This window comes from Zingiber officinale, chromosome 5B, assembly GCF_018446385.1.
Source record: "Zingiber officinale cultivar Zhangliang chromosome 5B, Zo_v1.1, whole genome shotgun sequence".
Classification (NCBI taxonomy): Eukaryota; Viridiplantae; Streptophyta; class Magnoliopsida; order Zingiberales; family Zingiberaceae; genus Zingiber; species Zingiber officinale.
Genome location: NC_055995.1, coordinates 70,211,478 through 70,283,566, shown reverse-complemented (window position 1 = coordinate 70,283,566; position 72,089 = coordinate 70,211,478). Strand labels below are relative to the sequence as shown.

The 72,089-nt window shown below is 35.3% G+C and overlaps 3 protein-coding genes across 3 annotated transcripts in view; all 3 read left to right on the top strand.

Moving 5' to 3' along the window:
- Positions 1 to 34,131: 34,131 nt before the first annotated feature.
- Positions 34,132 to 36,944, top strand: LOC121986716. The gene is made up of 5 exons (XM_042540662.1): positions 34,132 to 34,150; positions 34,618 to 34,856; positions 35,784 to 36,015; positions 36,131 to 36,378; positions 36,654 to 36,944. Exons 1-5 carry the CDS (start codon positions 34,132 to 34,134, stop codon positions 36,942 to 36,944), a joined length of 1,029 nt encoding a protein of 342 aa, XP_042396596.1.
- A 3,988-nt stretch (positions 36,945 to 40,932) lies between these two features.
- Positions 40,933 to 49,984, top strand: LOC121984505 (transcription factor BIM2-like). The gene is made up of 7 exons (XM_042537457.1): positions 40,933 to 41,162; positions 41,351 to 41,468; positions 45,658 to 45,727; positions 45,819 to 45,911; positions 48,813 to 49,198; positions 49,298 to 49,421; positions 49,656 to 49,984. The coding sequence occupies exons 1-7, from the start codon at positions 41,093 to 41,095 to the stop codon at positions 49,764 to 49,766; spliced, it is 972 nt and encodes a 323-aa protein (XP_042393391.1). The 5' UTR covers positions 40,933 to 41,092; the 3' UTR covers positions 49,767 to 49,984.
- A 21,293-nt stretch (positions 49,985 to 71,277) lies between these two features.
- LOC121984504 overlaps positions 71,278 to 72,089 on the top strand; it is a 3,954-nt gene continuing 3,142 nt past the window's right edge. The window contains exon 1 of the mRNA XM_042537456.1: positions 71,278 to 71,745. Within this exon, the coding sequence (XP_042393390.1) occupies positions 71,368 to 71,745 (378 nt within the window). The 5' untranslated portion in view covers positions 71,278 to 71,367. The remainder of the gene's footprint in view (positions 71,746 to 72,089) is intronic.

Genomic DNA, 72,089 nt, shown 5'->3' with positions numbered 1-72,089 from the left:
ACAAATGGTGTTATTTCCTTTCCAGGTCTTCCATGAACTAGAAATCTAGATTTACTAGAATCTAAATTGAAGCAGAATTGAGAAGTGTAACTTTGAATTGTTGCTGCTGGTTAGCATGAATTTGAATTGGTTCTTCACTAATATAGAACTGGGACATTGTAGTACTAAAAGGCTTTCATTGACTCACAATTTCTTTAACCTAAATTTATAGCAACAGATTACAGAAATCAAAACCCATTTTGAACTTCTTGAAGAAAATTCCAGATTTCCAAAAGTCAAAAGGTTGTTGAGATTTCATCTAGTCAAATATCAAATCAAATTGTTATTTTCATTGGGTCAACAAAACTTGTTAGGATAGTGTAGAATTGGGCAAATTCTTAATGTTGTTTATGATCATGAGCACTTTGAATTGGAATGTCAATTAATTCAGTGTCAAATGATACTTTCTTCCAAATTGACTTCTTCACGAATTGAGCTAAGTTGCCCTTAAATCCTATTCTGAAACTATTAGTGTAAAGCTAAAGATTTCAGGACCGAGCTAATTTCTGGAATTCTGAAATGGGTTGCTAAATTCTAGAGTGCAAAAGTACTTTGAGATTGATATCTGATCATGCAGCTAAATCAAATTGATGCTCTTCATTGTTATTATTTCAAAGATGCAAGTTTCTAAATAGTAAAATATCAAGAAAAGCACTTGATCTCTTAATGGCAATTGGTATTCTCTTCTTATATTAGAAGTTACGGAGTCAAAAAATACATTATTGTGTGCCAAGGAATGTTTCAATTTATCAAAATCTTTGGATTCTCTTTGCTGGCCCTGTTTGTACAATTGCACCTACTGTTGGCCCTGTCATATTAGATACATGGATTAGATAGTCCATTTCCTTTATGCTGCCAACTAAAGTCTTGAATATTTGTTGCTGCAATTGTGTGAATTCTGCAGAGAATAACTTGAATCTGATTATGAGCATGTTCAATTATTGAATCTGAATTCAGAAAAACAAATTCAGAGTTGTACAAATGTTGTTGACAGCAATGCTTTCAGGGATTTCTGAAACTATGAAATATTAGAATTCTGTACTACTTCTTTGAATATGATTACTTTGCTGAATTTTTGTAGCCTTGAGAATTCAATTGAACTGAAGTATCAACTTGGAAAGCTTTCGAGTATGAACTAAATTTTGTTGCTGAATTTATAAGCTGGTATTAGTTCCCTACTTTTGCTGCTAATGAAAGAGCTATATTTTGTGTAACTAGTCCATGGTGCAAGAGAACAAAATTCAGAATCAACCTAGTTCTGTTTTTAGTTCTGTTTTTAGTTATATTTTCAGTCTGATTTTTGTTCTAATTTTAGTTCTTATATAGAAAATTTAGAACAACAAAAGGAAAGTGTTACTGATTTCAGTTCTTTAATCTGATACTTTAATCATAATGCAGTAGCTGTTGATTTCAATTGCTTTGTCCAGATTTCTGAAATGCTAAAACTGAAACATCACTGATATTTGTTGCTGCTGTGAGTAATGATTTCAGGGAATTTTTTGGAACATTTAAGTGCTCATGACATATGTCATTAAGATATTTTGGAATGATAAGATGCTGGTATTCTTCAGGATGAATAGAATGTAAAAAAAACACAGAAAAGAAAGTGTAATCAGAGAAGCAGAATTCAAAATTTTTGAAGTCTGAAAAGCTTGAGTTCTCTGAAATGAATCTGAATTCTTAAATATAAATCTTTTGGCAGCCAAAATCCATTGAATCCTTGCTGAATTGGATCAGAAATGTAGAAATTTGTGGGTGCAGAAATAAGGAAGTTGGGAATTGTTGAGTATCAAATGGAGCTTTAGAATGCCAAGTTTCAGTTGATAGCTACAAAGGATTAAGGAGGAATTAGATGTTGGTTGTTGAGTTCTGGCTAATAAATTAATATAGAAGATGGTTGCTGTGGGATATGAAACAAAAGTTTAAATTCGATTCTGCATCTAGTTCTTGAATTAGTTATTGCTTTCTTAAATTTGATTGTAGTTTTATTGGATTGAAGTTGAAGTGATACCTTAAAACTAGTTATGAATTTTTATTCTGATTAATGACAGTAAATAATTTGAGAAGTCTGCACTGAATTTTAGAAGATTATGGATGTTTAGATGGCACACTTAAGTCTTTAAGGTATCTGAAGCCTCTAAGAACTCAGAAGCAGAAATTGATTATCAAATACTATCATTTGATGAGCTGAATTCTTGAGGATTTAAGCTGACACTTAACCTAGCAAGTTGAATTTGTTAAGCTGTTTAAAAGTTGAGAGGTGGACTAAATTATCTGTCATGTATATCCTGTTTATTGTTGTATCTTATTGCTGCTACTAACCAAATGCAATTGGAATTCAATCTTTAGCCATAGATATTGTGATTTCTGCACAATCTGGATATGCAAGTTGTTGAAATTCTTAGTCCTTGACAACTGTAATGATCTGAGCTCCTGCTGGAATTGGGGTTTTGAATCAAATGGTTTGGTTACTTGAGTTCCAAAAGTATAAAAATAGAGAAAGAATGAAAAAGGAAACCTGCTGCAGAAAAAAAAAATAACAGTGGCAAGAGATGTATCAAGTTATTGGAAGGTATGATGTGTTTCATTGCCAAGACGGCCAATGTTTTAAATGTGGGGGAGGGAATTTTTCTTCACAATTTGAGATTGTTTTAGTGTTCAAGTGATGGAATTGAGTGGAAAAATAGTGAAAAAAATAGTGGCAAGACAAAGAGTATCAAGTGTGAAGATAGAGTATCAAGATTTTTGGATAGCCATCAAATTGAAGGAGAGGTTAGCTTGATATTTTGAATTGGTAACGACAAATGGTATTCATCTCTTTTCACACAAAATTGGTCAACTCATCAAGTATATTCCTCCAATACTCTCATCTTCTCACTTTCTTCATTGAATTATCTCCTCCAATCATCCATTTTAATTATTTCTTTTATTCCATTTCAATTCTTGTTGATAAAATCCTTTTGATTCATGTATGCTATGTTTATAGTGGTGGAGAATTAGAAAATAAGCAAGCTTATGATAGTGAAATATTGTGAGTTGCATTGAGTTGAGCTCCACTTTTATGCATGTTTGAGTGTGAGGGATAGAATAGGTAAAAACCTTGTGAGATTGCAACTTGCTTAATTTTTCAATTGGATTGAAACTACCATACATACTGATTATTGTTTAGATTGTATTCATGATTGTTTGTGATCTTTAGATGGTCTTAGTTAAATTCCTTTTACTATCTTCTAGGTATTGCTAGGGAATTTGTGTGGAGATGATTTTTAGGTTTTCTTTACTTGCACGGGACGTTCAAGACTAAGTGTGGGGGATTTGATAACCATGATTTTATTGTATTATTTTGATTCATACATGCATGGTTTAATGCTATATTCATAGATGAAACCTATATATGCATCATATTTCATGCATTATCTTTATTCTTGGACTTAATTGTAAATTATTTTATTTTTACTGTTATTTGATGCTAATATTTGATTCTTATTTTGTAGGCATCAAAGGATCTTGAATTTGGATCTATTCAAACTGAATTTGTGCTCGAATCGGAGTTTAAACGAGAAGATCAAGCTGCGGAGCATTATAGACCGTTCATCAAAGATCGGAGGGATCTGAGCCATCCATTGAAGATCTGGTCCATCCGATCTTAGGGAGAGTAGATCCAGACCCAAGATTAAGATCAGCACTTTCGGATCAGATTTAAAGCAATTTTTCACCGTTGATTAAGATCCGAATTGCTCCCAACCATCCATTCAGATCTGGATCTGATTTAAAACAGAAGCTACAGTAGCTTTGTGTTTGTCGATCTCCTCCACGTTGCTTCGCGTCCCCGGCGAGCTTATTCCGAGATTTCGACCCCGCTTCTTCTCCGATCAACTTATCAAGCTTCGACATCAGTGTAGAGCTTCATCCCGATCATCTGGAACCATCGGCGGGCGTTCCCTCCCGCGGAATTCTCCTCTCGGTAATCCCCTGTTCTTCTCAGATTCAACGGCGTTCCTCCAATCTGTGAGTCCATCTTCCATCAGCAACATCTGGCGGCGTTCCTCCGGTGTTGATGAGCTTCATTCGACGTTCATCCGTAATCCACAGCTCCGATCCAGATTATGAGATTCAGATTTTCAGATTTCGGGCCAAGTATAGGTTTTGGGTTGTTTCCAGCTTACCGGGGCATTCCACCGGTATTGTTGAGCAAACCTGGAACCGAGGCACAGCTAAGACTCTTCACTAATGACCGGAGTTGGGCGTTCTCGTCTCCGGCTTCTTGCGTGATGGCAAGAAGTGAAGTTTGGTAGATTGGTTGTGAGATTGGAACGATTTACCATTTTAGTTTCTTTTTCTACTGTTTTAAAAGATAGAATAGATTTCGTTTATGTTTGTTATTTTGTTATCAAGTAATTTAGCATTTCTTTGCCTTGTTGAAGTTTAATTTGTATTTAATTTTTGCTTGGTTAATTATTAAGTTGGCTAGTTTAAAGCTAGGGTTTAAATTCTGTTTTAGGTTAGATTTAAATGTGACTTGTTATTTTATTCCCTATTTTATTCAATGCTTTAGCTTAGATTTTATTTGAATCTTGTTATTTCATTCTTAGTTTAAGTGTGTTAATGATTTAATCACAACGTAGGGTGACAATGCGTTATGGTTTGATTGTTAGCACCTAGGTAGATTTCATTTATGCATTAGATAAGTTCTTATTTGCTTGCTTTTCAATTACTAGATTTAGATTCAAAGCTTAAACCTCCCCATTTATATATTAAAACCCCAAAAATAGGAATAACATACAATCCTAGATTACATCCTACCGTTAGTTCCTTGAGAGATCGATCCTGGGCTCGTTATTACAACATCATTGTGTAGTTAAGGGGTTCATTGGATATCATTTGTTAATTTGATTTGCGGGTGTGACAGACTTGCGCACATCACCCATCTGCGCTTTTGTTCCGACAAATATTTCTATATTTGTCTTATATATGGTCTAACCAAACATTTATCTCTTGATATGATAATGCTATTCTCTAACTTATTTTACATCTTTTAGAGACTCGTAGTGCGTGTGACCCAATAGATTCCTGGTTTATCTTGGTTGTCCATAATTAACTATTTAATTATAGAACGATCATGAGTGACATTTTGTAGTACATCATAATCCCCAATTAATCAAAAAATCATAGTTGATATCAAAACTAATTCTGAACCCTTCAGTAGCTATAGTGAGTCGTGTCTCATTCCTTTCACTCATCTTATACCCACTTGGTTCAGGACATGGTCTATGTGTCTACCCTCACTAGGCTTACTATGTTACACCTAGCTCAAGTAATACTTTCTCATTCTGCGGATTCAAATTACTCGTACATGCGTACAAGATTGATGATTTGGCCAAAGATTGAGTAATAATCCTAATGAGTGATCATAGGGTATACGTCTCTTTGTAAGGAGCAATGAATCTTTTGTGAATTATCTAAACACATTCGGGCATTTAGACTAATACCCAATCATCTCGAGTCTACACCTCCAAGAGGTGTTTGCTTAAGATGTCAAAGTATAAGTCTCCATGAGCAAGATGACTTGTATATCTCAAGTCGAAGGGAACTTGCACTCGAGCTATAGTAAAAACTTCACAAACATATCCATATATGTAGAGAATCATATGAAGTCTTACAATAAATCACTCTAATGAACTAATTACCATAACTAGCATTCACATTTAACTTTTGACATCCCAATGTCTCCACCTAGTGAGAAACAACTGCTTGGCTGAACCAAGGAGTATAATCCGTGCTAGTTTTACAGAATTGATGATATCTGAATGCACCAATTCGACGACTAGTAAAATTTTAATATGCTCATAATTGCACATGTAGAGATAATCATAAGTTGTGATTCAATCACAAATTCTCTCATGTTATGAATTGTATTACAGACATTCAGTAAATGAGTTTAAGACTATTCAAACATATAATATATACTCAAATAGTGAATCTATATTTTGTTGGATCGTGAAAGTCGATAGAGGGGGGGTGAATATCGATTTAAAAATTAACGAGAGTATGTAGTGGAAAAAGTAAAGTAAAGAGAGATGACACAAGTAATTTTTCCTTGGTTCGGAGCCTGTGTCGACTCCTACTCCAAGGCCCGCACACAAGGGTACTTTCGGTGGGCAATCACTAATAATTCGAAATGAGAATTACAACGAAAGTACAGGAATTATTAAAAAAATGCTGACAATTATAAAAACTAAGATAGAAAGAAAAAGAAACTTGTCGGTGAGCTTTTGGCAGTGTCGCAGGAGCACTGAAGATCTGATTGTCAGTTGTTGTTGGAGCTTCAGCCTTGACCCTCCTTATATAGGAGGTTCGGGGTGCCTGAAAACTTCGGGGCGCCCTGGTGTGACGTAGCTGACCCAACCAAGAGGCTCCATGTGGCGATGACGCGAAGATGATAAAAGTTCGCCTCCCGGGTGCCCGGACCTTCGGGCGCCTGGGTACCTCCCAGGCGCCCGGACCCTGTTTTCCAGCAGTTTCCTTCCTACAAATAAATGTTAGTCCGAGGCACTCATATCTCCTACAAAACAGATTATTAGCACAGTTCATAATTGAAATAGAAAGAGTATGACTTAGATTCCGTCTTTCCGAGACCGGAATCTAGTCACGATCTCGACTTCAAGTTCTGAAATGGTTCTAAGTCGGATTGGCGCCTAAGTTCCCTTCCCGGGAGCGCGTCCTCACAGTCACTCCCCTCCAGTGACTTATCCGGTCAGCCCGTCGACCTAGCTGGACTTCGTGCCAAACGTCCGACCAGCCCCTCAACTCGTTTGGATTTCATGCAGCTATCCGGTCGGTTCGTCGACCTAGCTGGGCTTCGTGCCAGACATCCGGTTAGTCCGTCGACCTGTCTGGGCTTCTCCTACACCGTCGGTCAGAGTGTTAGATCAACAACAAAACTAACTTAATCTATTTTGTCATTCATCAAAGCCTGGATTAGACCGTTAGTGCTAATCGCACCAACATATTTATCAAATAAATAGTAAAATTATAAGGTGATTGTCTTAGGACATCCTTCAAAATATAACAATATCAGATCCCAACAGTCGCATGTCACATCACACATTCAACAACATGAAAAGGTGACACATGGTGTTGGATCGAGATGCGCTAGAGGGGGGGTGAATAGTGCTCATGGCTTTCATTTTTCATATTCAAAAAACTATCGAGTAAATGCAGTGGAAATAAAAGAAAACCAACACAAGAAGAACACACCAAGTACGCAGGTTGGTTTTACTTGGTTCGGAGCCAAGGGCAACTCCTACTCCAAGGCTCACGCTCGTTGAACATTTACTTTAGGCAATTCACTATCAGTTCGGAAATATTACAAAAAGTATTACAATTTAGAATGATGTAAATAAATATACCGACTACAAAGAAATCATAAATTCGAAGCTTCAGGTCATCGGAATGTCGTTACAGCTTTCCCGGATCATCTCGTTGAGCAGCACACAGAAGAAGGGTTGTCGAATTGTATTATTTCAAGCTGCTGGTTGAGACTGCTATATAAAGCATGTTGAGGGCGCCTTCAACCTCCTTGAGGGCGCCTTCAACCTCCTTGAGGGCGCCCTCAACTCTGCTGATTCCGCAGCGAAGATAAGGGTTGAACAGGTCGTAGCATATCCTCTTGAAGGCGCCTCGATCTCCCTTGAGGGCGCCTCCAATGTTGTCCGAGGCGCCTCAGCACTCCTTGAGGGTGCCTCTAGCTTGGCTTCCTGCGTAACTTCTGCCAAAGCATCCGAGGTGCCTCCAAGCTCTATGGAGGCACCTCAGACACTGTTCATCCGGGTTTTAAGTGTCTCTTTTGCTTCCTGCAAGATATGTTAGTCCCAAAATACCAAGCATACCCTGTAACACAAAGTTAGCACATAATAATAAGATAAACAAAGATGTTTGACAGTCACCGGACTGTCCGGTTCTGACTTCAGATTTCTGACCAAAAACCCTAGGTCGAATCGACGCATACTGTTCCCTCAGTGGGGAACGCGTCCTCACCTACTCCACTTAGGAGAGTATACCTGTTGCCAGATCGGTTCTCAAGACTGACTGGACTTTTGCTCAGCGTCCGAGTCTTCAGGTCTTTCCGCTGGATGTCCGCTCCACGACCCGTCCAAACTTTCCACATGGTTCGCGACACCAGGACTTTCCATCTAGAGTATCTTACTTTAGGACTTTTGCCCGAAGACCTTGACCCTCCAAGGCTTTCCGTCTAGGGTTACCACCTCCTAGGACCTAGGGTTATCGCCCCCTAGGGTTTTCCCTTTGCCTAACCGCAGTTAGGACTTTCTTCACCTCCGATTACCACCCCCTAGGATTTTTACCTGCCTAACCACAGCTAGGACTTTTGCCTAAGTAAACTTAGGACTTTCCTGCAATCTCAATCACACATGTTAGATAACAAGACAACTTAACTTTGAAACTTTGACATAATCAAAACACAGGTTTGATCGTCGGATGCTTCCCGCACCAACAATCTCCCCCTTTTTTATTATGACAACACAGTTCAAAGTTAAGTAAAAATATAACAAACAATAAATAGAGAAATTTTAAACATGAGCATGAATGTAATGAAACTTATGCTATGCTCCCCCTTTCATTTTGTTTAAATTCTTAATTTGCCTTTCATTTTGTTTAAATTCTTAATTTGCTTTCCCTTTTGCTTAACTTTGACTTTTCTCTCCCCCTTTAACATTAATCAAAAAGAAAAAGTAGAGAGAATAAAAAAAAATAGAAAAATATTCTATGTAATTCTAAGCTCCCCTGAAGAGTAGCTCTTAACTAAATTTAGCTTTGAAAATACTTAGTTAATTTAGAAATGCTTTGAAAAATATTTAATTTTTTCAACAAAAACTTTGATAAACATAAGTTTTGAAACTTTTATATCTTTTTCAAAAAACAAACTTAGCTAAATTTACAGCTTTAAAATGGTTGTGTTGATAAAACACCTTGCTAAATAGCTAAGTATAGAAAATATTTTAATTAAATTTAATGTTTAGTTTTGAAAATTTCTTAGTTAAAAACTTAGCTGAAAGGGAAAACACTTGGGTTTGAAGAAAAAAAACTTAGTTAAATTTTTACTTTGAAAACACTTTTATCAAAGTCTTAGCAAAACTTTTGAAGATAATTGTTTTGTCAAGTATTTAGCCTTAAAAAGACTTGCTTTAAAAAGACTTTGAGAATTTTAATACTTAGCTTCAAACGTAAAGGTTTTGAAGAAGGACTTACTTAAAAGTACTCAACTTAAAACATATTTTGATAAAAAACTTTAGCTTAAAATATATTTTGATAAAATCTTAGATTTAAAGTTAAAAACTTTACTTAAAAAAAATATTTTCTTGTATAAATACTTAGCTAAGTAAGTGATTTGAAAAATACATGAGCAAATACTTAGTTTTTGTAGATAATTTATTTTTTATTTTTTTTAAAATAAATTGAAATTTTGAAAAATAAAAAATAAAAAAAACTTAGCTCGACTCCCTTCACTCCCCCTTGATTTATACCTTAATAATTTTGAGGATTCTAGAATCCAAGCATGTAATTAAAAAAATAGTTATTTTATATTTTCTTAATTTTCCATCTCACCCATTCTAGGTTTTCAAGTATGTTCAGATTATGAGTGAGTGTGAGATGGAGTTAACTTTATTTTAATTTTATCAATATTTAAGAAAAATATTGAGATTTAAAATATAAGTTATTTTCAATGAATTTGAATTTTTTAAAAAATGAGTAAACATTTAAATTATGAAGATTTTGAAAAAAAAAATTGAAATGATAATCTTAAGCATGAGTTGAAAATTAATTTTGAAAGTCTAAGAATTAATAATTTTTTTAAAAAATAATTATAATAATTAAGATTTTTGAACTTTTACTATGATTAAGATTTTAAATTAATTAAAGATAATTAACTTTTTGAAATTAATTATGATAATTATAATGATTTGAAAGTAATGATCATTTTGAAAAATAATTTGAAAATATTTATAGAATTAAGTAAGATTTTAAATTTAATTATGATTTTAAAATTAATTATAAAAATTAAGTAAGATTTTGAAATTAATTATAATTTTAAAATTAATTATAAAATTAATTATGATTTTGAAATTAATTATGATTTTAAAATTAATTATAAAATTAATTATGATTTTTAAAATAATTATGAAATTAATTAGTGATTTTAAAATTAATTATGAAATTAATTATGATTTTAAAAATAATTATGATTTCGAAATTAAGATTAAAATTAATTAAGTTAAATTGATTAAATTGATTAAATTGAATTAAGGTTGATTAATTAGATTAAATTAAATTAGGTTAAATAAATTTGACTAAGTTCATCCTAGGTCCATCTCACCCGATTCTAAGTTGTCAATCAGGGAACCTTGTATGTTGTTGTGAGATGGTTAACTTTAATTTAGATTATGTCTAAGGATTAATTACATTTGAGTTAGACTTAGGTTTTCTAATTAGTCAATTAAATACACATTTCAAAGATTGGCTTACAGGCTGTGGCGAGACACTAAGCCTTCTTGGGTATGGGATCATCCATCACTTCTAGGCAAAGCCTTTCAAATAAATTATATATTTAATTTTCTTTTTGAAACTCCTAGGACTAACCAATCAAGTGTAAATTATGTCTGGGTCCTTAATCTATCCTAATCTAAGCATGCATATTATAAAGAAAAGAAAATAACAATCATCAAACAATTCTATTTATTTATAAAGATAGTTTTTCTATTGGCTCCACTGGATCATAGCCTCGATATGGTCTATCAAGGTAATGTATCTAATCCTTGGGGACCCAATAATGGCCTAGTCCAACTTGATTGACCAAGTTAGACTTAGTTACCCATGCTTGGACTAGCTTTCTATTTGGTCTGTTAACAAGTGATAGATATAAACGGTATTTCCTTTTAGTCTTAAATCCTAGTCCAGATTTATTGTATATGGCCTTCTGTTTTTCAAGAATCAAATAAAGATTCTTGGAACTCAGTGTAAACCGTTCCAATGTGATCTTCAAATCCTTGACTTGAGTTTTCAGGCTGGAATTCTCTTCCTCAAGTTTTTGGACTTGAGTTGAGGTTTCAGTCTGAATAGGGTCAATCAAGGATTTGGAGTTAGTCACTTCTTTAAGGAATGTTACCTCCTTTAAAAGCGATTTGATCCGAACGTTGGACTTAGCTAATTTATGCATAAGATAATTAACTAAGTTATACAACCGAGAGGTACTTATAGAGGGGTTAGACCCTTCAAAAATGGATATGGATCTGTGGCTTCTCTCGGACTCAGCTTCTGATTCGTCCTCACTTTCGGATTCGTTGATTTGGTTCTGGGACATCAATGCAAGGAAACTCGTTTATTCAAGCTCATCATCGGACTCTTCTGAAGAAGACTCGTCCCAAGTTGCCTTTAAAGTTTTCTTCTTTCTTTGCTTCTTTGACTCCTTTTGATTCGGACAGTTGGCTTTGATATGTCCTTTTTGGTTGCAGCTGTAGTAGGTTACTTCGAACTTCATCTTGGAACTTGGTTGAGCCTCCTTGGATTGGATCACCTTCTTGACACCCTTCTTGTTGAAGCTCTTCTTCCTTTTGTAGAGCTTTCTTACCAGACTGACGAGTTTGGCTATGATCTCGTCGTCGTAATCATCCGAGTCTGGTTCTTCTTCTGACTCCGGTTCAGTTCTGCGTCTTGCTTTTGGTTCGCGGGTTCTACTTGTACCTGCAATTAAAGCAATACCTTTCTCAGCCGATCGAGTGTTAATTTGTTCATGCAATTCAAATTCAGTAAACAATTCGTCTAATTTAATTGAAGAAGGATCCTTGGATACCTTGTAAGCATCTACCATTGATGCCCACAAGGTATTCCTCGGGAAAGCATTGAGTGAATACTTGATTATGTCTCTATTTTCTACCTTTTGTTTGATTGCGTGGAGACTGTTGAGGAGGTCTTGGATGCATGCATGCAGTTGGCTTGCCGTTTCACCTTCCTGCAACTTTATATTATATAATTTATTAAGAATGAGATCCCTCTTACTTACCTTTGTATCTAATGTACCCTCGTATAGCTCAATCAGTTTTTGCCACAATTCTTTAGCACTCGAGAAGGGGCCAACGCGATTCAGCTCCTCCTTGTTTAGGCCACACTGAAGTGTACAAGTTGCTTTGGCGTTTGCTTCTACCTTCTTTATCAAAGATGCATCCCATTTCTCACACGATATCAGCTTGCCGTCGTTATCGGTTGGGAGTTCAAGACCGGTTTTGATGATCATCCAGACTTCAAAATGTGTTTGAAGGTACAACTCCATTCTGCCCTTCCAGTAGCCGAAGTCTTCTCCGATGAAGAGCGGGGGTCGGGCTGTACTGTAGCCTTCTTGAAGAGCCATAGAACTTGCACAAGAAAAATAACAAAAGAAACTTGTCCCAGGACTTGATCCTGGATTAGTAGAGCGGGTTAAAAGAAAAACTAACACGTGATCTCGAGTGGTGTTGCACCAACTTCGAGAAAAATTCGATTACGAAAAAAATCAGAGGGCGACAAGAATACTGATTCCGATCAACTCCGAAAAAACTAAAAATCACCATGAAAAATTTGCTTGACTGGTGGTTGCACCAAATCGAAGCGACCCCGCTTTGATACCAATTGTTGGATTGAGATGCGCTAGAGGGGGGTGAATAGCGCTCGTGGCTTTCACTTTTCGTATTCGAAAAACTATCGAGTAAATGAAGCGGAAATAAAAGAAAACCAACACACGAAGAACACACCAAGTACGCAGGTTGGTTTACTTGGTTTAGAGCCTAGGGTGACTCCTACTCCAAGGCCCACCCTCGTTGAACATTTACTTTGGGCAATTCACTATCAGTTCAGAAATATTACAAAAAATATTACAATTTAAAATGTTGTAAAGAAATATACCGACTATAAAGAAATCATAAATTCAAAGCTTCAGGTCGTTGGAATGTCGTTACAACTTTTGCGGATCGTCTCGTTAAGCAGCACACGGAAGAAGGGTTGTCGAATTGTATTATTTCAAGCTGCTGGTCAAGACTGCTATATAAAGCCCGTTGAGGGCGCCTTCAACCTCCTTGAGGGCACCCTCAACTCCGCCGATTCCGCAGTGAAGATAAGGGTTGAATAGGTCACAGCCTATCCTCTTGAAGGCGCCTCGATCTCCCGTGAGGGCGCCTCCAATGCCATCCGAGGTACCTCAGCACTCCTTGAGGGCGCCTCCAGCTTGACTTCCTGCGCAACTTCTGCCAAAGCATCCGAGGTGCCTCCAAGCTCCATGGAGGTGCCTCAGACACTGTTTATCTGGGTTTTAAGTGCCTCTTTTGCTTCCTGCAAGATACGTTAGTCCCAAAATACCAAGCATACCCTGTAACACAAAGTTAGTACATAATAATAAGATAAACAAAGATGTTTGACAGCCACTGGACTGACCGGTTATGACTTCGGATTTTCGACCGAAAACCCTAGGTCGAACCGACGCCTACTATTCCCTCAACGGGGAACGCGTCCTCACCTACTCCACTCAGGAGAGTATACATGTTGTCAGACTGGTCCTCCAGATCGACTGGACTTTTGCTCAGCGCCCGAGTCTTCAGGTCTTTCCGCTATGTCCGCTCCACGACCCGACCAGACTTTCCACTTGGTTCGCGACACCAGGACTTTCCACCTAGAGTATCCGACTCTAGGACTTTTGCCCGAAGACCTCAACCCGCCAAGGCTTTCCGCCTAGGGTTACCACCTCCTAGGACCTAGGGTTACCACCCCCTAGGATTTTCCCTTTGCCTAACCACAGCTAGGACTTTTCTTCACCTAGGGTTACCACCCCCTATGGTTTGACCTTGCCTAACCGTAGTTAGGACTTTTGCCTAAGTAAACTTAGGACTTTCCTGCAACCTCAATGGCACATGTTAGATAACAAGACAACTTAACTTTTAACCCTTTGACATAATCAAAACACAGGTTTGGTCGTTGGATGCTTCCCGCACCAACAAATGGCACCCAATCACAGGTGGCATTAATTCAGGATGGAAATTATCGGCAGGCGTATGATTGAAAAGCATGCTTGGCATGCTTTACGTTAGTGGTAAGGGATTTGGGTGGTTTTTGAGAAGTCTAGATGACATCAGGTGTAATCAAAAGGCACTATAAGTATGGGTGCCTGACTGGAAAAGAGATAAGAAAGAAGCTAACAAAACAACTAAGAGTCATCCACGTCGGGTCTGAGCGGCATCAATCTCAAAGTCTCCCTACTGGGAAAGAGATCAGAAAGGGGCTAACAAAATGGCTAAGTGTCGTCCACATCGGGTCCAAGCGGCATCAATCTCGGAGTCTCCCAACTAGGAAAGAGATTAGAAAGGGGCTAACAAAACGGCTAAGTGTCGCCAACGTCGGGTTCGAGCAACATCAATCTCAGAGCCTGTCGATCTAGAAAGAGATTATAAAGGAGCTAACAAAATGGCTAAGTGTCATCCATGTCGGGTCTGAGTGGCATCAATCTTGGAGTCTCCTAATTGGGAAAGAAATTAGAAAGGAGCTAACAAAATGACTAAATGTCATACACGTCGGGTCTAAGCGGAATCAATCTCAGAGTCTCCCAACCGAGAAGAGATTAGCTTTTGGAAGAGTTGTAAGAGCAGTGATTATGCAAGCCGAGCGGCAACCCTAAACCTTAAAATGCCTGTTTGGTAAGAAGAAATGTGAAAAATACTAATGGTTCAGTCAGTATAACTTGCAGCCTCCTTCAACTAGACTTGAGGGGAAGGCTTGTGATACAGTGATAAAGATGGACCCCCAAAAGTGAGTCAAAGTAGGGAAGATCGGCTGACGTGGAGGTCAAAGTCAAATGGTCAAAGTCGTAAGGTCAGGTGGACTACGAAACCGTGAACTGGGAGTGGTCGAGCTGGCCTCTAGAGTCGATCAGACATGAAAGGTCGACCGGACCCTCCGAGTAGTCGCGCTCTACAATTTCCAACTAACGTCCAGAGCCAAACACTAAGCTACTCATCCCACCGCCCTAGCCGATCAGACCTTAGGTCCAATCGGGCATAATGTGCCTCTTCGACAACAATAAAGTCAAGTGAAAAATAGGCCAATAACTCCATTCAACACGACCGAGCTGGTGACATCCTGACTGAGTGGACCCTGGTCAGCATATAGCGGGACCCACCTACATATCTTACCATACTCTTTTGAAAGTTTGTGCCACATACAATAGAGAATGTCTAGCAAGCAAATAGTAATTTAGAAGCTTCTAGCCTGCCACATCAGAGATTTACATGCTCACTTAAAGAAAGGTTTTAGGGATACTTTTTGACTTGTCTTTTCCTATGATTCTTTAGAAAATGTACATATAATTTAGGATACGTGCATAGACGCTACAGTAGCACTATAAAAGGAGGTCTCCATTCATAGGCAGAGGTATGCGATGCTTTATTATTCTTTGTGCTCTTAGCTACTGTTCATTTCTACTATTATTTTGAACCGAGGATTGACTTGAGTGTCAGAGGGCCAATGTCTGGATCCCTTCCCTGGCCCGGCACTAACGCTCTTAGTTTTGCAAGACCACGCGGAGTCTTCTTCTAGTCAACTGCAGAGCCACATACCCAGCTAGTCATCTTCTCAACTTTCGGACAAGATCAAAACTAAATGAACAAACTTAAACATATATGTGTACTTGCTCATTAATGTTCAAGAATAATATATGTTCATGAACAATTTCTGTGAATCATGTTCATCCATAAAGAAAGTTTCTGAACAAATAAGTTTATATTACCAAGTTAAATATCTAACTAAATAAGTTTAAAATATAAAAATTTTAAATAATCAAACAAGGTTAAATTGAGAGTTTGATAATATCTAAATGAACCAAGTTCAAGCTAAATTTGAACCAAGCTCAAGTTTATTAAAAAGAAACCAATTCAAATTTGAATAATGATTATTTCAACAACTTGGTTCATTTTAGGCTCAGTTTGGTTTGATTATCTTATCAAATAAGCTTGAACATCACAAAACTTAACTTGACTTAACTCATTTACTACCCTAACATCAACCAGCTACTATTTTTTTTTGTTGGAGAGGTTAAAGGATAATTGTGACCTTTAATTCTCTTTTGTCATCACAATGTTTAGATTAATACTCATTATGTTTTTTTTATTTTGGTAATCCAGATATTCAACTCTTGCGATTCAACTAATTCTGAAGGTGGACAATCGCAACCCCACGAACTGACCATCGGGTAAATCCAGAAAGTATAGGTGGACCATGATCACCAATGGTTTGAACTTTGCAAGCGTTGGGAAATACCCAACATAAGATTCAAACCCTTGCTGCATATATAGCTAGGAAAGAGTTCACTTTACCATCGCACCTTGTCGCGGGTGGCAACATTAATCTCATTGCCTCTTTGTACTTTATCATCTTAGCACGTTCATCCTATATCTAACCTTTTGATATCAATCCAAAATTCATGTAGATCTAATCTACTGCAAGAAGTTAATTTGAACTCCATCTATGTGTTTAAGATATTCCAAGTGTGTCATATGATCTATCGACAATCATCTAAAAATTCTTATTTATTTAAGATATCCCAAGTAGACCCAACCACTGGTCGGGTCCAAACTGGACCAAGATCCAGACCTGACCTAGCCCCATAAAAGGGTTAACAGGTAGGGTACCCGTTGACCCAATTGCTGGGCTGAAATCGTAACTAGCTCAACTGGTCTAGCCCAATAAAATCCAACGAATCGGTAATTAACTATGGGTTTGGTAGTTTTTTTTAAAAAATTTTTAAAATATATTTATAATATTTAAGATATATTAATGATGTGATTTAATTAATTTATTCTATCTTTCTATTTAAATTAATTTTTTAAACATATTTATCTTGAATTTTTTTGATAGGAGACTATTTAACCTATCTATTTAAACTATTGCTTTTAACTCACTTGATTTGAAGTTTTTTTTAAATGTAAGAATGTTTAACCTTTGTATTAAAACTATTCACAATCTATTTACCAATTAATTGATGTAGAATTATTCTATCTTTAGTTTATTAAATTTATTATTCTTATTTAACTCTCTCAATTACTAATGATTTTATTTAATTTATTTAATATTAAATTTATAAAAAAAATAATAATTTTTTTGATAATTATTATTTAACTTAAATAATCATTTTTTTGAAAAAAAAATATATAATTTAGTTAACAATAAAATTATACGCTTCGTGCACGACCGTGAACAACACGTATACATGGCGTTGCCAGTTCTGTCTATTTTTCAGCTCTGTACAATATTTTTTATTAAGATTTATCCTACAATGTATAAGCCCTAACTGTTTCTTACCAAATTTTTCTTATATAATTTGTAGAGAATTTGTCAAACATCATTTCTTACATTTCATAACCAATAGTAAGGCATTCGATTTTAAGTTGTAATTTTCTTTAATCATAATATATATTATTAGGACTTATGCTATAATGTACAAGCCGACGCTTAATACAATGTGTACTAGCTACTTGGACATTTAGCTGCTACAACGTGTAGCAACCACATAGAAATTTAGCTGCTACATCACTTGGATAGTTAGCTGCTACAACGTGTAGCAGCTAGTTGGACACTTAGTTGCTACATATTGTTGCAGTTACTTGGACATTTAGCTGCCACAACGTGTAACAACTACTTAGACACTTAGCTGCTACATATTGTAGTAGCTAACTGTCCAAGTTGTTTAATTTTAAGTTGTAATTCTCTCTAATCCTAATAATATTGTTTATACGTGATCCTAAATAATCTATTTAATTAATATAGGAAAAAATATATGTTATCTTTATTGGACGTCAGTCGGGTGTTTATGACACCTAGATAGAAGCATCTACATAAGTTAATCATTTTAAGGACTGATATGGGTTATGATAAATCGGCCTGTCGAATGAAGTAAAAGTCATGGTCAAGAAAGATATGAGGGGTATATAGCTGGGTGAATGTATGATTAATAGGATAATGAACAACCAAATAAAAGACTTTTTACAAGTGCTCGGTCTGGCGAAGCCCAACTGAGCGTAAAGGTACTTAGTCTTATAAAGCTTTTAGTATATTACCAGCCGAGTGAAGGCCGAGTGAACACCAATGTGCTTACATATGCTCGGCCGGACAAAACTCGACCGAGCATAAAGGTATTTAACCTTATAAAGTTTTTAGTATATTATTGGCCGAGTGAAGGCCAAGCGAGCACCAATGTGCTTACATGTGCTCGGCCAGACAAAGCCTGACCAAGCATAAAGGTATTTGGCCTTATCAAGCTTTTAGTATACTACTGGTCGAGTGAAGGCCGAGCGAGCACCAATGTGCTTAAATATGCTCGACCGGACAAAACTCAATCAAGCATAAAGGTAATTAGCCTTATAAAGCTTTTAATATATTACCGGCCCAGTGAAGGTCGAGCGAGCACCAATGTGCTTACATGCGCTCAGCCGGACAAAGCTCGACTAAGCATAAAGGTATTTAGCCTTATAAAACTTTTAGTATATTACCGACCGAGTGAAGGCCGAGCGAGCACCAATGTGCTTACATGTGCTCGGTCGGATAAAGCTTGACCGAGCACAAAGGCACTTGGCCTTATAAAGCTTTTAGTATATTATTGGCCGAATGAAGGCCAAGCAAGCACCAATGTGCTTACATGTGCTCGGTCGGATAAAGCTCGACCGATCACAAAGGCACTTGGCCTTATAAAACTTTTAGTATATTACCGATCGAGTGAAGACCGAGTGAACACCAATATGCTTATATGTGCTCGGTCGAACGAAGCCTGACCAAGTGTAAAGGTGCTCATCCTTATAAAGCTTATAGTACATTCCCGACCGGAACATGATTAACAGAAGGTATTCTCATTATATATGTGACCGACTTGAATGACTGGCCAGAATATGCTTAACAGAGGGTATTCTCATTATATATGCGACCGACTTGAATGACTGGTCAGAACATGCTTAACAGAGAGTATTCTCATTATATATATGGTCGGCTTGAATGATCGGCCAGAACATGCTTAACAGAGGGTATTCTCATTATATATATATGACCGGCTTGAATGATCAGTCGATACATGTTTAATAGAAGTACATAAGTATGACAGCTTGGTAAATTTGGCGGGAAATATCTTCTAGAAGCTTCTTCAGTTATAGTGACATGTTCTTATGCATACTTTATCATGAATATGAGTCACAAACAACAAAAAAAGTACATCTGGAATACAAAAAAAATTCTTTAAAGGAGTATTACATGAATTCTAGAGGATGACTTCATCTTCTAACAAACTCTAACAAATCGGGGAGCACTTCATGACTACGGAGGTTATATGAGATAGTATAAAAGGGGGGATCCTCTCTGTTGGCAAGGTACGCAAACTCTAACATCCAAAACTCTGCTTCTAAGTACTTTCGTTACTGTACTTCTTCTTCTTCTTCCACCTTCAAGGGAGGAATTGACTTGAGCGTCGAAGGGCCTAGCCAAGGGTCCCCACCCTGTCCTAGGTCACTAACGCTTTGTTGGCTCGTCTCACTGTGCATAGGGTTGTTGAGAGCTCTTACGGATCTTCAAGAATTTGTCTTCATCAAAAACCACCGTTTACCGAAGCCAACGCACCATCTCGCAGATTTCAAACAGGATCAAGGACATTATACACCAGTCCTTTAAGAGTAAACAGGATGCGCTAAGAGCTTTTGAAGCCTACAACGTACAATCTTACAATGTTAATAATCTTTTTTTATAAATTTTTTTTTTGGTTATATAATTTATAGGAAACTTGCCAATTTAATCTTGATGATATATCAGATCTTGTGATAATCTTGATGATAGATTAAAAGGTTAGTTTGACATATAACACAAATGTATCTAGAGCTACGTATAGAATTCTTCAACATGGAAGGTACTTACATAATTTTGAAACTTAGAAGTGTACAGTTCTAAAGCTCCAAGGGAGTTATAATGCATATATGTAGCTTCTTGCAAGTCTATAATCAATAGGTACCCATGATCATCTATGTTATTTAATAGGTAGAATATATATCTAATTGGTTTGCCATTATCAATGGTTGATGATAGACAAAATGACTCAAAAGACATCATTCAAAACATATTCTATGTATAGAGACAAACATTGTAAAAGGAATATATGGAGCAAAAAAACCTCAGTAGTAACAATTGGTGTAATACTTGCAACAAAACCATCAACATACAATATACATGGCCAATATGGTATGCCAGAACCCGAGACAAATGTGATGGAATCTGAGACAACCACCAAAAAATGTGATAGAACCCGAGACAACGATGGATAGAACCCCGAGAACTAGAAGACAAGAGTGTGAGTCTTGACCCGTAACCAAGAACCGGCATGAACCAAGCCTACGAAGGAAAAGGAAACACCATACCAAGGGTAATAAGTTTCGATGGGTTGAACGCCACGAGAGTAAACTTGATAAGTTTAGAAGTCCTTTCAAGAACTAAGAGAGCACACAAATCTCACCAAAACTAAGTTACTTCATATTAAGATGCCCCTCCCTTATATAATGGGAGTGAACAAGGAAGAATACAAAATAAATGCATGCATAATTAGAGTCCTAATATCCCATGACTCATGAAAGTTATCTAGGAACCCCCAAAAAAAATAAATACATGCATAATTAGAGTCCCAATATCCCATGCCTCATAAAAACTATCTAAGAATCCAAAACAAACTAAATGCATGCACAATTAGAGTCCTAAGTCACATGCCTCATGTACGCAATCTAAAATACTTAAGTCTTTATGCATGAACGAGTTTCCATGCTTATTAGCATTCTTCCGTTAAGCACGGTTGAGTCATGAATGGATATGCTCGATTATGTGAATTAGGCCATGACTAGCAGTTGGAATTATCTTCGTCTCTCCATGCTCATAGTCAGCCCAATGTTCTTTGATTAGCCCATTTAGCGCTTCCTTGAAATGCTTTACACAAAGTCTTGTAATTGGGCCTTCTGGAAGTGACAAATGATCTCTCATAGCTTAAACCCTTGGGCATACATCATTCTCCTCTTCTTGAAAAGGATTTGTCCTCAAATCATCACCTGCATCAAACAAGGATAAATCAGCAACATTAAAAGTAGAATGCACACCATACTCACCTGGTAGTTCAAGTTTGTAGGTATTATTATTAATGGGCTCTAACACTTGAAATGGGTCATCCCCTCGAGGTAGAAGTATGACGTTTGTCTGAAAATCACTCCTTTTGGAGGTGCAACCAAACTCATTCTCCTAGTTTAAACACAATTTTTTTACGCCCCTTGTTAGCTTGTTGCATGTATTACAGCTGGGTTCTTTTCTCAATATTCAGTCATGCTTGTTCATGAATCTTCTTTAGGAATTCAACCTTCTGCATACCATCTAAGTTTATATGCTCACTTACAGCTAAAAGAATCAAATCTAATGGTGACAAGAGATTGAAACCATAAACAATTTCAAATGGAGAAAATTGAGTCACAGAATATATGCTCCTATTGTAAGCAAATTCAACATGAGGTAGACAATCTTCCCATATTCTCAAATTCTTATTAATGACCGCATGGAGTAAAAAAGACAAAGTTCGATTGACCACTTCAATTTGCCTATCAGTTTGGGGGTGACTGTTAGTTAGAGCCCTAGAGCCAATCATATGATGGTTGTTGTATGGACTCATTGTATCATATTCCTATGTATATAAAGGCATTTGTTTGGTTATTATACTTACTTGTATTGGTGCCAAATAACTAAGTATAGTAGCGTCCTTGAGTAGAAGGTTCTTATCTATATCAATCGATTGGTTGAATCGATAGTGAGATAATATAGAGAACACTACTCTTAATCATTCCTAGTCAAGTATTAACATTCAGGGACAATGTTAATGCGACGAGACTAGCATGTACGTCAACTCAATGACTTGATCTCACAATTCATGGATATAGAGATATCAAGTTGACACGTGGATATGCATTGGAGAATGTATACTGAATGACCCGCCATAAGAAAGTATCATGGATCGTTATATGAGTGTCATATACTTTCTCATGTGGCTATTAGTATGACTATTAGTCATAGGACCTGAAGTCACCATGGTTCCCTACATAAGGAGTTGCATACTTTAGCTTCGTCAAACGTCACCCGTAACTGGGTGGACTATAAAAGCGATTACTAGGTATGTAACAAATTATGCGGAGGGATGTGAGTGATGTAGATGGGATCTATCCCTCCTATATAACGGGAGTGACATCGTTATTCCTGATAGAGTGAGACCACTAAGTGCATGGCCATGCCCAAATGAGTCAATATGAGATATTGAGCTCAATGGATTATAGTGAGTCTACTTGGAGTTCAAGATTTAGATTGATCAGAGGATGACACCGTCTATACCTCAAATTGATCAATCTAGATGTCAAGGATAGAAGGACACTTGTCATATATTGTGAAGAGTCATAATTAGTAGTCACAAGGTGATGTTGGATCTCAACATTCTTATAACTTGGATAGTAATGATGTGTTGCTAGATACCGCTCATTACTTATGCTTCTAAATGAGTTTAGGAGCATTGCCAATGTTACAAGAACCTATAGGGTCACACACAAAGGGCAATTAGATGGAGAATAGGTTCATATGATGAACCAAGAGGATTAGGTTCATGTGATGAACCAAATTGGATTAAGGTAATCCAAACTAAACTAATTGAGTTGGACTCAATTTGATTCATGTGTTCAATGAGTCTAATTTGGACTTGGATTTATTGAGTCAATTTAATTCAATGAATAGAGATTCATTAAATTAAAATTGACTTGAACCAATGGTTAGATTTGATCAACTATGGGAGAGAAGAGGTCAAATTTGACTTGACTTGAGAAGGGAAGATGAAAGGTCAAGTTTGACTTGACCAATACCACCTCATTTGTGAGTTGGCATAGAGTAGGCTAATGATGATGTTCCACATCATCAAGGTTAGCACATGTTTGTGTCACCTCATGAGGGAGATCAAGAGTTGTGACTCTTGATATCCCATGGAGGTATATAACCTCTTTCTAAGGTGGTTGGCCACTTAACTCTATGAGTTACAATTGTGAGAACTCATTCAAGGCTTCATCTTCTTCCTCCTTGCTTCTTCTTCTCTCCCTCTCCTCCACCTTGGCCGAAACTTCAAGAGTGCTAGCACACTCTAAGGTTTCTTCTCCACCTTTTTTTGTTCGTGTGGATACACAGAGGGGTGTTCACTTGACACCCTTGAGATCCGGCGAACCTTGGACGAGTGGGATAAGCGAAGGGCTTCGCATCAAAGGTATAAACTCCTAAACATGTAGATCTAAAGTAGATCTAGGATTAGAGAAACTTGTACACGAAATTACGAAATTTTTATCTTTGCACGGATCCGGTAGCATGGGATTTCGGGGTTTCCGCAACGCAAAAGCGGTTTTTACGGCTCAAAAATCCCAACAGCGACAAGTAGTAAGAACAATAATTTAGTTCCTAATTTCTCCCATAAAGTTTTCCAAAAATAACTTAAAAACTTTGCATTCCTATCAGAGACAATATTCCTAGGCATGTCATGCAACCTAATAACCTCTTCAAAGAATAATTCAGCTATATGTGATGCATCATCAGTTTTATGACATGGAATGAAATGTGTCATTTTAGAAAACCTATCTACCATAACAAAAATTGTATCTCTCCCCCTCTTGATCCGGGGTAATCCCAAAAAAAAGTCTATTGAAATATCAGTCCAAGGTTCACTAGGTATAGGCAAAGGAGTATATAAGCCATGGGGTTTCAATTTAGACTTAGCTTGTTTGCAAGTGACGCACTTCTCACAAATTCTCTCCACATCATGTTTCATATGAGGCCAAAAGAAATGATCTTCTAAAACCCCTAATGTCATAGTAACGCAAAAATGACCCATCAAGCCACCACCATGGGCTTCCCTAATAAACAATTCCCACAATGAATACATAGGCACACATAATTTATTTTCACAAAATAAAAATCCATCATGACTATAGAACTTACCATATGCAACATTGTCGCATGCTTTGAACACATCAGAAAAACCAGCATCATTAGTATATAAATCCTTGATGTATTCAAATCCAAGTAATTTCATATCTAAAGTGGAAAGTAAAGCATACCTTCAAGATAATGCATCAACAACCACGTTCTCTTTTCCTTGCTTGTATATGATCACATAAGGAAAAGTCTCAATGAATTCCACCCATTTAGCATCACGTCGGTTCAACTTATGTTGGCTCTTCAAATGTTCTAGAGATTGATGATTTGTGTGAATCATGAATTCTTTCGGCCATAGGTAATGCTGCCATGTCTCCAATGCCCTCACCAATGCGTACATCTCCTTATCGTATGTGGGATAGTTGAGAGTGGCCCCACTCAACTTCTCACTGAAGTAAGCAATGAGTCTCATTTCATGCATAAGCATAGCACCAATATCAACACCAGAAGCATCACATTCGATTTCAAAGGGTTTAGAAAAATCTGGTAGGATTAGTAAAGGAGCATAACTTAGCTATTCTTTTAAAGTGTTGAATGCCTTCTCTTGCTCCTCTCCCCACTTGAATGACTCATTTTTCTTGATGACTTTAGTAAGAGGAGCTATAATATTGCTAAAATCATGAACAAACCATCTATAGAAACTGGCTAAACCATAGAAACTCCTCACTTGGCTAATTGTTGTCGGTGTTGACCACTCTTGGATTGCTTTCACCTTTTCCTCATCCATCTCAATACATTTAGCACTAACAACAAAACCAAGAAATACAACTTTCTCTGTACAAAAGGAGCATTTATTAAGGTTAGCAAAAAGTTTCTCTTCTTTTAAGACACTCAAAACTGACCTTAGATGTGTCACATGCTCTTTTAAGTTTCTGCCATAAATTAAAATATCATCAAAATACACAACTACAAATCTACCTAAGAAAGCACGCAAAACATGGTTCATCAAATGCATAAAAGTGCTAGGAGCATTAGTTAAACCAAAAGGCATTGCTTAGTTTTAAAACTAATTTTCCATTCATCACCTTCCTTCATTCTAATCTGATGATACCCACTCCTAAGATCAATTTTTGTGAATACACAAGAACCATGCAATTCATCAAGTATATCATCAATCCTAAGAATTGGATGGCGATACTTTACCGTTATGTTGTTGATGGCTCAACAATCCACACACATCCTGCATGTTCTATCTATTTTGGGAACTAGTAGCACAGGCACGGCGCAAGGGCTCATGCTTTATCAAACAATACCCCTTCTCCAGTAATTCATTAACTTACCTTTAAAGTTCCTTTGCTTCCTCTAGATTGCTTCTATAGGTAGGTTGATTTGGAATGAATGCACCGGGTAAGAAATCAATTTGGTGCTCAATTCCTCTAACCGGAGGTAACCCATGCAGAACCTCTTCAGGAAAGACCACCTCAAATTCCTATAAGAGAGAAATAATAATACTAGGTAAAGAATCGTTAAGGTTGTCAGTGCTCAAGAGTGCCTCCTTATACAAAAGGATAAGGGGCAGCTGATTTGCAAATAAAGCTCGTTTGATCTTACTTTTTTTTCATAAATGCTATTTTTCTTTCTCTCTTTTTTTTCCCTTTCCCACTCCTTTTGGCTCTTTCCTCTCATTTTCTTTTCTCTCATCTTATTTTCCCTCAATTTATTTTCTCTCAATTCTTTTTTTCTCAATTTCTTTTCCCTTAATTTTTTCCCTCAATTTCTTTTCCTCTCTTCTTTTTATTTGCTTTTTATAATCTCAACTGGTCCTCCATGGTACAAGAATAATAGGTTGCCCCTTCAGAGTAAAAGTATATCTATTTGTGAGGCTATCATGTGTTACCTTTCAATCAAATTGCCAAGGTTTCCCCAATAATAGATGACATGCATGCATAGGAACTATGTCACACAACAGCTCATCTTTATATTTGCCAATGAAAATTGCTACCAAGATTTTCTTTGTTACCTTGATTTCATCACAATCATTTAGACATTGGAGTCGATAAGGACATGAATGTTTCCGAATATGTAGTGACAATTTCTCCACCAAATCAGTACTTGCTACATTAGTATAACTCCCTCCATCGATAATAACACTACAAACCTTGTTATTGGCAAAGCAACTGTTAGAGTGTATACTAAAAGTCTATCTTTTTGTATAAACATTTATTTTAAAATAAGAATCACATTGGTTAAATGTCTACATTTATTCTAAGTGTAGTTGTCCATTTAATTTATATTGTAGATAACATGGTGTGAGGAGATACATAGAAGATCATGTTATCAATTCCTTATAAATTATAAATAGTAGCTCACAACCAAGATGGAATGGGACAAACCATTGGTGTGGTTGTAGTGTAATTTGGTATTAGTTTATCTTGACTATAAAATTACACTAGTACACTATGAGTGTATTGAGCAGGACCATTTGAGGTAGTTTCTTTTTATACTGACTATATAAAAGAACAAAACTTCTGTTATTATGAAAGTACGTACTCTTAATCATAATATAATAACAAGCACGTATACTTAATATTTATTTCTTTAATTTATCAAAGGGTGTAATTTAGTTCGTTAAATCAATAAGCCCGATAAGTTGGGAAATGATATTATTTATATGGTATATTGTTGATTATAGAATGAAACTGTGTACTAATAATCTAGGTTGATGATGTCCCCATGAGGAGCTCATAAGGATTGTCATATAAACCCTACAGGTGTACTTAGTCTGACATGACAATAAGGTTGAGTGGTACTACTCTTGGAGCTAGATATTAATTAAGTGAGTTGTTAGTAACTCATTTAATTAGTGGGCATTCAATATCTTAAACACAGGAAGACTAACACACTCATGATAAGAAGGAGACCATATTGTAATATGGGATTGGTGCGGTAGTGCAATAATAACTCTTTAGTGGTATGAGTTATTATTGATGAACTTGAGTTGGGTGTTCGGGTCGAACACGGGAAGCTCAAGCTCATCGGGAGACCAAAACCAATTCCTCCTCTCGATCCCTGTTTTAGCATCTTATTTATAAAGCCTTATATCCACTTAGAGCCAAGCTTCTTACCTATCTCATTGTGGTCGGCCAAGCCAAGCTTGGAGCCCAAGCTAGGGCTGGCCAAGCCAAAGATTGGAGCCAAGATTGTGGTCGGCCAAGCATGGAGCCCAAGCAAGGTGGCCGACCACATTAAAATAAAAGGGTATTTTAATTTTAAAATCTTTCCTTTTGTGGAAGTCATGGTTTTAAAAGAGAGTTTTTAAATTTTAAAATCTTTCCTTTTATAGCTTTCTACAAAGGATTAAGAGAAAGGTTTGATATCTTTCCTTATTTGTAATTAAAAGGAAGATTTTAATTTTTGATAAAACTTTCCTTTTTTTTGTAACCATCCACATGTTTTAAAAGAGAGATTTTAATTTATAAAAATTTCCTTTTATAACCAACAAGGGATTTAAAAGAGAAATTTTTTATTAAAAATTTCTTACCGAAAACAAATAAAGAAGTTTTAATTTTATATTTAAAACTTTCCTTTCTTGGAGCACAAGTAGGTGGCCGGCCATGACAAGTATAAAAGGAAGTTTTAATTTTTTTTATTTTAAAACTTTCCTTTTTTAGTCATTAGCAATGAATATAAGGAAGTTTTAATTATGTTTAAAACTTTCCTTTTTTTGCCAAGACCAAGGATTATAAAAGATATGGAGGGGTGCCTCATGAGACAACACATCTTCTATTCCTCTCTTCCAATCCTTGGTGGCCAGCCCTTGTCATTCTCTCTTCTCCTTTTGTTTTCTTCCTTAGAGGCCGACGACATCAATTGTGGTAATCTCTTGGTGGTCGGTTGCTTGAAGGAGAAGAAGAAGAGAAGGAAGCTCTCTTGTCTAGCATCCCTTGGAGGTTAGTTGGTGCCCGAATCTTGGAAGCCTTGGAAGAAGCTTGAGTGGATTTCATCTTGGAAGATCATTGCCCACACGACGCCCAAGAGAAGGAGGAGAATACAGCAGAAGATCAAGAGTTCTATAAGCTACAAAAGATATAGCTAGTTATTAGTTTCCGCATCATAGCTAGTTCATCTTTTGTATAGATCTTGAAAAACCAAATACAAGAGGTTATCGATTTTAAGTTATCGTTTTTGTTATCGATTTTATTTTTCGATTTAATGTTTCGATAATGTGTTTTTATTGAGGTCTCTATAGTTTAACCTAGTTTACTGTAAGAAGTTAAATATCTGATTTCTTTGAAAGGCTTTGTCTAGAAAGTGGTGGATGATCCCATACCCAAGAAGACCTAGTGTCTCGCCATGTTTAACCTGGAAGCTGATCTTTGAAATAGATATTTGATAACTTCTGTAATATGGTTTAACTTAGGAAGATCACATCGGTTAAACTTGGAGTAAAAATGTTAAGTATCATTTTCAATCCAAGTTTAACTTCTGAAGGACAATTTGGATTAATAATATTAAGCATCGTTTGCAATCCAAATTTAACTTCAGTAGAGCACAAGGGTAGCTAGGATAGTTCTATGCTTGTACAAATTTTTGTACAGGGGAACTAGGATGGTATTTTGAGTAGCAACCAATGACAACGAGTATGAAATAAGTTTTCCCTTTGCTTACCTTTTTCTTCCTTAGCTTGTAGATTGAGAACTCATCGGGCCACCAATAAGTCTTCAACAACAGCATGTTTCTTATCATCACTATCCTCCATTTGTGGCACTTCTTCAACCACTTCATCCTCATCTTCTGATTAAGTTCACCTTGGGCGTTTATTACCATCACCCTTTTGTTCACACATTGACTGGTTATATGACCATGTCTGTGATATTTAAAACACTTGATATCATGAGTTTTGAAAGAAAAGAACTCGCGATTACCTTGAGTAGCAGATGCTACAGGGTTGGGCTTTTTGAAGGGTTCAAACTTTAGCTTATTTTGCAGTTGTTCCTCTTTTCTTGGAGATGTCCACCATGTGTCGTTAATAGTCATTGGTCATCCCTTCCTAGTCAATCCTCTCCTCTTGAGTTGTTCATCCACTTTTAGTGCTTGGTGGACCATGTCTGACATCTCTACATAATGTTGCAATTTAACAATATCAGCAATTTCTGGATTTAAATCATGTAAAAATCTGGCCATGGTGACTTCCCGATCTTAATTGACATTAGCTCGCATCATAGATAGCTCCATCTCCTTGAAATATTCATCCACACTTTTGAAGCCTTGAGATAATCTTTAAAATTGCTGATATAATCTTCTATAATAATGGTTGGGTACAAACCTCCTTCTCATGAGCACTTTCATCTCCTCCCAAGTGGACACAAGTTGCTCTCTATTCCTTCTCCGAGTCATCACCACTTGATCCTACCAAATAATAGCATAATCAGTGAATTCAATGGTAGCTAACTTCACCTTTTTAAGCTCTTAGAAATCATGATAGTCAAACAACATTTGCATCTTAGTTTCCCATTCCAAGTAAGATTCTGGGTCATTTCTCCCTTGGAAGGTTGGAATCTTCAACTTAATCCCTCCTAAATCATTATTTCTTCTAGGCTCATTTCTATCTCCTCGATATCCAATCCTGCCCCGGTTGCAGTTTTGCTCATAAAAGTCTTCCACCAACTCTTCATCTTCTTTAACATCAACCCCTTGAGCATGTCTTCATTGTGGTATAGTAGAACAGTCTTGTTGATGTCTTCTTGGTGTCCCATCCTCCACTCGATCCAACCTCTCATGGATAGATTCTAATTCAGCCCTCATCATCTATTACATTCCCCCCATCAATGCTTGCAAATGCAGGTTTGAAAGTTGCCTAGCCCCCTTATTTGATCCATCCTCCTGGTTGTTGGACATGTCTACAAAAATAAAAGAAAATCTCACAAGCACTCAACTCACTTTTGGGTGGTAGGCTCTCAATTAATGATATTTCTTAGTTCTTAATCAAACTCTAGAACAAATCAGAATATCACGTAATAATTCAAAATATACCACTGAAGCTTATGATGACAGAATTTTAAGAGAAAAATAAAAGAGTAGAAGTTTGAGAGTAAGAGAAATAAGAAATGGATTGTTGAAGATAATCACTTTAATTTGCACAAGCAGCTTCTTTTTTCCTTCTTTTTTTTTATTTTTTTAGCTGAGTTTTCTTTCTTTCTTTCTTTCTTTCTTTTTTTTTCTGTCTTTCTTTATTTTTTTTTTAAGAATAGACTCTTTTTTTTTGAAGAATAGCAAGTAAAGATAGATTTAGCACTTGCCTTTGAATCGAAGCTCTGATACCATATGATACGAACCCCACCAGCAAATGTGATGGAACCCAAGACAACGATGGATAGAACCCCAAAAACTAGAAGACAAGAGTGTGAGTCTTGATCCGTAACCAAGAACCGGCACGAACCAAGCCAACGAAGGAAAAGGAAATGTCACACCAAGGGTGATAAGTTTTGATGAGTTAAACGCCACAAGAGTAAAGTTGATAAGTTCAAAAGTCCTTTCAAGAACTAAGAGAGCACACAAATCTTACCAAAACTAAGTTGCTTCATATTAAGATGTCCCTCCCTTATATAATGGGAGTGAACAAGGAAGAGTACAAAATAAATGCATGCATAATTAGAGTCCCAATATCCCATGCCTCATGAAAGCTATCTAGGAACCAAAAACAAAATAAATGTATTCATAATTAGAGCCCCAAGTCACATGCCTCATGTAAGCAATCTAAAAAACTTAAGTCTTCATGCATGAACGAGTTTCCATGCTTATTAGCGTTCTTCCATTAAGCACGGTTGAGTCATGGATGGATACGCCCGATTATGTGGATTAGGTTATGACTAGTAGTTGGGATTATCTTGGTCTCTCCTTGCTTATAGTCAGCTCAATATTCTTTGATTAGCCCATTTAGCGCTTCTTTGAAACGCTTTGCCTGAAGTCTTGTAATTGGGCCTTCTAGAAGTGACAAATGATCTCTTGTAGCTTCAGCCCTTGGGCATACATCAGTTATACTTACAACAAAACCATCAACATAAAATATAGATGGCCAATATGGTATGCTAGATGTTTTGATTTCCTCTACAAGGATTACAAAATATATATTTGTGAAATTACCATCTGTGAATACAGTCTAATCAAAAATAGTCATGAAAGATTCCATATTCAATGTAATTGTTTAGTTGGATCATATTGGCTTTGTCGTCGTCCTACATAAAATGTTGATAAATTATATTTTACAACACTAGCACCTATTGCTAAAACTGCTACAATTCTAGCAACTACAAAAATTATATGTGTTATAACAACTTCTAATTATGCATGACTGAATTTATTCAACATTATGAAATATATGTTTGATAATACAATAAGAATATAATTCCAATGTAATTTATCCTTATGTTCATAATACAATTATTAAAATAAATCATCATATATTTGTATTATAATAAGTGTATAACTCAACGACTACTTAACCCACTTTAGCTGACTCAGTTTTAATAATACCTCTACAACCACATTATCTTTATTTTTCTTAAAATATAACTTTGCTTGCTAAACAAACAAAAAGACAAAAGTTTTCTCCATGAGTAATTAAATGTCATATAGGAATAAAAGATAAAACAATTAACCAACTTAAACCGTACCTTCAGAATTTTGGATTTTTGTATGACAGCGTATGCAAGAGTTTAGATAATGAAGATGTGGTAGCTACTTCTGCAGATGAGACAAGGGCTTCTTGAACTTTAATAGGATGATTAATAATATCCTCTCTTTTGCCTTTGCCCATCCTTGTCTTATGCTCATCTTGGAAACTTACATTTTTAATTCTCTTGGTCATGGGCATGGACATTCCCTCAATTTCTTTTGCAAGTGGGAGTGTGATTCTCTTTGTAGAAGTCCTCTTTGATCTTGTTATTGGCAGATTAGTAGCTAATGCCTCTATATTCTTGGCAAGCAAATGACTTTGAACATCTTTGATTTTTTTTCTCTTTTAGTCTACTATAATTTTGTCTTTTACAAATAAAATTCTGTCCTTTTCTTCAATTATTTTATCCTTGGTAACTATTGTAGTTTCTAAATCACTGCACAGATTTTACTCTCATCAATTAACTCACTAATTTTGGTCTCCATCTTTGCAATGAGCTGGACCTTATCCTCAATGAGAGACTCTAAATAAATGATTTTAGACTCCTTTGTTTGGCAAAATGTACTAGACTCTTTCTCCTAAACACATTCTATAACATATTCCTGAGCTTCCATTTGCTGTTCAGGAAATTGCTCAAGAATTTATTTAGGAATTTCCTCAAAAACTGGTTTTATAAACTTCTCAGCAATTTATTAATCTATATGCTCTACAACATCTGCTAGGGAATCATTTGAGAGAAGATGAGTCTCTAGATCCAATAAACTTAAAGCAACAATTATTTAGGCTGCTGGTAGTTCTACAATCCTAGACTTTATTGTCTCCACATGGGAGTCTGACCACTTCCATCTGCATATTCTTAGAAGGGCATGTTATTTGTAAGGCTCCATTATTCTAACATATTAACACATCACACCTACAATACAATAAAAATGATTAAATTTAAAATTTATTCATAAAATATATTAACACTCCACATATGTAAGAACTTGCAACAAGAAGATGTGCAAACCCTTTGAGCATGGAAGCTTGATGTCCAACAAGGCCATGTGGCTTCGGCCTCTATGAAAGTATCACACCAATGGCCTCTAACTATGGGCTCATATAGTCATATACAGTCTTATACGAATTATACCTATCTAAATTCTCAAAATCATCTACACAATTAATTGGTGATTGTACTGGTAATCTAGATATACTACTAGTAGTAGTAAATAATACACAAATAAAAAATACAATATTAAAAGTTGGCAAAAGAGAGTATCAGATTCAGCAAATGAAGGTTGTTTACTGAGGTTGATCATCTTGTTCTCTAGTTCCTTCTTTGAACACTCCACATTATTGAAGTGTTGAAGAATGAGTAGGGTGGTGGCTACATGTTGCTGTAATTTAACTTCATCACCTTGGTCTGGGAGTCCTAGAATCAGTGATACATCTTTCCTTGTGAAGCAATTTTCCTTATTTTGAAAAATGAAATTGTTGGGTTGTAAGGTTGCAAATAAAGTCCTATATTAAAAATATATGGGAAAGATCATGAGTTTATAAGGAAAAAAAATATTTCTATTGGTATGAGACATTTTGGGTAGATCTGAAAAATAAAACCATGAGGACTTAGGCCCAAAGTGGATAATATCATGACATTATAGAGATATCTAAATTCCTTTTAGTCCTAACAATTGGTATCAAAGTCTGGACTATTAGAAAGTCTAACCGCCGACTGTGCACAAAGGCTATGGTCTAATTGAGCTATATGAGTAGAATCAGGATTGTCAAAATCATGAGTCAACTCGTCAATTTTACGAGTTTACGAACTATTATTCCAATCCCGTGTTGAATCGGTCTAAAATCAAACCCCCCCCCCCCCTTGCAAAATTGGTTAAAACGCAAGTCTGACCGTTAAAACTAATAAAATTGTGTTTTAAACCGTCCATAACTCGAGTTTGTAGAAAAAATGTAATTACGTCATTTAGGGCCCAAATTAAGTAATAAAAGAAACCCTAAAATGCTAAAACAAACGTAGACAAAAAATCCACTGAGAGCAACGATCTTAATCTTTGATTACACAGATTCGTTCGTCGATTTTGCATTGAGAGTAGCGATCTTTGACTTTGAGACTTGTGAGTCGAGACTTCTTCGATTTTGCACTGAGGTCGAAGAGCAGCAATCTTCGAAAGTTGAGACTTAGTTAGTTGATTTTGCACTAGGAGCAATGATCTTCTAAGCTTAAGCCAGCCAAAATTCATTGATTTTGCACCCACCTTCGAAACTTGTGGGAGCACCAGGCCACCATCTACAACACTTCGATTCTGCACCGAAAATCACTACCAAGCACATCAAGCACTCGTCACAGCGTCACCGTCGAGCAATCAGGTTCAAAAATCATGAGCACGGTTGCACAAGGTAAGTGTTTGCAGTTCAATCTCTTTTTTTGCTTGCTTCTTTGTTCTGCTCCACCGTGTGTCCTATTTTGCACACTCATTTGGATTCAATTATGCTCTTCCGTTGTTTTGTGTATTGTACTTCGTCTCATTGTTGTGTCCATTTTGCGCTTCTCTTACTGTTCGAAATATGATTATTTTGTCTGTTAGAAATTTGTTCTGCATTGTTGTGTGTTGTGCGCTATGCTTGTTCTTTTGTTGTTCTATCCTATTTTATCTTGTTGGCATTGAACGTGTATGACCTATTGGTTTTTGGTAATTTGGTTGATGTATAATATACTTGTTTATGGATTGCTTTGATTTCCTATATTTGTATGCTTGTGAAGTGTGATACTGTGATAATCTGTTATTTATAGTTACTGGATGAATTATTTCCATTTGCTTACAAACTGTGCTATAACTGCAATTATTTTATCAATTGTGCATCAGAAATGTCAACTAAAGGATCAAAAAATTCGAGAAAGAATGCTTCAGGTAGTAGAACTGGCCCGGGTTGGGAGCATAGATATGATGTTGTTGGTAATTCAAGAAAGGCGAAATGCAAGTATTGTGATAAGATTGTAAATGGTGGCATTTTTCATTTCAAGCATCATTTAGCTTGCACTCGAAGGGATGTGGAGGTGTGTATTAGTGTTCCTGATAATGTGAAGAAGAAGATGTTGTCCTTTGTATGCAAAATTGCTCAAGCATCCGAAACAAAGAAAATGATTATTTGTTCTAATGAGGATTCATCAGACAGTGGTGAAGAGCTACAAGCAAGTAAAAAAGAGAAAGGGAAAAGCAATAATGGAAGAATTTATCAAAGTTAAAAAAGGTAGTTCTCAAGCCACAATTAATCAATTCATGAAGAAGGACATAAGAGAAGAAGCTTGCCAACAAATTGTAAGGTTCTTTTACACATCTGCCATTCCCTTTAATTGTGCTAAAAATCCTGAATTTACAAAGATGTTTGAGATAGTTGGGAAATATAGTTGTGGGTTTAAACCTCCATCTTATCATGAGTTGAGGGAGACATTCTTGAGAAAAGAAGTAGATAGAACAATGACTTTGCTTAAAGAGCATCGATTTGTGTGGAAAAAAGAGGATGTTCTATTATGGCTGATGGATGGACCGATAAGAAAAGGCGATCTATATGTAATTTCTTAGTGAATAGTGAGAAGGGAACGATCTTTTTGCAATCCACTGACACATCTGATATCTCAAAGACAACAAATAAGGTTTTTGAAATGTTAAATGAAATTATGGATAAAGTTGGTAAACAAAATGTTATGCAAGTAATCACCGATAATGCAACAAAATTATAAAGTTGTTGGAGAGATGTTGATGTATAAGAGAAAATACATTTTTTGGATACCATGTGCAGCTCATTGCATTGATTTGATGCTTGAAGACTTTGAGAAAAAATTGAAAATCCACGAAGTTACAATTTCAAAGGAAAGAAGAATTTCAACTTTCATTTATTCGAGGACTCTTCTCATTTTTCAATTAAGAAATGTACAAAGGGAAGGGATATAATCTAGCCTGCTGTTACAAGATTTGCAATTGCATATTTTTCTTTGAGTTGTATTAATGAACTTAAAAGTGGTTTGCAATAGTTGTTCACATCTGATTTTTGGAAGAGTAGTCGATTTTCAAAGATACAGGAGGGAAAGTTTGTTCAAAAGACCATTTTAGATGGGAGGTTTTGGCGTAATGTAGTTACATGTCTGAAGGCAGCAAGTCCTCTCATTAAAGCACTTCGATTGGTAGACTCTGAAGAGTCTGCTATGGGTTTTATTTATAAGGCAATGGACACTGCAAAGGAGAAAATAAAAGTCAATTTTGGCGGTGAGAAAAAGCTATAAGCAGTAAGCACATGTATTTGTTTAATAATTACTACTTTGATATTAAATTTCATATATTAATTTGATATTATATGTGATTTTTTACAATTATGAATCAGTATGGAAGATTATTGATGAAAGATGGGAAAATCAATTTCATCACCCATTACATGCTATAGGTTATTTTTTGAACCCTGTGTATCAATATAGCCCAGATTTTGAAGCGGATTCGAGGGTAAAAAATGGACTTTATGATTGCATGAAGCGAATGATAGATGATCAAGATGTGAGAAGTGTGATTCATGAACAATTGGAATCCTTCAAGAAAGCAAAAGGGCTATTTGATCGTGATGCAGCAAAGTTAACCGTAGGTAAAAAAATCTCCTACAGAGTAGTGGGATTCTTTTGGTGATAATTGTCCTGAATTGTAAAAATGGGCTATGTGTATATTGAGTATGACTTGCAACTCGTTTGGATGTGAACGTAATTGGAGTACTTTTGAGATGGTAATTATTATAAATTACCAAAAGTTTAAAACTCAATTATGGTCTATCATGTTTCTAATATATGGTATATAATATAAACAATATTTCTAATGAAATGATATAGTTATAATTTTTTGTTGTTTGATAATTTATTTAGGTTCATACAAAAAAGAGGAATCACTTGCATCAGAAGAGAATGAATGACTTAGTATTTGTTTACTATAACTTGAAGATGCAAGGGAAGAAGTCCAAGGAAGATAGTCAAACTCTAACTACTTTTAAAGAGTTCCCATCTGATAATTGGATAACTGAAGCACCTAGCTCTATAGGATTGAATTTGGTGGATGAAGATGATGATGCTAACATAAATAGTGATCCTTTAGAGCTAATTAATCTTGTTGATGATGTAGATAATTTAGAGGGCACACAGATCACCGTGCTCATGTAGGCGTCGAGAGTAACATAGGTGATAAAGATGCTATAGGATGTGATAATGAACTTGATGGTACTGATGATTTTAATGTTGAGGATGAAGATGGAGTTGATGATTTGGATATCGTCATGGATGTTTTATCTTAGTAGTATTGTTTTTTCTTCAAGTTTTAGTCATCGAATTTAGTAGTGTTGTTTTATCTTAGTAGTAAATTTGAACCTTTGTTTCCTTTTATCAAATTTGGACAATTCTAGTTTATTTGGTGTATTGACTATTGGACCATTTTTTATGTGAAATTTTAAATTTGTCATTTTTTAACTTGATTAATTTTGAAACTTCGTATCTTTTCATGTTAAATTCTCATGTTTAGTTTTTTTTATATGTGAAAAAATGTTGATGATATATGTGTTTATATTTTTTTTATTATAAATGTGAAATAATGATTGTTCTTAATGATAAATATATATTATTTGGCATTTTATAACTCTGTTTTGTATTATCTATAAACTCTTAGGAGTTTACGATACGAGTTTATGAGTCCCTAATCGAGTCGACACTAGAATCATGAGTTTGACAACCTTGAGTATAATATTGACCTCGAACAAAGGAAGTGAGGGCTCCCATGTCCAGATCAAGAGGACTAGACATCAGGCAGGAAGTCCTAGTTGCGACTAGGCAAGGAAGTCCTAGTAGGTCGGGTGGATCGAGAGGCAGGAAGACCTAGTGGGTTGAGGATCGGACGTGGGAAGTCTGTGGTCCTTCGTTTGAGGGGGGATTGTTAGGTTGCAAGGTTGCAAACAAAGTTTCACATTGAAAATATATGGGAAAGATCATGAGTTTATAAGGGAAAGATATCTCTATTGGTTTGAGGCCTTTTTGGTAGAGTCCAAAAATAAAACCATGAGGGCTTAGGCCTAAAGTGGACAATATCATACCATTGTGGAGATATCTAAATCCCTTTTGGTCCTAACAGAAATATTTGCCTTTAATGTCCCAATTGTCAAACAAATTTTGTATAAGACTTCGAATATTTATAATTTCAGGCATGACTATAACCCAAGCAAATGAACTTCCATTTATCAAGTTCATCTGTCAGTCGTTTATGTCTAATGATGATAAAAAAAAAGCCTTAAAGTAAGGGTAATTACTTTTCCAATGCACTTTCTTATGATATGCACTGAAGTAGAAGTTCTCTAGCTTACTATTTAATTCTGTAAAACAAATGTATCAAATCTTAGCGATAATCATTTGGCATCATTACAATATTGTTAGTTTTCAACCATAATATAATAATTACAATGTTAGTTTTCAATCATAATATGATACATTACAATATTTAGTAGTTGGCTAGCTGCTACAACGTGATTAGTAGCTGCTACAACATGGCTATTGATCATGTTGTAGCAGTTACAGTCAAATAACTGCTACAACGTGGCAACAAGCAAGGTTAACCACGCTATAGCAGTCATTAGGGTTTAACTACATTGCAACACCTACTATCGAGTAGCTGTTACAACATTATAACCTTTTTTTAAGCCCCTATTCCCTAAAAGTATATCTTCAAAGTGAAGACCTATAATCAGTCAACACTATTATAGTAGCTGGGAGAAGAATCAAAACCCTAAAAAATTAAAACTTTAAACAAGAGGAGAAAAATCAAAATACTAAACTCTAACGAAATACTTACGATGGAGGTGAAGCTTCAAAGGAGAAAAAGAGTCATCGCGGTGAGGTTGATAGACAAAGACACTGTTAACCACCGATCTACTTCGAATGAGAATCTTTTGAAATATTTGTCGCACACCCGATTTAGACGTTATAACTTTGGCCGGAACTATGATGGCAAAACGATAATTGCACAATTTCACTTTCACATTGTAGAAGCTACTATTGGGTAGCTACTACAACATGAAAGTGAAATACAATTTGAATCATAATACATTAAAATGTATCAAACATGCCAACTATAATATTGGATAGTTACAATGATTGTTAACATCAATAAGTTTCTTGTAAATTATATAACAAAAAAAAAATTAAATTTTATTAAAAAAAGATTATTAACATTAAAGATTGTACATTGTAAGCTTTAAAAGCTCTTATTGCATCCTATTTACTCTCGAATGACTGGTGTATAGCGCCCTTAAAATGATTAACTTGTATAGATACTTCTATCTAAGTGTCATAAATACCTGATTGACATTTAATAAATATAACATATGTTTTCCTCTATATTAATTAAATAGATCATTTAGAATCACGTATAAAAATATTATTAAGATTAGAGGGAATTACAACTTAAAATAAAATGACTTGGACAGTTAGCTGCTACAACATATAGCAGCTAAGTGCCCAAGTAGCTGTTATACGTTGTAGTAGCTAAATGTCCAAGTGGTGTAGCAGCTAAATGTCTAAGTGGCAACTACACATTGTAGCAGCTAAATGTCCAAGTAGCTGGTACATGTTGTAATAGACATGGACTTGTACGTTGTAGCATAAATTCTAATAATATATATTAGGATCAGAGGAAATTACAACTTAAAATGAAACAACTTATCATTGATTATGAAATGTGGGAAATGATGTTTAGCAAGTTCCCTGTAAATTATATATGCAAAAAAAGGGTAAGAAAGTAGCTAGGGCTTGTACATTGTAGGATAATTCTTAATAAAAAAATATTGTACAAAGCTAAAAAATAAACAGTGGAGTGAAAAGACTTACGATCAAGAATGGAGAGGGGTGCTAAACAAAGCAACATCGACTATGTTTGAAGTGACGGTTTGGGGATCTTCCAGCCAGCTCGAGAACAAGCATGTGATTGCTTAGCTTGCAGCACCTTTGTTTTGCTTGCAGTGGTAGTTTGGGGATCTTCCAGCCAGCTCAAGAACATGCATGTGATTGCGTAGCTTGCAACATCTTTGATTTACTTGCCGACAGGAGTGAAATCGACGGAAGACGATGGCGAAAGGAGTGAGGGCAAGAGAAATTTAGATTTAGGAAAGTCGAAAGATTAAAAGTCAAGGGTGAGGTTTTGAATAAAGGACGGAAGAGGAGAGAGAATAAAAAGAATTTAATAATTTAAAGAAATTGAGTTGGCAATACTACAAATGTACATCTATAGCTAGATACACACACAACTGATACCATAAGTTGCTCACTCATCTTGTGAGCACCAAGTATTTTTTTTCTTTATTATATATATATATATAATATATTCATAATCGAGTCCACGGTCAGCTCTCATCATTGATTTTTTTTAATTTATAATTTTTAAATATCTTTTAAAAAATATTAATAATTTTAAACCGCTGATGATTTCAAAATGTGAATTATAATCGTCTTCAACAGTTAATGTTAAGGATCGACGTTCCAAAAAATATTAGACGAATAATTCTAAACCGTCGAACTAGCGATTTTGAATCATGATCAAGTCTTCTCCTAAGTTTTTAGTTACTTTGAAACTATGAGTAAGCTATCTAATGATTTTCTCAAATATATCTATTTATTCAGATTTAAAATTTAAAGAAAAATCTTATACACTAGTTTTAGTTAAAAAATTCTATAGTTATTTGAAAAGTTTGATCACTTTTTATATAATAATTTTGATCAAAATCGTTATAAAATATGAACGTACTCTAAGATATTTAGGGAAATTGTATAATTCAATATTAAGGTGACACTGATTTTTTTTACATAATCGTTATTTTGTCATTCATTCCTTAAATTTTATCATGTTTTTTTAAATCACATTTAATTTAAAAACTATTAAAAAAACTTGAAAATATTTAATATATATTATTTTAGTGCACAATAGCTACAATTTAGGATTTGTTTGTTATGCTACTAGGGAAATATATATTATTACTGTTGGACTAAAATAATTTTAAAACTTTTAAGTGTTTTTTTTAAAAAGTAAACATTTGGGAGTGAAAAACAAATTTCCTTCTGATGAGTGATGAGAAGGAAACGTGGTGTATTTGGGAGTTACTATATCTTGCAATGGCTTTTATGAAAGTTTCATACCGCCTCGTCGATCGCTTTCCGTATCGGAGAAGACCGGCAAAAAGTCACCTTGGGATTAGGGTTCCCGTCGATCTCATCCTCTCTTCTAAATTTGCGGGTTCCTTCCTTCCTTCCTTCCTTCACAGGATAGCATTCTGCTTATGGAGTCTCTGTCAAGATCGAGCGGCGACGAGGACGAGTTGAGGAGGGCTCATGGATCGTCACAAAGAGGTGTGCTTGAGATTCTTTGGTCCATTTATTTTTTTAGAATAAACAGAGAAACTTTAACTTGAAAGACGTCTTTCATCTGCTGAGATACTATTCTGAGCCCTTTTTTCTGAGTAAGAACTTCAATTGGCTTTGGTCGCTGAAAGTTCATTCTTCTTTTTATCTCTTCTGTGTGTATCTGTTATCTACAGTTGAACTGACGGGTAAGCTGGACGGAAAGAGTGGTGAGCAGAATTCAGGCACGCCAACTACTCCAAGATCAAAGCATTCGGCAACCGAACAGCGTCGTAGATGCAAAATCAATGATAGGTTGGTAACTAGTTTGGATTGCATTCATACTCTAGTATCTTTTGGCTAAATGTTTATTGTTCTCAAAAATAGTTTTCCTTTTAAATCTATGGAAAATGTTCTTCAAAAAACCTCTTCACTTTTATGGAGTAGAAAAGATGTTGGTAGAAGTTAACTAAAGTGTGATTTCTTGATTTCAAAAACTTCAATTTGTTCCTTGATTTTTACATCCCATCACTTTTTCTTAGAAATAACCCTCTTATCATTCAATTTGGTAAACATACAGGGAGAAAGACATTTAACAGGAAGAATGGAAATGGAGCGCCTAACACAAGATATAAGGGGGGTTTTGTGGGCAAATTAAAGTGGATATTCACATGCAATTTGCATTTCTCCGTGCAAAGATAACATGAACAAAATGAAAAATATATTTTCATTACCTACTTTACCTTGCCCCCTTTCATGAGAACAAAACTAGAAATTTGATTCTCCATCAATAGAACATCTTTTAATTCTATCTTTAGCTAGTTGACTAAGGCTTCATGAACTTTTGACATCTGTTAAGTTTAATATAGTGTTTATTTTTTCAGCTTTCAAGAACTTGAAATTCACTTTCAGTTTATTTTGTTTTGGCTATTTTCTATTTGTATATTTTCCTTATACCATCTAGCCCATGTTGGTCTCATTGTGAAGGTGCTACAATCTTTTGCAGCGTTGCAAATCCAATTTATTTGCCTGTTCATCCAGATTATCTCTTTTTTTTTTGTTGTTATAGTTAGATGAATTGTTGAGTCTCCTGATTTTAGAACTCATTTGGAACATTTTTCATGGAATTGATGCTAGGTCATAATATGACATTGCCATGATCTGGGACTTAGTGACGGTTGTTGTTGTCGAGGCCTGTCGATTGTTAAGTGAAAAAAATATATATTATTGATTATGGAAGTCAACATTCTCAACTCATTATTTAATATAGGACAATTTCCTATTTTAATCTCAGAAGACACTTCAACCAACCTTTTGGCATCATGTCTAATCTCCTTTAGGCTGAGGAAACCAATTTTTTTGGTCAGTAAACTGTGCTTGTGAAGGGTAAAGAGCTAATTTGTAAGCAATCAACTCCACATTAACCACTGTTCATTGTTGAAAATTTGAGCTATATCCCTTGAGAAATGCATGAAGCATATAATCAACTATTCGATAACCGCATAAAATAATTAATATCTTCTTCAGATGAAAGATTTTGGAATCACCACTCAAGCATGTAATATTTACTTGGAAATTGTAAATCTCAAAAACTAAAGGGCAGCCCGGTGCACGAAGCTTCCGCTATGCGGGGTCCCGGGGAAGGATCCATTGTACGCAGCCTTACCCTGCTTTTTGCAAGAGGCTGCTTCCAGGATTCGAACCCGTGACCTTTTGGTCACAAAGCAACAACTTTACCGTTGCGCCAAGGCTCCCCTTCATATAACAAAAACTAAAAAAAAAGGTAATGAAAAATTCTTAAAAACATGTTTACCTAGACCATGAGTAAGATTCTGCATTCAGCCATTTTAAGAAAGTAGCTAAGAAAATTCCATATTTCTTGTAGGTGCTTCATATTCAAGAAATCTGTTAACTAGTGGCACCCATCAACCTTTCAATAAAAGGTAATGAAATATTAAGCAATGCCTTAACAAAAAAAAAAGATGAAAAAAAAAAGTAAAACATACACATTGAAAATTTAAGATACATTCAAGCATGAAATATCTTAAAAAAAAATAAAATACATTGAAAAAAAAATCAAATTGTATAAGATTTACCTTAAGCAAATTACTTTTAGAAAATTACTACATAAAATAGTTAAAATATAAATAGGTAATGAGAAAAGGGATAAATGTAAACTTAGATAGCCAAATCTAGTTTAAACTAAAAATTTAATTTTCAACATAGAAGATAAAAGAGAATTAGTTAGTGATATTATATATTAATTTGAAGGTATTTATTGTTTCATAAATATTAAAAAGAATGAGACGAATGAAATTCACAAGACAATTTACAACTTTGAATTATTTTTCAATATTTTTATTTGGATTGGAAATAAAAAATCAATTGAAAGATGATCTACGTGTATCTAATTGTAAATACAGATATTACAAACAATAAACTTTTCAGCCATTATTTTTTCTTTTATTCAGATTCCCTTGCAATGACATTCTTTTCAATAACAATATTTTATATAAGAAATACCAGTTGAGGAATTGTTTAGAGCTTGAACTTCAATTGAATGTAGTACAAAAATTCATTATTTTTTGGGCCTTTCTATGCATGTTCTTGTTATTTGAAAACACCCGCTAATCAAACATTTGATTTGAGAGAAACTAAAAATTTGCAATATTAGTGCACCTATCATTCTGTAAAATTCCAAAGATTTTACTTATAAAAATTGGATAATGAATATAAAGAGTTCAAAGATTGACTAAATCTTCAAAAATAAACTTTGGCCACATGTTGATAGTATCTAAAAAAAACTATAGTTAGCAAAATTGGTTGATAGTGATGCAGAACCACTAGGTTGGATCGTTGTCAACAATATCCAATTTATTGAAAAATGACAAATTAGCTAGAATTTTGTTAATCATTGAAAATTGATCAAATCCATTGAAATTTGGTCAAATTAATTGTGAATATGGATAAAATCTAGTTATGAATTATACAAATTGTGAATATGGTCATTAACCCTACTAGTCTGATGCCACAGAGAATTAGATGTTTTGACTGGCCAATCTGAATTTTGACAACTATGGAAGAGACAAATCTCAGAAATTAATTATTTTAGTGAAATCACTTATCTTTGTGGAATATGTGACTCTATTACGATAAAATTTCACAAAGGAACACTATTAAGGTCCGCTAAAATAAAATAGAGGTGTGGTATGAAGTTTTTTCTGTCACAAAACGAGAAGGAAACTGCCTATAACTATATAATACTGTGCTTACACCAAAAGTCCCACTGGATTTATGTTGATCCATGTCTGATGCTAGCAAGTCGCTGATCTGTCTATCTGGAGATTTCTTAGGAAAAATGTTTTAGAATCTATCAAAAAAATTCCTTATGACCTGAAGATAGAGAAAAGAACATATGGAGAGAAAGAGTTTACCAAAAGGAAAACAATGTAAGAAGAGAGATGAAATGGGTTAATATAAAGTAAAATCATTGCATAGTTATTCAAGTAGTTATACAGATTCATTGGTGCTTTATGACAATCAATGTGACTTAGGTGCCACTTTAGATTTCTAATTTTTGGTTTGTATTCTGATTGCTGAAGTATGATATTTGCCTTAAATGATGGGACCAATTATGTTCAATCACATGATTAATTCCATAGTTCCTGTGAAAATTTTCCAAAATCAATTTGAAATTTAGCACTTTAAATGGGACATTAATTCTTCCATCCAATTTGTAGATTGTGCAACTAATTGCATAGTTGAAATTTCCAAAAATGATTTAGAACCTTAGCATTTTGAAAATTTATATTTATTTTGGCATTTGAATTATTAAATTATTAATACAACCGTTAATATATGTTGTGGCAATTAGAACATAAATGGTGACTTTTGCTTAGCTATTCAAATGAATGAACAAATGTTATGTGACAAGAAAGGTCGAAGTTATTCGTCGAGCACAACCTTTAAATTTGTATAAATTTGACTTGAATGAAAAAAAGGTTAACCATTTCTCACTTAATAATGTGTCACTGCATCTTTGTATAAACTAGTATTAATATGCTTCCCTAATCATGTAAATTGTTTGTGCCCATGAAACTTGCTGATTGCCATGACCTGTCGAAAAGATACTTTTTCTACTTACCAGTGCATGGTTATAGAATGGTATGGGCAAAATTGAGATAGTCATATTTGTGATAACTCATCGTATACCAAGCAACCCATGAATCATGCGAAAAGGTGGATTTAGAATAAATGAATGCTTAACTATGGATAAATTAATTTTACATCCTTGTCGTATGACTCGTATACTGGGGTTTCAATTGGTATTTGGCATTTCTGAAGGCTTTAATTGTTTTATGATGTATTTATTGAAAATGCTAAAATGAACTTCTTTGCTTCGTGGAAATAGGAGTTGAGAAAACAAATAGTTCTTGCTATATTTTTGGTAATAGTTCTATCTGTATATTATGATTTAAAAATCTGATCCTACTCCACCATGCAGATTCCAGATACTTAGAGACCTCATACCACATAGTGATCAGAAGAGGGATAAAGCTTCTTTTCTTTTGGAGGTAGCTGCATGATTCTGATGCTTTTCAATAATTTATATTCTTTTACGAATAAGTTATTTTGAGTTAATTTTCTAGTCATTTTGCCCTGCAGGTTATCGAATATATCAAGTTTTTACAAGAAAAAGCACAAAAATATGAAACCTTCCCTAGCTGGAATCAGGAGACTGAGAAATTGATTCCCTGGGTAATCTTCTGTCGGTTTCTTTGTAAATATGGTTTGATAAAGAATTGCATTTAATCTTTGTCCAATAGGATGGTGGACATAATGTCAAACCAAACTTTTAAATTTATTTGCATTGTCAGTTGTTCTCCCTGTGTGAATGATAACTCTTTTAAGTGTAGATATGGCCTTTCCACCGGAACGACATAGCCCAATATTTATATCCTGCAGCTTATGGATGACACTGGGCTATATGGCTAGGTTGGATGAACTATCTCATAACTTTAATTTTTAGAATCAACCAGATGCAATTAATAAAAAACAATTGATTCTATATGTTTGGTTTGTGAATTTTTAGGCACTGGGTTAAGAACTAAAGATAAATCTCTTTATCTACATGATCTTGAACATGAAAGCCAAAAAGGAACTGGAATAAAATCCATTTGTCTTGTAGAAACTTGAATGGTGTTTGACTAGAAAGATCAACTTTCTGTTAGTTATGGTGGAAAGTGAAGAAAAGATAGTAAATTCAAATTTTACCCATTTGAATGTTTGTCTCAACCAGACTCAAATTGCATGGGATATTTAATGTTATGCTTGATGTGTCTGTGGCTAGATGGTTTTGTTGAGCCTTTAAATAATTTCTCTGGACCAGATTGAGGAGGAACTATAGTGGTAAGCCTGATCTGAAATAGAAGTTATCAAATTAATTTCCTTTTTCTGAGTGCTATCCTGGCAAATGTAAATATCCGATCTCAATGAAATCATATATGTGATTTGTAATGTTTAATTATCAAATTGATTAATTTAATTTTATGCTGATCATTTTCGTTCATTCTTTATAGTTATCAAAAAAGGAGGAAAAATGGGGAAAAGGTGGAGGTCAAGGAGACATGGGCGGACCCACAAAGGGGCAAGGGGGGTCATGGACCTCCCCTCATTTTTTTAAAAAAATTGCTAATATACTTTTAAAATTTTAATTAATAAAATAAACTTTAAAAAAAAAACAAAAAGCCACAAAACCCTCTTTCAATCCTTCCTCTTCTCAATAAAAAAATTCTTCTTCTCCTTTACCTTGTGATTTATAAAGGTATCATATTTTTCCTTGCTTCCCTCCTCTTTTGACCTTTCGATTTTGGCATTTTGGAAACATGTATCATATTTATTTGTTGTTCTTTATGTGTTAATTGTTAGTTTGATGCTTTGAGTTTTCATCTATTTTGACTATTTTAAGCTATGAAGATTGTGAAGAATCGACTTCGGAACATAATGAGTGATCAATGGTTAAATGACATTTTGATGGCATATATTGAAAAAAAAAAACTATATTTAGTAACTTATCAAATGATTGTATCATGAATTATTATAAAAAAAATTTGAAAGATCATAAAAGTCAATTATAAGTCACATTTGAATTAATGATAATGTTTTAAGTCTTTTAGTTGATAGAAATTATACTTTTGTGATTTTATATGAATTGTGTTGGAACCTCAAGGTTGTTTTGATGTGATCAACAAGTTAAGTTAGGTCCTGTGGTGTTTTAACCTTGTGTCTAAGTGTGCAGGAGCTTAGAAGTACAGGGAGTCGAGCAAAAGACGCAGCTAGCGAGAAGGACGGCACGGAAAAAAGTCGACGGGATCGGTGCGTCCGAGGGACAAGATGCTGTGGAAGAGTACGCGGGCGGACGAGAAGGAGGTGCACAGCGTTTCCGAGGGACGAAAAGCTGAAGCGGAAGGTTGCTTGAAAAGGCCGAAATTGGGTTCGAGTGAGCCTTATTTCGGTTGGCTGAAATCACCCAAGCGAGCGGAGTCGGAACGGAAGACCTGGACCGAGGCAAGCAGCACCAGAGTAGAGGGCCCGGATCAAAAGTCAACATTGTTGACTTTAGTGGTCCGGGCGCCCAGAACCATTCCGAGCGCCCAGAGCCATTCCGGGCGCCCGGAATCAAGTTGTGACCGGATCGCGGTCAAACACAATCTGTTGCGAAGGGGATAAAATTTATCCCCTCCCAGGCGCCTAGACCCCTTCCAGGCGCCTCGACCAAGGCTATAAATACAGCCTTGGTCCAGAAGCGTTTAATCAACTCAAGCAATTAGCATTTCCAACGCTTGTTCGCTTTCTTTAGAGTTTAACTTCTATTTTTCTGTGCGCCATTGCTATAAGAGGCTTCTCCGTCTGAAGGAGATACTAGTGCGACACATTCCTTGGATTAACAACCTCCCCGGTTGTAACCAAGTCAAATCCGGTGCCTCTTCTTTTTGTTATCTTTTGTTTGTTTATTTTATGCAAGTGTTCAATTAAAAGTCCGTAAAGGGTAGTTTGTTTTTACTTTTGTAGGGCTATTCAACCCTCCTTCTAGCCGGCCAACGCGGTCCAACAAATTGTGCCCTCCTAAACAAAATTTCTAGGTCCGCCCCTGCAAGGAGATACTAGTCAAACTGGTCAACAATAGAAAATACTAGTTGTATATTTTGTCCAATGCACAACTAAATTTTATGTATGGAATGTCTCTAAGAATACTGTATGAGAACACTAAATTGGAACTGATACTAGATGGTTTTTGTTTATCTGGGCGCCAACTTTTGAATGATTATATTGCTCATTTTAGTAGTTACATATTTGAGTGAAATGAAACTAGGTTTTGTTTGAATGACATGCCTAAAATCTGAAGAGTCAGCCTTTTGTAAACTACTAGCAGATTGTCATCTGCAATATAAGTTCTGGTCTTCTTTATCTTATAATTTGCGTTGTCGTACTGATTTTCTTCTAAATTAGAAAACTGTATACACTTATGGTAGTAGTATTGAATGGAAGGATACTATTGTCTACAGTCTGCACTGGAATTATGATCTTGATGTTTGTACAAGTCATTGTACTAATTGAATATGGGTATATTTTGACTTATGATTTTCCTTGCATACACAGGGCAACAATCAAGGGCCCAGAGAGAGTTTAACGGAGCCTGCTAGCCTTGCTAAAAATGGTCCTCAGTCTCCACTCTTGTTTGCTGGAAAATTTGTTGATAATACCAATCTGGGGGCACAGATGTCTCTCTCAAACGTCCAGAATGTAGCAGAAGCTGATGTGAATCTCGTTCCAATACAGTCAAACTATTATGCTTCTGTCGGTAGGGGATCTGATTTTATACCTCAAGAGAGATTAGTTACAGACTCTGAAAACTTAGTATCTCATTCTCAATCTGAGTGGCAAAGTTCATCCTGCATGGCCAACTGCACTGTGAGCAGTGAGAATGAACAAGAATTGACCATAGATGAGGGCACAATTAGCTTTTCTAGCATCTATTCCCAAGGGTGAGTCTTCATTCGACCTCTAGTTTTTTCACTCAGTTATTGGATAATTATTAATCTGTCTTAAAGCAACATACCCTGTTTATAATTACTTGAATGCAGTTTATTGACTGCACTATCACAAGCCATCGCTAATTCTGGACTAGATCTGTCACAAGCAAGCATGTCTGTGCAGATTAATCTTGGTAGGCGTGCAATTAAAAGGCCCAATTTGCCCAATGCAAAGGTGTGAACTATTTAGTTTTTAATATTTTTTCCTTTCCCTTTATCGTTTTACTTAGAAATCAAACTTAGACAATATGATCATCAATTGGGAACTTTAATCAATTCCACTACACTACTCTCGTGTTGCCTAGTGTTATTTTCAGATGCATTTTTGCTTAAACTCAAAACGCACAATGGCTGGGTCTTGTCTAAATTATACAGATACAGACTTAATATTTCGTTGCTTGCTCCTTAGGATCTGTCTGACCCTTCAATTATGAATCAAGTAATTGGGGAACCCGGAGCAGGGAGCAACTTTGAGGAGGCTGGACAATCAAAGAGGCAAAAGGTGGACACCAGCCAATGACTTTCTGCTTGTGATCTTAATCCTTCCTTCCTGATGAATCTGCCTGCCAAGTGAACTGGCGGAGTATAATCATATTGTGTATTCTTTATATTCTGCATCTTATTCTGTGATCCAAAAAAGCTCATTTAATTCAATCCATGTACGAATGAATAGCTGACTGCTTGAATTGTATTGATCAAGAAAGATATTCAGTTTATACTGACTAATCTTGAAGTTAACCGGCCTGGTCTCATGAAAATGATTGATTCTTCCAAAAGCCTAATCTGAGCCATCTAATTGATGCTTCTGGGAATTGATTCTTCTGAAAGTGCCATATCATTTTCTCTGCTGCAAACACTCTCATTTTCTCTGCGAATCGATTCTTCTAAAATCCTATGAAGCCCCTTTATTCGGTCATCAAAGACTTAAATTTTGGTCTCAGACCAAGATTAAATCCAAAAGCTAAACAAACAACAACCATTAAGATTACAATACAATGTTAAATTTGAAAAACAGTCACGACAAAGATTCTTCTAAAAATTTCCTCTCAGACTAAGATTTATTAGATTGGATGGATCAAGTGAGTTATAGATGTGAGATCCAAAAAGATGGATAAATTCGCTACCATGTGTAATTGATGTAGAACTTAAAAACTTAGTTGGCATAGATGAATTGATTGAGTTGAAGCAAATGAGGGGTTGAGCAAACCATAGTCTAGCGTTAGTTTTGAGAAAATTTATTACTAATCTATTACTTATAACTACCTCACGAATTGAACATATAAATGAAAATAATCCATTTCACAACCTTCAATTGGACTATGGTGTGAAAATAACTATTGGCAGAGCATAGATCCACTAGGTCAAATTTGCTATCTTGACTTACATGGCCTAGGCCGTCTATTATTTTTTAATAATCCAAATATTTAGATTTTACAATTTTACGATGGGAGTCAATTCTCTTTCAATCTATAATATGCTCGACTTTTTTTCATTCTATTTGACGAATAGTTAGTGCCCTCTAAGATAGGGTCAGCTCAAGCCTATTTAAGGTCTTAGGCGGAAAAAAAATTTAGGTCTTTAACGTTATTTTTTTAAAAAAAATTCCTCATCTTTTTTCATTCAAACTTGGGATTGAAAACAGCAATTTAATTTTTTTAAAAAAATTAAATATTAATTTTAAAAAATATTCTTTTATATAATTTAATTTTCTCACTTTTTAGATGTAAAATTAATAACTAAATTTTCATATTCAAGTTTTGATAACCAAATTGAGATAAATATAAGTTTTACGATATTAAACGGAGTATTATTATTAGATCTAATAATATACCTCAAGTAGATAATAAGTTTATAATTCACTTAGCTAAAAATGGGTGTATTCAAAATTATTTAAAAATAAGGAACGATCGAACGTCTAATTATTTGAATGAAAAATGGAGAGAACAACTCTTATAAAAAAGGAACAAAATTGAGGAAATAAGAACAATAAAATAGGATAACAATAGGAAAAAAAAATCATGCTCTCATGCTCAACTCATTATCATCGGTGAAGCACAAAAAATAAATAAATAAATAACCATGTATAAAATGATAAAACTGAATACAATCTTTAGAAAATAAAGACCGCAATTAGACCAAATTAGCTATTACCATTTATCAAGAACTAAATAGAAGCCTTTTTAGGCACAGAGCAAAAGAAAAAATAAATCATATTTTTTATTACCTAAATCAGAACAATTGTAAATGATAGAATGAAGACAAAGGGAAAATCGAATAATTTATAACTGTAAATATATCTAAATAAAAGTTAAACTTAATGTCTATCAAAGAAGCGAAATGGTAGAGGTATCTAACTCACACCGACCGAATCAACGTGTTAGTATTTGGTGTGGTTTCTCTTCTCCTATCTCAATGAGCAAGAGAAGCACAGAAAGTGGGAGTTAGACAAGGGGAAGAGTAGACTATGATTGAGAGTAGAAGAGGAATAGATTAGATTTTATAAAATAACATTCATAATTAAAAATACATTTAATTTGTTAAAAAAAAAATCCTTTTACGACTCTATCCATTTAATCCTAACGAGACATTTGAAGCATTGATAGATAGATTATGTAAATATTTAATCACGTGGGCCCTAGTCTTTTCTATTCTCTTAGAAAAATATATATAAAAATATATTTAATATATTAAAAATAATGACCCTAATTTTTAAAGAATGAGATTGTGTAATTTTTTATAACGTTGGTCAATTTTTTTCATTCTCTTTAAAAAAACATATAAAAATATATTTAATACATTAAAAATAATGACCCTAATAAAAATTGGAACCCTAGATATAGATCATAATAGCTTATACCTAAAGCCAACCTTGCTCTTAGATTCAGCTATGCCAAATCTAAAACCATCTAGTATTATAGAAATTAAGACATGTTATTAGAATTTTATAATATTTATAAGGAATAATAAATGAATTTGATATTTAATTAATTTTGTTCAAATCTGTTATACGAATTTAAAATTATTTTCATATCACAAATAAATACTCTTTGATATTCATTTAATAGGTCTATGCCATGTAGCAATTTGGTTTAAAATGGTTATATAGACAAAAACTATTATAAATAAGATTTTCTTTGTGTGATCGCTATCCTAAAAATTTATTATAATTTTTTTAATCTAATTTATAATAATTTAATATCATATGACAATTTTGACAAAAATTATTATATAAATAATAGTAACGTAGTCGTTTTGACAAAAACCTTTATATAATCCTACAAAGTAAAAAAAACGGAAATAATATGAGTAGGAGTATGAATGTATTGAATTTGAAATTTCTTTTTTATTAGAAAATATAAAGTGAGGTACTTTGAGATGTATTTTTTAATAATAATAATAATAATAACGAACATTCTTTGACCACTCAATTTTAAAAAGGGTACTTTTGATTATATATATATTTTTTCTTAAAATTTTAAATTAAAAAATTAAAGGAATCCAAGGTTTCTAACTTCCGTGCATGTTGCGAGAATGAACTCATGCTTAAATGATAAGTGAAATAATAATAATAATAATAATAATAATAATATAGGATTATAAATGAGCCGAGTCGAATCGAATTTTGGGGTATTCAATCTTATTTGATAAGTTAATCGAGTCGAACTTAAAATGAAGTAAACTTTTGAAATAATTGTTCAAGTTTGACTTGTTTTATTTTTTATGAGCTTGAACTTTTTGAAGCTTGATTTGAGCTTGACTTGTTTAGATGTTATCGAGCTCTAAATTCAAGCTTGGTTTGTTAGATGTTATCGAGGTCTCAATTAAACTTTGTTTGATTGTTTGAAACTTTTAGTTATTTGATTGGTTATTAAACTTGATAATTTAAACTTCTTTATTTTATTTTATTTTTTTTATTTAACATATTAAATAGATTTTTATTAATAAATTAGTTCGTGAATATTGTTCATGAACAATGTTCATGAACATTATTCACGAACGTTGTTCACAAATACTGTTCATGAACATTGTTCACGAACGTTAACAAGCCGAATACATATATTTTCAAGTTTGTTTGTTTAGATTAACGAGTTGTTCAAACTTGTTTGTTTAATTAATTTTGTATATATTGAACGAACATAAATAAGCTCTTACCAAGTCGAACACCAAGCTTATTCACGAACACTTGATTCATTTACAACCCTAATTAAATATTCATACAGAGATTCCTAGATTTGCTATTTGACTTCTTCCACAAAACACTTCCTCGATCGCTATAGGTAATGTTACTTTCTTGGCGCTCACTCGATACAATTTCAACTGGAGGAACACTCTCCGATCACTTCTATCGCCTCCTCTCCTCCTTATCGTCGAAAATATATGTACTCGCACTCTATGACCTCTTCTACTTACTCGACCATGGCACTAGCGTGCATCTTGTGCGCCACCGCCAAGGAGAGGATCGAGCTGATGTAGAAGTTACTCTTGAGGTGATAATGTGAAGCTCCACTGATGAGATGCCTCTTTATAGGTTAGTGGCGTAGTCCGTAGTCAAGATTTTAAATTGGAGCTCTGGGTTCTATTTGAAACTATGATCCGTAGATTTTTAAAGTTTATTTATGGTTTAAAGTCGAAGAATCATTTGTGATCTCGCTTCCTCATAATATTTAACATTTTTACATATGAGACCTCCATTCCGATCTAACCATCCTAACTAGCAATCTAAAATAAAATTTATACTTTGCAACCCTCCTTTAATTAATGAAACATAAAAGAAGAAAAGAACAACTTACTTCTTTTATTGTTGATGTGGTTGGACAAAGGAAAAAAAAGAGCTGCTTATAAATGATTGCTCGTTGGAAGAGATAAAAGGAAAATCATTGCTTTTGAGAAAAATAGAAAAGAGAAGATATGGAGGAAAAAGCAAAAGAAGAGGCTTTACCTTTTTTGTTAACAAGCTCGACTAGTTTCAGTGAGCTCAGCAATGACACAAAGAGAGCTAGGTAAAACATGGTTATTCTTGTGGTGCCAACAAAATTCTAGAAAACACAAGAAGAGAAAGAAGATCCAAGGGTTGAGGGTGCTCTTGTTGTTGGAAGAGGACAACAGCTACTATTGTGTTTCTTACTTGCTGAAGAAGATAAATGAGAAGAAAAGAGAACTAGCTCTTGTGCTTGAGAAAAAATAAAGGAAAAATTACAAGTTTACTATTGTTAGAGAAGAGAAGGAGAAGTAAATGTGGAAGAAGAGGAAGGGAAAAATAAAAGAGATGAATGAACGAAAATATAACAGTGGCGTACAACACTGTATGGGTTGCAACATGCGTAGGGAGAAAAGGGAAAAAAAAGAAAGAAGGTTTATTCAAAAATACTCAATTTCATTTTAAATCAATCTAATTCATTTAAACCTTAAACTTAGTTAAATCATAACTTAACCAAATTAACTCCAAATTAATCCAGATTTAAATTAACGTAATCCTTATCTTCACATTTACCCATTAGATTTAATTCCAACCTGATTCAATTTTAATTTAGCATCCTCACTTCATGTTCGATATGTTCATCATAAAAATGGTATCAATGGATAACTAAGGTCAAAGGCTTTCTAAATATATGGTCAATTTTAGTTTTCCAATGACTAACGGTGATGAATCAACCGATCAAAGTGACAGTGAGATATAGTAATATTTTTTTAAAAAAAACAAACTTAAGAGGGGTTGTCGCACCCCTTGTCCCCACTTAACTACGCCCCTGCGTGGAGGCCAAATCCAACCTACACATCATAGTCTGACTCGTAAATAGTAGAGCAAACTTTCTGATGAAGTCTATGTGATACTTAAGTCATTATAAATGATATTCGAGAAAGTATATAATGAAGATGAAAGCCAAAGCCAACCCTTTAAATATTGGCAAATATACTTGAGATCGTGATCACGATCATGGTCTTAAAAAAAATAGAGATTGCACACTAAAAAAACAATTAATTTAGGGACGAATTTTAGTGGTGAAATAAAATCATAGCAGATCAACAATGACATCTATGATGAAAACAATATCATCACTAATTAGCAACGAAATTTGTGACAAAAATGAATTTATCCCTAAATTAGCAACACAATTATTTCATCTCTAAATTCGTAGCTAAGATTATTTTTGTTATCAAATTTGTCACCAATTAATTAGCGACGAATATCTAATTCGTCACCAATTTAAAGTTTTTTCATCCACCTTCAAAATAGGCCAAGATCTCATATTTGGTGATAAATTTAATATTCGTCATCAATTTTGGGACAAATTCAGGATTTGTCACTAATCACGATGCTCAAAAAAGTCGCAAATTAACCCTTAATTTATTGGGCAAGCCAATCAATTCCGAGTCATTTTGTTATCCTACAAAATCCAAATAAGGCATATCAATTGATTGTTGTAATCTATTAACCTTTTTGCAATGAATCCTGTATTTGTCCTAAAATTGGTGACGAATTCAATATTCATCACCAATTTTGGGATGAATTATGTATTCATCGTCAGTTTTGGGATGAATTCGAGATTCGTCGTCAATTTTATTGTCACCAATTTTAGGACAAATTCAGAATTCATCGCCAATTTTGGAATGAATTTGTGATTCATTACAAATCAAGACGCTTAGAAAAGTCGCAGATTAACTCCTAATCGATTGGGCAATCAATTGGTCGATTAATCAATCAATTCTAGGTCATTCTATGATTCCACATAATTCTAATAAGGCATACTAATCGATTACACTAATTGATTAACATTTAGAGATGAACCTAAGATCCATCTCCAAATTTGAGATCCCGCCTGTGATGATTATGTTTAAATTTAACGATGAATCCATGATTCCTTGCCAATTTAGTGACAAATCCAATATTCGTTACCAATTTAACTATGAATCCTGAATTCATCGCCAAATTGGCGATGAATTTGGCAATGAATTGAAATTCGTCGCTAAAACCCCTAATTTAACTACTTACTCGACCCTTCCCCAAATCTCCACGACCCCCCCTCCCCCCGTTGGGATATTCCTGTTCGCTTCGTCGATGATGATTTACAGTGGAAGACTCAAAGCAAACGCTAATGTCTTGATTTACTTGGTATCCACTTCAATGAGATGGCTAATCCAAGGATCTGGTCCTCTTTCACACATCCACTATAAAATAACTCCTTCTTCAAAACATTCCGGAGGTGAAAAAATCTCGTACAAGCTCTAAACAAGAATATAATACAAACAAGAAGTAAATATAAGAATACAAATGGAAAACCTCTTCTTGGTTGATCTCTTGTAGCTTGTATACACCTCTTGAACCTTGGAAGTAAAGCAACACTTGTCTCCAAAAACTTCAAGAACTAGCGACAATGGTGGAGATGATCTCATAGAGAAGGTCTTAAGAGTTGCGGCGAAAACGCCCTTTATCTGTGCACTTTAGGGTTCCCAATCGACTGGGCTTGATTCCAATCGATTGCCACGTCAGATTCCCATTCAAATTTATGCAACGGTCATAATCCAATCTATTGGACAATCGACTGGAGTAGCTCGATCAATTAGCTTATCAATCTAGTTGGCTTCTATGTTCGCGCGAGAGCTCTCGAAATCGATTGACCAATCGATTATGCACTCCTCGCATCATTGCGAGAATCCCAACTCTAATTGATCAACTAATCAATTACAGTAGCTTGTGCTTTCGCAATGCTCTCCCAACTGATCGATAGGGTTTTGACTGAATCAATCAGTAGATCGATTCACTGTGCCTCTTCGCAATGTCACTCCCAATTGATCCGTTCAACCCTAACTCAAATCTAGGGTTCCCTTGTCCAACATCCGGTCAACCATGACCTGTTAGGACTTCCTTATGCCTAACATCTGGTCAACCTTGACCTGTTGGAACTTCATCATCAAGTGTCCGGTCAATCCTTTGATCCACTTGGACTTTTCTCCTTGTGTCAAGTGTTCAGCCCTTGATAACTAGCATTTTTATACATTATTTGAGCTCTTATATATGATATTTTTACCTTCTCGTACGCTAAATTTTATATTAATATCATATTTTATTAGTAGGAATTTATTTTGGACTTAATCATAAAGTTTCCTAAATTTTAGCATTATTTCATGATTTTGTAGGGAATTAAAGAAAAGACATGCAATAGGATTGATCATATTAAATTTGGTTTGATTTGGAGGTCAAATGGAGAAGATCAAGCCACCATCATCCCTATTATCAAATTTGAACCTCACATCCACTCCTATTGAATGGATGGCCCAGATCGGAGAAAGAAAAAAAAAAGCACGACCTCTTCTTCTCACGCGGACGAATAGAAAGGATGGGACACAGCTTCTCCCCTTTTTCTTCCTCCTTCACCAATGGCTGACGGCCAACTCTGCTCATCCATCTCCGCCGACGGGCCATCCCTAACCTCATCCTCTCCATCTTCCCACCGTCATTTTCTACCCGCGATTCCAGCCAATCGTCACTTCCTTCACGTGGCTCTTTGTGATTTTCTGCCCTGACGTCGCTGACACCAGCATCCAGGCTTCCGCCAAAGTTCCTCTACTTCAGATCCAAACCACAGTCCTCTTCACTTCAGGTTAGAAGAGAAGAGGTCCTTCATAGTCAACATCCGACCACGACATCTCCAAGATCTGGTCGCCCTAAGCAAGCAACGGTCCTCTTACAGAGAACTCTTCACTTCATTCGTAGCACCTGCTTCCTGTTAGGATGTATACTAAAAGTCTAGCTTTTTGTATGAACATTTATTGAATGAACATTTATTTTGTAATAAGAATCACATTAGTCAAATGTCTGCATTTAGTTAAATGTAGTTGTTCATTTAATTTATATTGTAGATAACATGGTGTGCGGTGTCACACAGAAGATCATGTTATCAGTTCCTTATAAATGATAAATAGTAGCTCACAACCAAGATGGATTGGGAAAAACCATTGGAATGGTTGTAGTGTAATTTGGTATTAGTTTATCTTGACTATAAAATTACACTAGTACACTATGTGTGTATTGAGCAAGACCATTTGAGGTTGTTTCTTTTTATACTGAATGTATAAAAGAACATAACTTCTGTTATTATGGATGTGCGTACTCTTAATCCCGATATAATAACAAGCACATATAATTAGTATTTATTTCTTTAATTTATCAATAGGTGAGATTTATTCGTTAAATCAATAGGTCCGATAAGTTGAGAAATAATATTATTTATATGGTGTGTTGTTGATTATAGAAGGAAAATGTGTCCTAGTTATCTAGGTTGATGATGTCCCCTTGAGGAGCTCATAAGGATTGTCATGTAAACCCTATAGATGGACTTAGTCTGACATGACAATGAAGTTGAGTGGTACTACTCTTGGAGCTATATGTTAATTAAGTGAGTTGTCAGTAACTCATTTAATTAATGGACATTCAATATCTTAAACACAGGGAGATTAACGCACTCATAATAAGAATGAGCTCATAATGTAATATGGGATTGGTGCGGTAGTTCAATAATAACTCTTTAGTGGTATGAGTTATTATTGATGAACTTGAGTTGGGTGTTCAGGTCGAACACATGAAGCTTAAGCTCATCGGGAGACCAAAATCAATTCCTCCTCTCGATCCTTGTTGTAGCCTCTATAAAGCCTTGTATCCACAAAGTCCACTTCTTACCCAAGTAATGGGTCGGACACATCCTTGCTTGGTGCAAGGGGGTCGGCCAAGTATTAGCTTGGAGCACAAGTAGTGGTCGGCCAAGCCTTGCTTGGTGCCCAAGCAAGGGGTCGGCCATAGCATGATTAAAAAGAGATATTTTAATTTTGATAAAACTTTCCTTTTTTGTAACCCTGATTTAAAAGAGAAGTTTTAATTTTAATCTTTCCTTTTTTATAGCTTTCTACATTGTTTAAAAGAGAGAGATTTTAATTGTTATTAAAATTTCCTTTTTTGCCATGAACAAGGATTATAAAAGAAAGGTAGAGGGTGCTTTATGTGACATATACATCTCCATAATTCCCTTGCTCCCTTAAGGTCGGCACCTCTTCCTCTTCTTCTCCTTGTGTGGTCGGCTCTTTCATCTTCTCCCTTTCACCTTGTTTTCTTCCCTAAGGTCGGCGACACACATTTTCTTCTTTCCCTTTCTTCTTTCTAAGGTCGGCACTCATCTCTTCTTGGTGGCCGAAACTTGAAAGAAAAGAAGAAGCACTTGGTGGTCGGTTACTTTGAGAAGAAGGAGAAGAGAAGGAAGTTTCCTATTTTGGCATTTTTTGGGTGGCCGAAACTTGTAGGCAAAGAAGAAGTGGTTCAGGTGGATTTCATCTTGGTAAATCGTCGCTCACACGATGTCCAAAAGGAGGAGAGGAATACAGCAGAAGATCAAGAAGTCTTTATTTACAAAGAAAGGTATAACTAGTTATTAATTTCGCAGCAAAACTAGTTTTTCTTTGTTTGGATCCTGAAATACCAACACAAGAAGCTAGTGATTTTGTGTTTCATTTTTTGTGTTTTGATCTTGTGCTTCTATTGAGGTCTCTGTAGTTAAACCTAGGGTTACTGTAAGAAGTTTAAATATCCAATTTCTTTGAAAGACTTTGTCTAGGAAGTGGTGAATGATCTCATACCCAACAAGGTCGAGTATCTCGCCATGTTTAACCTAAAAGTCAATCCTTGAAATAGATATTTGATCAACTTTTGTAACATGGGATGAACTTGGGTTAATAATGTTAAATATCGTTTGCAATCCAAATTTTAACTACCGAAGAACACATGAGTTGAACTTGAAGTAAAAATGTTAAGTTTTCTTTCCAATTCAAGTTTAACTCATGAGGAACACATAAATTGTTAGGAAAGCTCTGTGCTTGTACAAATTTTTATACAGGGGAAGCAGAACAAAATTCTGAGTAGCACCCAACACTTCCCATAGACATCTCCGACCTTCATCAGATTTTGAACAGCAAGCTTCCTCTCCAATTGTTGATGTGTCGATTTACTTGTTTTGATGTTCCTTATTGAATGATTATATCAAACTTGATCTTCCTAAATTAGATTGCACGCACTTGGTCTTAATTATTTCATGTAGACAACTTGTTTGATGAAATGCTCTAATCATAGTTAGGTTCATGCTCATAATGTGTTCGGTAAAATGCTTCTTTTAATAGTTAGGTTCATAATTGCATATGTAGAGATAATCACAAGTTGTGATCCAATTACAAATTCTCTTATGTTATGAATTGTATTACGGACATTCAATAAATGAGTTTAAGACTATTTAAATATATAATATGCATTCAAATAGTGAATCTATATTTATCAAATAAATAATAAAATTATAAGGTGATTGCCTTAGGACATCCCTCAAAATCTAACATAACGAAAGTGTTGTTGATTGTTATTTACTGCATCAAGGAAAGTATAGGTTGTTACACTTGTCCTTTTGATTTTATTATACTTGATTCCCTCTTCCAGCAGTTCTAGAAGAGATTTATAGTGATTGTTCATCGATAAGTCTGAGGGACCTGGATCTTGGAGTATGAGTTGTCGAAGACTTTGAACCAAGTAAAATTACTTGTGTTCTTTATTTTCTTTTCCTTTACTTAGTCATTTACTTTCTGTTGCATACTCGTTTTCAAATTAAGAAAAAGATATGTTTTTAAAAACCACATGATGCCATCCTTCCTCACATAATAATGTATCAAATTTTTTTATACTTTTCCACCCCTAAATATACCTCATCATATTGACAAAGTGATGAATTCATGATCTTCAGAATAAAAGCAGAAGAACAAATTGCAACTTACAACAATTATTTAAAATGGCTCACTTTGCAAGTATGTGGATTTAGAGGGCATGATGAATCTTCATCTTTTAATAATCACAAAAATTAATCAAGATGATAAAAGTTATGGGGAAAATAAATGAGAGTATTGGGGGCATCGTCTTAGAGAAAGCTTCAAAAAATGTAAAGTATATTTCACCCGATATTTAGAAATATGTCTTTAATATTCTTGTCAACCAAGTGAGAATCAAAATTTATAAAGAAATTGGGAATGCAAAATTCTATTTTTTTTTTAGTTGATGAAGCAAGAAATACATGTAACAAGGATGAGGCAGATACTAATGTGTGTATAATATATCTATTTTTATGTATATTTTAACACACATTCACTTACTTTCTTTACATATATTTTATGCATTTTTACCCCTCTTTGTCATATTTTCAGTATAATTACTCTCTTTATCAAAGATCTGCTTTTTGTTTAGTTTTCTGTAAACATGATGCATTTTTAGAATGAAAACGGTGTGAAACGTGCTTTGAAGAGATAAAAGAAGAAGAGTAGAGTTTTGGTTGTGTGGTTTCACACGGTTATGTCCCTTCACCCATGAGCAAGTAGCACACGACTGTGTTGAAAGTTACAGTCTTGTCATTCATCCAAAGAAGAGGAAGACTCTGGCCATCACACGGTCATGCCATCTCACCAGAGTTCAATCATGCCCTGGTCATTCCAAAAGGCACGATCGTGCCAAGCAAACAGAGTCGGGTAAAGCTACGGTCGTGCAAATTAGCACAGCCATGCTACTCAAGCCGAGCGGCTTCAAGGTTTTGTTGGTACAATCAGCCTTAAGAGTTTTAATGTTTGACAATATACCTAAGTCTTGTCAGTTTGACCAAGGGTTTACCCAAACAGAACTTAATATTTAGAAGAGAGAAGTCTAGTCAGGACTAAATGACTAGCAAAAGTCCTAACTTAGTTAGACAAGGGTAAGTCCTAGTGAGTGAAGTTAGACAGTGGAAATTCTTGGGGGAGGTAACCTTAGGTGGTGAAAGTTCTAGTGAGTAAAGCTAGGCCCTAGTGAGTGAAGCTAGGTGATGAAAATCCTATGGGAGGTAACTTTAGGTGGTGGAAGTTCTAGTGAGTGAAGCTAGACCCTAGTGAGTGAAACTAGGTGGTGAAAATCCTAGGGGAGGTAACTTTAGGTGGTGGAAGTCTTAGTGAGTGAAACTAGGCCCTAGTGAGTGAAGCTAGGTGGTGAAAATCCTAGGAGGAGGTAACCTTAGGTGGTGGAAGTCCTAGTGAGTGAAGCTAGGCAGTGGAAATTATAGGGAGAGGTAACCCTAGGTAATGGTAAAGTCTTTGATGTTGTCCAAGCATGAAGCCTAGTAGGTCGGGTAGACTTACAAGAGTATGACTTAATCCTAAGGGATTGACCCTTAGGTGGTAGACTTAGAGGACCGACCTCCAAGCAAAGGGTAAACCTAGTGGGTCAGGTAGACTTACAGATATAGGCTAGATTGCTTGTTTATGTTTGTATGATTAGTTTACAGGAACCTAGAACTAGAAGCAAAACAAACAAATGCAAATGGTTGAACCAGACTGGACTCGGGTCGAATCAGACCCAAACCAATTCAGGAGACCGAATCGGCAATTTGGTGGACCGACTGGGTTCGGTCTACATTGCTAAGTTATCAGAAATGTTGACATAGAAGATGATGTGGCAAAAGATCATCTTTATGATTTGGATCAGGATGAGGATAAGCTAGATGATGTGGATAGAGACAAGACTTCATTTGGATATAGCTTCATCCAGATAAGAGTTGATCCAGATAAAGATCTAATCCAACTCTATAAAAGGAGACAAAGGCACTACATTCAAGACATTGATTCTTCATCTTACTCTTCATCTCTACGCTCAAAAAGTTATGCTACGAAGCTCTACGACCGAGAAAGCTCTAGGGGCTGCGTTGTGCTAAGGACTTCCAGATCGACCATCATCTTTTGTTTGATTTGTTTATTACGAGTTGTACTTAATTTATTATTATTTGTGCTTGTATCATAAACTGTAAGACGGGTTTCTCCGCCTTCAAAAAGTTTTCGAAAAGGATACCACTAGTGGACTCGCGCTTGAGTGTGTAGGCCTTGGACGTACTGACCTTGGTGATTGGGAACCAAGTAAATCCTATGAGTATTATTTTTCCCGTACTTTATTTTATATTCCAATGATACTAGCAACTTTGATAGAAAGAACAAACAAAATAGAAAAGAAAGCGATAAGTCAAGATTCACCCCCTCCCCCCTCTCGACCGCACCGATCGTACAGGTCTGGCCATGCCAATGGGGCACGGCCATGACACGGGTCGTGCCCTGGTCGTGTCCTACTCTATTTAAGAGGAGTTCTTCCCCTTCTTCAAGGGAAGAAGGTTCTCTCCTTTAGGAGACCCTAATGACAACAAAGAAAGCAGTTATAGAAAATAATCTCAAATTAATTTCAATCAATAGAGATTTATCATATTTGGCATCACAATCAAAGATTAACAGCAAAAGATATTCCTCCACCAATCCACCTCTTATTTTGCTTCTGTTAATCCTTCTAAATATTTCTTTTTCTCTATTTTGTTCCCTCTATAATGCTAGCCGCTCTTTTCTTCTCTTCATCGTTGGTCTAAATCTTTTTCTCTCTCCTTTCTTTCTCTTTTTCTCCACCGTGGTTTTTCTCCATCGTGGTTTCTCTTTTTGGTTTTTAATTGCTTTTTCTTATTTCTTTTCTCCCTTCCTCTATTTTTTCTTCCCCACAACAACAGCACCTTCTCTCTCTATTCCTTCTCTGTTTTTCTTTCTTCTCTTTCTTTTCATTTTTTTCAACAAAAAAAAGGGGTTGCCCCGTTTTCGATCGGCCAAGAGCAACGTAGGAGTTATCAACGCCAGCCGACCAAAATTTCTTCCAGCAAGATCTATTACTATCAAGGGATGAGTTATTTATTTTCGATGTCAGATACTCAACAATATCAGCGTAGCCAAAAGTAAAGTTCAAAACAATGTCAAATCGCATCGTAGGTTATACTGGTATTCATTGTTCTAAAAGATTTGATTGGTCTTATAGTCGAAGAAGATGTCAAATTCATCTCAGAGTTGGACATATTGGTATTCAATGTCCTAAAAGATTTGACTCAAATTTTGCTGGTGGTCCTACAACATTAGGGCAACCAACTATTTCACAAGAAGAATCTGCATCTTTAAATCAATAACCATCTTTTTGGCAATCTACAGCTTAGTCATCTCATTCTGGAGTATTCTCACTTTCTATCTCTCCTAATAAATTTTCATCGACTCCTGAGAACCCAGGATGGCATTCAGAGTCTAGAGCAACTCATCATGTTATACCGGAGTATGATATTCTCATAGAAGCTTCACCTTATTATAGACCCGACATGTACAAATAAGTAATGGCTCAGGTTTGCAAATTACTCACCTTAGAAATACATCCTTTCATTCATGTGGTTAAACTTTTTATATTCTCAACACTCTTCGTATTCTTTCTATCACCAAAAATTTATTTTTTGTGCATCAATTTGCTCTCGATAATAATGTGTTCTTTGAATTTCATCCTTATCATTATCTTGTGAAGGATCCCACAATAGGAACTACTCTACTTCGAGGAAACAGTAAAGACGACCTCTATCATCTTCAATCCACCTATACTAATGCTTTTGTTAGAGAACGTACAGATAAATTCTCTTGACATGCACGTCTTAGTCATCCGTCTCTATGTCTTGTTTGGAATATCATTAATTAGTATGGTTTACTAATTTCTTTAGCCTCCTCATCTCATTTATGTGAAGCTTGGATGAAAGCAAAATCTCATAAATTACCTTTTATGTCTTCTACTCGCACCTCTAGTTTTCCTTTAGAAATTATTTACTTTAATGTGTGGGGTCGTGCTCCTATTCTATCTAATCAAGATTTTCTTTATTATGTGACTTTATAATCACTCTCCGGATTACTCATTCTTTCATATCTTTGGTTACACATATTATCCTTGGTTGTGACCTTACTTTAAACATAAGTTAAACCCTTGGTCTGAGCAATGTGTTTTCCTTGGTTATAGTAATTTTCATCATAGGTATCGTTGCCTACATATATCAAGTGGATATATATTTCTCAACATGTTACTTTTGATGAGTCACTTTTTCTATTTACAGTTGTTCCCTCGAACACTCCCTCAGGTAATCAAGCACTTTTCTGATTACCCTTAATAGTATACCAAAATTATCACAGGTTTCTCCAACAGGACATATTCAAAGTACAAGGGAAAATGGAATCTTGGGCTCTGCTCCATCCCCACCAAATCTTGTAGCCTCAACATCTAGCAATGTTTCGCTCTCTAGTCCTGATTCCCATCAATCTAACCACTCATCTCTGAGTAGTTCCGATGATGATACTCCTCAATGTATGCTTCCTCTAAGCGAGATTTATGCTCGATGTCCACCAATTTCCACCCGTTATCCTCTTCCATGGGCTCTAATTGCTTCTTTAAGTTTTGTTGAACCGACTAGTTTTACACAAGCAATCAAAGACCTAAATTAGCATACTGCGATGGGTATAGAGTTTGATGCTCTTCTCCGTAATAAAACATAGACCTTAGTTCCTCGTACTCCGTCTATGAATATTGTGGGCTCTAAATGAGTTTACCGAATTAAGTATTAAGCAGATAGATCCATTGAACGCTACAAAGCTCGTCTTGTTGCAAAAGGCTTTAGTCAATAACCAGGTATTGACTTCAATGATACTTTCAGTCCGGTCATCAAAATTACAACTATCAGATTATTTCTGTTTATAGATATTAGCTCTAATTGGCTGATACAACAATTTGATGTTTCCAATGCATTCCTTTACAGTCAATTTGAAGAAACTATTTCTATGGAGCAACCACTAGGTTTCATCCACCAACAACTTTCAACACATGTTTATAAACTTAAAAAATCTTTATATGGTATTCGACAAGCACCTCGTGTGTAGTTTCATCATCTATCTAATTGGCTTCACATTTAGGGTTTTTTTAGATCAAAAATTGACTCTTCGCTATTCTATAAATGCAATGGAAACTTTACCATATTTTTTCTAATCTACGTTGATGATATTTTAATAACTAGCAATGATCAAGAAGACATTTCTTCTTTCCTCTATCTTCTTAATCAAGAGTTTCTAATTCGAGACCTCGGCAAGGCTCATTTTTTCCTTAGCATTGAGTTTCTTCCATATGCTGAATGATGTCCTCTCTCTCAGAGCAAATATATCACTGGACTTCTTCAATAAGCTAAAATAGATGGCGCGAGTCCATCTCCACACCAATCATTGAAGGAGGATTTAATGCGCCTTCTTCCTCTCCTTTAATAGCTGACCCCCAAATCTACCAAAGTATTATTGGTGCCCTACAATATATCACCATTACACGACCTGACCTTGCTTTCACAATTAATCATGTACATCAATTTATGCATTCTCCCACTGAGTACCATTGGGAAGGTGTTAAGAGAATTCTTCGTTATCTTAATAGCACGATTTTACATGGTCCTCTTTTATATCATCAGTCCTCACTAAAGTTGAATGCCTATAGTGATGCAGATTGGATCGGATCTCCTGAAGACAAACATTTAACTAGTGGATATGCAATATTTCTTGGACGAAATCTTATTTCTTGGCTCTCAAAGAAGCAAAATATAGTCTCTCGCTCTAGCACTGAAGCTGAATACAAAGCTATCACTAATGCGACTTCCAAAATTATTTGGCTACAATCTCTTCTTTCATAATTACATATTTCTCCACCCGCTACACACAAAATTTAGTGTGATAATATAGGGGCAACTTATCTTGTGGCAAATACAATCTTTCATGCTCGTACCAAGCAGATGGAGATTGATTTTCATTTTGATCATGAACATGTGGTGACTCAACAACTTTTGGTTTCTTACGTCTCTACAAAAGATCAAATTACTGATATATTCACCAAGCCATTATCTAGACAGTATTTTACCAAGTTAGCAATTAAACTCAATGTTCGGGCACTCCTGTTGAATTTATCGGGGATAATGACAAAAAAAAGTAGTTATAGAAAATAATCTCAAATTAATTTCAATCAATAGGGGTTTATCATATTTGGTATCGTAATCAAATATTGACAACAAAAGATAATATTTCTAAATTTATTATATTCACTATTGTGATTATTATGATTGTATGTCATATTTAATATTTCCCATCTTCGTTCAGATCTATGCCTTCTCCGTACTCCGATTGAAAATCTGGGGTTATTTTTATCATCTCTTTCGACTCCGGAAGCGTGGGATTGGATCCGAAGAGCACTCATCGTCTTGGATAAGTTTATTCTCCCTCCTCTTTAGATTGGGTTTTGAGCTTATGATTTCTTTGTTTTGGATTCTTTCCTCCATGTTATAGAGTAGATCTTATTGTTCTAGGATTAAAGGAGTAATTGTAATGTGAGATTGATGAATACTCTTGGATTTGCCAATTTCCTTTCCATATGACATTACTTATGCCTTGTATTCATTCGATCTAATGTGTGTGTGATGTGTTTGTGCTTAATTCACATGTTTGGTTGAATGATTCTATGGTTTTGTTCACCCTGAAGAGGGAATGCTCCAGATCATATGACCGAGGGGCCTTAATGACAAGGATAACCCTTTAATCAAACATCTAGAGCATCGCCTCGAAAGGGGGGAGCAATTCTCTACAAGGAAGTGTAGAATTAGGCTTAATGGGTTATTTCTATGTTCATGATATCAAGTATTTTGTGTATTCTTGTAGATGTATGACCGGAAAGCTCTAGTGATATGAGTAATCCTTTAACTGGACTTCATAGGAATCACTTTCATTAAATAACATCGGATGTTAATAGAGATTACACTCCGACATGACCACCGTGGGAAAATATCGTTAATAAATTAACCTTCCTACATGTGCATTGGAATAGAGGATGGGTAATTGGTGATCCTTAGTTCATTGATTAACATCACAATGCAACTGAACCCCTAGAACATTTCTCCAAACCAATTTCCTCAACCCACTCTCTTTCTCTCAATATTACTTCTCTCCATCTTAGTACGTAATTCTCAACTATCGATCGTTTAGCTAATTTACAATGATTAATTTTTAGTACTTATATCTAGTTCTCGTGGGATTGATATATTTTATTATGACAACCGTGAACCTGTCGATTGTACACATCAGATACCTCACATGTAAGCTCATTATAAATCTGCTACAAGTCGTTCTTGTAAACAAGATAACTCATTCACAATTAGTACCATTATCGATTTGATGTATTTACTGTTGCAATATATTTTCAAATTGAAGAACTTAATAGCAGATTTAAGGATGAGATAGTGGAACTTCTTAAGTTTAGTTGTGCTTTGGAATCTAAAGAAAACTCTAAACTTCTTAATATTGATCACATCTATCGATTTGCTAAGAACTTTTATCTTCTTGATTTCGATGCACAAGATTTGTATCACTTGAGAATACAATTGGAGCACTATAAGTTTGATGTTGCTAGCCATAAAAGATTTTAGAATTTATCGACTATTTCTGAATTATGTCAAAGATTAGTTAAAATAAATAAGTTTATACATTATAACTATATTGTTTAATATACTTATTTAATTGACAGGTTGATTCATCTTATTTAACTTTTTCCATTTCTACGACAACAATGATACAAGCATTTTTACTTATGAAGCTTATTAAAATAGTTCTTTGTAATAAGATGGAATAAGATATTTTAGTAGATTTTATGGTCATTTATATTAAACAAGAATTAGTTGAAAAAAATATTTATACATTCTTTTTTATTTTTTTAAATTAATTAATTTGTTATATTCGACGGGTAATTTTGAATCCTGATGTCCGTAGATGGACCACATATATTGTCTATTGTGAGATCAGGGCTTGAACTTAAAGTAGCGAGCTCAGGTAACAAAGCTTGAAATAGAGAGTTGGGGGGAATTAAGCTCAATGATAGTAAAAGGTAGAATCTGTCATTCCAACAGTCCCATATGATCGGTCTTATAACCATATGTAAGAAAATAAATCCAGAAACTATAGTTGACTAGTGTGGAGAGGAATTTTACTCTCGACTTTGCCAAGATTCAAGAGGTGTTGACTTGTCAATCTAACCTAAGGAATCCCTCTTTTAGAGTGAACACATACATGTAATATACTAACTTGAAATAGATATACATAACTTCAACCGTTTTAGTCTTCGGGTCCACTGACCCTATTTATTATCTAATGCTTAAGGACATCTATCTCGTCATCAAAGACACATGCCTAAAAAAATTACAAGCCTCACTCACAACTTTCTATTAGATCGTAGAATTCGCTAGAGGGGGTGTGAATAGTGATCGTTGAGAATCCGAAAAAAAAATCGATTCAAGTATGCAGCGGAAATAAGAAAAATAAAGACAATACTAACACAACTAATTTTACTTGATTCGGAGCCTTCGTCGACTCCTACTCCAAGGTTCGCACTCGTTGAGTGCTTTCGTTGGGCAAACACTAATAATTCGTAAAATGTTAAGTACAAGAATTATAAAAAGAAATACCGACAACAACAACAAAGTATTAAGCTACAGGTTGCCGGAAGAGCTTCGTAGCATCGCAGGAGTGGGGTGCAGTAGAGCAATCACAGAAAGAAAATTGTTGTACTTTGCTCTAAGTGGTGGCCTCTTTATATAGGAAGCTCCGGGCGTCCGGATCCCTTCCGGGCGCTTGGACTGTGACATAGGCCCAACCAACCAGTGCGCTCCATGTTTGCGTCGAGATAGAATTTTATATTTCGGGCACCCGGATCCCTTCCGGGGGCCTGGATCAGCTCCGCGCCCGGACCACCATTTTCCAGGAAATCCTTTTCCTGTAAGAAAATGTTAGTCCGAGGCAAAATACAATTTATACTACCCTACAAAACAAAGCGTTAGCACAATTATATTCAAACAGAGTAGTAATTAGATTCTATCTCTTCGAGACCATAATCTAGTCAAGATCTCAACTTAGATTTCTGAAATTGATCTAAGTTAGATTGACGCCTATTGTTCCCTCGAACGGGGAACGCGTTCTCACCAAGTCACACCCCTCCAGTGACTTACCTTAACTTACCTGTCATACATCCGATCAGCCCGTCGATCTGTCTGGACTTCGTGCCAGTTATCCGGTCAACTCGTCGACCTAAATGGGCTTCGTACCAACTTTTCGGTCGGCCCGTCGACTTAGCTGAACTTTGTGCTAGACATTCGGTCAGCTCATCGACCTATCTGGACTTCGTACCAATTATCTGGTCGACCTGTTGACCTAGTTGGAATTCTCCTGCACACTCAGTAAAAGTGTTAGATCACAACAAATTTAACTTAACATACTTTATTATTTATCAAAACCTGAGTTAGACCGTTAGTACTAACCACACCAACACTTTTTTCGAAGTCATTTTATATAACAAAGTCAAAATGCGTCATTTAACGGTCACACACGCCCAACCCAACCCAACCCAACCCACGAGATTAGTGAAAAAAAAATCCACTCTAAAATATATTGTTGTCCAGTTGAATTTTGAAATATAGTACTCTATAAATTTATCAAATACCTTATTATAAGATAATTTTATTTATTTTAGATGATGGTGTTCCTCATATTTTATTTTTAAATTATATAAAAATATAAATGATCAATTTATAATTGAGTGTTAAATGATTAGAGAAATTTATTCTCATGAACATACTTTAATAATGGATCCCCATCTAATTATTAGTCTATTATTTCGGAACATCTAGGGTGCGTTTGATACGCGCGTTTTTAATTTTATTTTCTGAAAAACACACGTTTTCTAAAAAATAATATTTGGTTTGTGTTTTTCGTGCTTGTTTTCTAAAAAAATAACTAGCGTTTTCTAGAAAATGAAAATGAAAAACGCACATATCAAACGCACCCCTAATATCTTTTCATTGTACAATGTACCGGCCTTCATTTTTTTTAATACAATAATTAGTTAGATATATTAAAAATAGATAAATTCAACCTATATTTATTGGAAATATAAAAATATTTTTTTAACCTACTGTATTTATATACTCACAGAGACAGAAATTTTCAGGTTTGTTACATAAATAATTTAATTTTTTTTTACTTGAAGCGACAAAATAATACATTTTTAAATAAGAAAAAGATAATGAACAATACAGTCGGTACCAATACATAAGCGTTCTCATTTCCCCAAATGCTACGACGTCGCTCGCGCTTTCATCGATCTGCGCCGTAACCGTTCCAACCCTCGTCGATCCATGGCTTCCCCCTCTCTCTCCTCCCCGAACGCCTTTTCCGGCGGAGACGGAACCGCTCCCCTCGCGCCCCAGCCGGAGTCCCAAAACGGGGCCCTGCAGGGTGCCGACGTGGTCCCTGCCGCCTCCGAGGTAGCGGCGGCAGGAGGCGGGGGAGCTGCTCCTCCTAGCGCCGGGGAAGACGCGGAGTGCGGATTCCAAAGGCCGGATTTTGGGAAGAATCTACTGGTGGGGACGGTCCAGCCCTACGATCGCCACCTGTTCCTCTGCTACAAGTCGCCTGAGGTCTGGCCTCCGAATGTTGAGGGGTCGGACTCCGACCGCTTGCCGAGGCTACTAGCGGCGGAGATCAAAGCTTCTAAGTCTTCGATCAGTAAGAAGGTGAACCTTTTTTTCAAAAAAAAAAAAAATGGCGTACCTGACGTTTAGGAATTCCATAAATTTAATAATGCGAGCGCATATGCTGATCCGACTTCTCTTTCCGACATGCGAGCAAAAAGTGTATGCTGATCATATTTTAGTTGATAAATTATGAAATACTAATGCTTCAAATCCTTTGTCGTATCCGCAATGGATGTGTGTAATGAACGGGATATCTTGGATGCTTGCCCTAATTCTTGTTCCTGCGTTCAAAAAAGTTCTCGTGTCATTATTTCTTAACTAGTTAGTTTTTTTTTCATTGAAAAAAAGATAAAAAGGGAGAACAGACTAGTTCTCTCAAGGAA

Bases quoted from the DNA above. Each gene is read 5' to 3' on its own strand.
- LOC121986716 (XM_042540662.1), top strand. The intron at 34,857-35,783 runs GTATGCAAAATT...GGTTTGCAATAG, and splicing joins AGAAGAAGATGTTGTCCTTT to TTGTTCACATCTGATTTTTG. The intron at 36,016-36,130 runs GTGAGAAAAAGC...ATTATGAATCAG, and splicing joins AATAAAAGTCAATTTTGGCG to TATGGAAGATTATTGATGAA.
- LOC121984505 (XM_042537457.1), top strand. From the start codon at position 41,093: ATGGAGTCTCTGTCAAGATCGAGCGGCGACGAGGACGAGTTGAGGAGG. The intron at 41,163-41,350 runs GTGTGCTTGAGA...TGTTATCTACAG, and splicing joins TCATGGATCGTCACAAAGAG to TTGAACTGACGGGTAAGCTG. The intron at 41,469-45,657 runs GTTGGTAACTAG...TCCACCATGCAG, and splicing joins AGATGCAAAATCAATGATAG to ATTCCAGATACTTAGAGACC.